The 59,108-nt window shown below is 48.0% G+C and overlaps 2 protein-coding genes across 2 annotated transcripts; one reads left to right on the forward strand and one right to left on the reverse strand.

Moving 5' to 3' along the window:
- The first annotated feature begins 1,876 nt into the window (after nucleotides 1-1,876).
- Nucleotides 1,877-31,462, forward strand: LOC132812799 (zinc finger protein 91-like). Its single transcript, XM_060823017.1, has 7 exons — nucleotides 1,877-2,018; nucleotides 2,578-3,131; nucleotides 6,147-6,152; nucleotides 19,544-20,317; nucleotides 25,044-25,190; nucleotides 25,676-25,790; nucleotides 29,844-31,462. The coding sequence occupies exons 1-7, from the start codon at nucleotides 1,877-1,879 to the stop codon at nucleotides 30,992-30,994; spliced, it is 2,889 nt and encodes a 962-aa protein (XP_060679000.1). The 3' UTR covers nucleotides 30,995-31,462.
- Nucleotides 31,463-52,392: 20,930 nt separating this feature from the next.
- LOC132812798 (zinc finger protein 345-like) lies at nucleotides 52,393-56,914 on the reverse strand. Its single transcript, XM_060823016.1, has 2 exons — nucleotides 56,819-56,914; nucleotides 52,393-54,418 (listed from the first exon to the last, which is right to left on the reverse strand). Exon 2 carries the CDS (start codon nucleotides 53,761-53,763, stop codon nucleotides 52,711-52,713), a length of 1,053 nt encoding a protein of 350 aa, XP_060678999.1. The 5' UTR covers nucleotides 53,764-54,418; nucleotides 56,819-56,914; the 3' UTR covers nucleotides 52,393-52,710.
- Between the last annotated feature and the right edge of the window lie 2,194 nt (nucleotides 56,915-59,108).

Consider the following 59,108-nt stretch of genomic DNA (forward strand, 5'->3'; position numbering starts at 1 on the left):
GGACCAACAATCTGGTCCCACCTGTCAGCACCTGGCCCACATCCCTCAAAATCCTTCCCATTCATATACCCATCCAGATGCCTTTTAAATATTGCAATTGTACTAACCTCCACCTCCGACAGCTCATTCCAAACATGTACCACTTCGGTGTGAAAAGGTTGCCCTTCAGATCTCTTCTGTATCTTTCCCCCCTCACCCTAAACCTATGCCCTCTAGTTCTGGACCCCACCCCCCAGGGAAAAGACCTTGGCTATTTATCGTATTCATGCCCTTCATGATTTTGTAAACCTCTAAGGTTACTCCTTAGTCTCCAACGCTCCAGGGAAAACAGCCCTAACCTCCCTGTAGATCAAATCCTCCAACCCTGGCAACATCCTTGTAAATCTTTCTGAACCCTTTCAAGTTTCACAACATCTTACTGATAGTAAGGAAACCAGAATTGCACACAATATTCCAAATGTGGCCTAACCAATGTCCTGTACAGCCACAACATAACTTCCCAAATCCTATACTCAGAGGATTGGGAAAGTTTTCAAAACCTACAAAAGACAACTGGGAAAGAATGGAGGACAAACCAAACCTTCGAGGGTCAGCTTGGAGGCATCAAGGTCTCAGGACAGGGGGTGTGGATGACCCCAGCTATGGGCCACATGCCAGCAAATGGGATTAGATTAATTTAGGATATCTGGTCAGTGCAGTTGTGTTGGACAGAAGGGTCTGTTTCTGTGCTGTGTATCTCTATGACTCTGGCGTTTGCAGAGTCAGGAGGTTCACTTTCTCTCTACTTTCAATGTTAATGCCTTGACGTCTCATTTTGCTCCCACCTTCCTCGGGACTTTAACCATTTTGTGTCTGGTCTTTCCTCAAGAAGCTGCGTGGCAGGTTCACCCTGAATTGACACTTTCTTTTTGCTTCCCAAAATCAGACCTGCTCACTCTCAGCAATATCCCAGTGTTGTGAAAGATATTAGCTTTCAGGCGGAGGTATCCAAAGTTCAGAGAGATGGCAGTCTTGATGTTTTTGCTTTTCTGTCCGATAAGATCCTGAATCAGCACCTTCAGGAGAATTAGTTCGAGCCGAGTGAGAACAGAGGGGGAGAGAGAGTGGGATGGTGCTTTCAATTTTGTGGAATAACAAAAGAAAAGAATATTCCACAGAAAATAGAATTGCTTGTTCTGAATTTCTACCCTGCACTAATGACCTTTGTAATCTCTTTTTACAGAGCATAGTAGCGCCTCGACATACGAACAAACCTGTTCATGTACAAATCGGTTTACGAACAGGATTGTACGTAAAATTTTGCTTCAACGTACGTACGAAATTCAAGGTACGAACACAAAAGCTCTCGGGCCCCACGTGATCTCATTCAGTTTGTCTTTGGTGCATGCACCGAGAACAGTCGTCCAACCATTCTTACGCCATCCAAACAATGGGAAAAGTTGATTCAGTTCGCGAACTTTTCGGATTAAGTTCATAAGTCGAGGCGCTACTGTATTTGAAAATCTGAAGGCGGAAGTTTCAACATCAACAGATGAAGGGCTTAAGCCCGAAACGTTGACTCTCCTGCTTCTCGGATGCAGCCTCACCTGCTGTGCTTTTCCAGTGCCGCACTTTTCGATACTGACTCTCCAGTGTCTGCAGTCCTCACTTTGATGTCAATGTCTGACAGTCACTCAATCCATCGGGACCGCAACGGTTTTCATCTATGATTCTGTGAGAAGGAGCAAAGCTTTTTGGGTCCTGTTTCAGTACATTTTCAGCATCAGTGGGACTGGATGAGAGACCCTACCATTGCAGTGCACTGAGTGTGGAGCCTTAAACAACTATACGGCCTGGAAAGAGGAATCACAGCAGGGAGTGGCTCCACACTTCGGCCATGGAGAAACCTGACAAATCCCACCTCTTGGAGAAACCATGGAAGTGTGGTGACTGCGGGAAAGGCTTCCGTTTCCCATCTTCCCTGGAGAATCATCGGCGTAGTCACACCGGGCAGAGGCCATTCACCTGCCCTGTCTGTAGTGAGGCCTTCAGACATTCCTCCACCCTGCTGACCCACCAGCGGATCCACACGGGGGAGAGGCCGTACAGCTGCCCTGAGTGCGGGAAGGCCTTTACCCAGGTCTCTGGACTGCTAAACCACCAGTGGGTCCACACGGGGGAGAGGCCCTTCAGCTGCCCCGAGTGCAGGAAGGACTTCAGCAATTCCTCCTCTCTGCTGAGGCACCAGCGGGTCCACACGGGGAGAGGCCCTTCAGCTGCCCCGAGTGCAGGAAAGCCTTCAGGGATTCCTCCTCTCTGCTGAGGCACCAGCGGGTCCACACTGGGGTGATGCCCTTCAGCTGCCCCAAGTGCAGGAAGGCCTTTATCCAGGTCTCTGGACTGCTAAACCACCAGTGTGTCCACACGGGGGAGAGACCTTTCAGCTGCCCCGAGTGCAGGAAGGCCTTCAGCAATTCCTCCTCTCTGCTGAGGCACCAGCGGATCCACACGGGGGAGAGGCCATTCAGCTGCCCCGAGTGCAGGAAGGCCTTCAGCAATTCCTCCGCCCTTCTGAGGCACCAGCGGGCCCACACTGAGGAGAGGCCCTTCAGCTGCCCCGAGTGCAGGAAGGCCTTCAGCAATTCCTCCCACCTGCTGAGGCACCAGCGTGTCCACACAGGGGAGAGGCCCTTCAACAATTCCTCCTCTCTGCTGAGGCACCAGCGGGTCCACACGGGGAGAGGCCCTTCAGCTGTCCCGAGTGCAAGAAGACTTTCAGCAATTCCTCCACCCTGCTGACTCACCGGCGGGTCCACACTGGGGAGAGGCCCTTCAGCTGTCCCGAGTGCGGGAAGGCCTTTACCCGCTCCTCCCACCTGCTGAGGCACCAGCAGGTCCACACAGGGGAGAGGCCCTTCAGCTGCCCCGAGTGCAGGAAGACTTTCAGCAATTCCTCCAACCTGAGGACTCACCGGCGGGTCCACACTGGGGAGAGGCCCTTCAGCTGTCCTGAATGTGGGAAGGCCTTCAGCAATTCCTCCGACAGGCTGGCCCACCAGCGGGTCCACACTGGCGAGAGGCCATTCCCCTGCCCCAAGTGTGGGAAGGCCTTCACCCGCTCCTCCAACCTCCGGAGGCACCAGCGAGTTCACGTACCATCGCAGGGGGATTGAAGGAGTGAAGGCTGAATGTCATTATTCACTGGACTATCAGCCCAGCTCCCGGGACTTCCGGGTTTGAATCCCGCTGCGGCAAATGGCACTATACAGGGTATGGGTTGAAATTGCTGAGTGAGACAATGCTTCCTCTGGGTTACGGCTGTACTAAGGATCCAATTAGAAAGGGACATCTCGGTGCTGACCAATAGTGAAGACAGTGAGGTTGGGTGGGCGTATAAGCGTGAGTGAATGTGCTTTATCTTGAGCTGTTTAAAAAGCAGCTACTTTTTCTCTGCCTTTTTGCTGAGGGGGATTTGAAGCTTTGACAAGGTTGGGTCACAATAAAGGTGAAGTGAACTTAACGCCGAGCTCAGACTCTCATTGAAGGCTTTGAGCTCCGAGAGGTTTTGGTTTTAAAGCTACTCATTTCTTTCAGCCTCCTGCACTAAGCTTCCCATGTCGCTTATCAGTTGGATCAGTGAATGAGCAGCCAGTATCGTTTGAAATGGTAAATGTTTCAGGAGTGCAGAGTGTGAGAATTGTATTCGAGAGGGTTCAGTAAAGATTTATCAGGATGTTGCCAAGACTGGAGGGTTTGAGTTAGGGGTGCCATCATTGAGATTGATAAAATCATGGGGAGTGGAGGTAAGGGCTCTTCCTTAGCGTAGGGGAGCTCAAGACTAGGGGGCATATTTCTTTAAAGTGAGAGGAGAGAGATTTAAAAGGAACCTGAGCGGCAACATTTTGACAGAAGGCAGCTTACACGTGAAATGAAGTTGGATGAGGATGTGGTAGATGCAGATGAAGTTACAAATTATAAATGACATTTGGATGAGTACATGAATAGAAAGGTTTAGAGGGACACGGGCCAAACGCAGACAAATGGGATCTTATTGAAGTGGCCTTATTAAAAGCAGTAGAATCCTGAAAGGGGCTTGACAGGATTGATGCAGATAAAATGCTCCTTTGTGGGGTGAGTCATAGAATGCCAACAATATGGAAGCAGGCCATTCAGCCCATCTATTCCATGCTAGCCCTCCGAAGATCATCTCACCCACATCCATCCCATGGCCCATCAACCCTAAATTGCACATCTAGGGTCACTATGGGTAATTTAGCACAGCCAATCCATCTGAACCTCTACACACTATTCTATAAATTAGCTTCTCAAAAATGTCATTTAAATGTAGAGTTTTTCTCTAAGCAAGATGTCAGTCTGACTCAACATTCGGGTGCAGACAGAATTCACACTTATTGTCAGAAAAGCTGTGCATTTGAATGACATTCTTGAGAAGGTAACAAAAAACAAGTTCTGGGATTAACATGCCAAAGAACAGAAACCCATTCTAAAGATGAAAGATTTAATCTAAAATTGTCTGATGTGTCACATTTCCATGACACTAGACTCCTTTTGATATAAATTGTGATCATGATCTCATTCTCCACAGCCACCTGATGAAGGAGCGGCGCTCCGAAAGCTAGTGCTTCCAAACAAACCTGTTGGATTACAGCCTGGTGTTGTGTGATTTTTAACTTTGTCCATGGGAAACACATGAGTTGTGGGACTGGTAACAGTTCTTATTTTGTGATCTATTCCAAGTGAAATTTCTACTCTGCGCAGGCACGGGTGAACAGTTTGTTTTTTGTGCTTTGCGCGAGATCGGGCTAGCAGCTTTTAAATCCTTATGTTAAGCAGTTGAAGTAAACTGTCGATCAGCAATTGTATTCCGAGAGTGGTACTTCCAGCTCTGGTAATCCTGTTGCATCAGAGAGAGGGAGAGGATGTCACATCTAAAGAGCAGACTGAAAAGTTATTTCGCTTGTTGAGTCAGTTCCTCACTCAGATGAGACGGGATACTGCTTTTAATGGATCATAATTAAATGCTACAATGGAACACCTTAACTTCGAGGTGGTTTGAAAGGGAAAATGGAACAGTAACTTTGAAAAGAGATATTGTTCCATTTCTAATCTTGGGTGACCCATGAGACATTTTTACTGAGAGCTCTATAATCATCTTCCTGCTGGATTTTTTTCAGGGCAAACAATTTCTGGTGAGAGAAATTCTGCATCCTGGGAAGGCGAGAAAATAAAAAAATCAGGCTGTTAAAAGCATTTTAACTGTGGGTCCATGAGCTCTCTTGGGAGCAGTGCATTTGCCAAAAACATTTCTGACTGAAAGTAGTTTCCCCACTGAACGTTAAACAGGCATTGAGAACGTTGCGCATTATAGTGTATTCCTGAGGACCGGAGGAGGATTGAACTTGCCAACGTGAACCACACTTTGCAGAGAGAGGAAATTTCTCCGGATGGAATAGGTTGATGGAAGTCAACAATTGTCAGATTATTTCATGAAAATAACAGCTGGTATAGGGAACACCTAGAAGAGGGGTGTCTGTAATGAGTACACAGAAACAAACTCTTCAGTCCAGGCCAGCCAGATATCCTAAATTAATCTAGTGACCCATTTGCCAGCATTTGGCCCATAACCCTCTGAATGCTTCCTATTCATGTCCCCATCCAGGTGTATGGTTTTTTTCGGAGAATACTTGGGTGAGAGCCAAGATATGCTATTCCTCAGCCTTTCCCCACTGAGCTTGACCTTTCCTTCATGATAACTGGAGCTGGAGAAGCCTGAGAGCTGGAGAAGCCTGAGAGCTGAAAAGGATTCCTGGGGAAAAAAAAACTTTACCTTTCAGTTTCTACAAGTCAATAATTTATAGAACCCCTGCAGTGTGGGAAGAGGCCTTTCGGACCAACCAGTCCACACCAACTCTCCGAAAAGCAACCCATTCAGACCCATTCCCCTATTACTCTACACTTACTCCTGAGTAATGCACCTAACCTACACATCCCCGATTACAATGGGGAATTCACCTAACCTGCACATCTTTGGATTGTGGGAGTAAAACCCACGGCCCTTGAGCCCAGCATTACAAATAAATGGAAAACGGCAGTGGCAAAAGAGAGTGCCGTACTCACAGAAGTGGGACAAAGGAGGGAAGTTGCAGTCCGGCGTGAAGGTGAATCTTCATTCAGAGGCAGAGAATCAGCAGCAGGTTCGGAAACTCATGGAGCACCTTCCGCATTCAGACAATATGGGGGGTTCTGATTGGCAGGAGGACCGGTCTTCTTGTGGTCCTATTGGTTCGTCAAAAGTAGGTCGCGCGCCTTTCGACGGAGAGCAAGAAGCATGCGCAGTGATTTGCTGACACCGGCAAATATGCGTTGTGCCTTACTGACACCAACGAGCATGCGCAGTATGCTCTGTGGAGATGCCGTTATTACTGACGTTTTTAAGCGTCCAAATGCAAATCGGGAAGAAAAAGGATAGAATCACATTTTTTCCTGTGGCTTAAGATTTTATTCCTTTTGCATTGTCTGGCTGTTCAACTTTTTAAATGCCTTTTCCCCAGGGTAGTGGGAGCGAGTCCAGAACTTGAGGGCATAGATTTAGGATGAGGGGGAAAATATTTATGAGGAAGCTAAGGGGCAACTCTTTCACACAGAGGGTGGTGTGTGTTTGGAATGAGCTGCCGGAGGAAGTGGTGGAGGCTGGTACAATTACAGCATTTAAAAGGCACCTGGATGGGCATATGAAAAGGAAGGGTTCAGAAGAACATGGGCCAAATGCTTACAAATAGGTCACTAGATTAAATTAGGATATCTAGTCAGCCTGGACTGAAAGTCCTTGTGTCCATGCTTTACAACTCTATTTCTACATAGTTGGAACCAATTTCACGAGACTAAGTATAGGCCATTCACCCCTTACAGCTTGTCCTGAGCTGTAGCCTAACTGCGCAGACTTCAATACAAGTTTCAGAAAGATTTCAGCAGCTTTTTTTAAAAAAAAGTATATGCTTTCAGACGTTTCTGAATATGGTTTAAAAAAATCACAACACCAGGTTATAGTCCATGGGGGAATGGATTTGGGCACGGTGGGTACCAGGACGAATGGACAGGAGGCGCTGTTGGTGGAGGTGGGAATGGACAGGGGGCACTGAGGGTGTTGGGGGAAATGGACAGGGGTGCTCTGGGTGGCAGGGGGAATGGATGGGGGACTTGTGGCTGGCGGGTTGAATGGACTTGGGGGGAAGCTGTGGATGATGGGGGAATGGACAGGGGGCGCTATGGGTTGAACAGTTGGTGCTGTGAATGGCAAGGGGGACTAGGCAGGGGCGTCGTGGGTGGCGGGGTGAATGGACAGGGGCACTGTGGGTGGCCGGTGTGGAATGGACAGGGAGCACTGTGGGTGGCTGGAGGAAATTGACAAGAGGCACTGTAGGTGGCAGGGGGAATGGATAGGGGATACTGTGACTGGTTGGAGGAATGGACAGGAGCTGATGTGGGTGATGGAGGAGACGGTCAAGGGGTGCTGTAGGTGGCAGGGGGAATGAACGGGGGTGCTGAGGCTGGTTGGAGGAATGGATAGGGGCTGACGTGGGTCATGGACGGGAATGGACAGGAGAAAAGAGAGAATGTTGGGGGGGGGAGAGAGAGAGAGAGAGAAAATGGACAGGGGACAGAGAAAGACTGGGGGAACTGGGACAGAATGTGAGAGGGGCTGGAGAGAGAGAGAAAATGGGGGGATAGCGTATTGTGGAGGAGTGAGAGAGAATGGGGTGGGGTCCAGTGTGTGAGCAGAGACCAAATGGGGGGGGGGCTGCAGAGTGTGGGGGGAGAGAGAGATAGAGAACATGTACGTGGGCAATCGGTGGGAAGAGAAAGGACAAGAAGCAGAAGATGGGGGGGTGGTGGAGGGAACAGAATGGGTGGGTGGGCAAAAGGTGGGGGTGAGAGAGAGAATGAATGGCGAGACGGTGGGATGATTGACTGGACAGGGTCAGAGGGTGGTGAGAGAGAGAATGGATATTCTAAATCCCCACAGTGCAACGAATTCCGAATTTCCACCGAAATCCCAGATGGACTCACTTAGTTGCTTGCTGTCTCCCAAATGAAATATTTCATTGTAATTTCTTCCGATCCCAGTAAGGGCAAAACATCTTTGAAAGCTGCTCTGAAGGTCTTGCCTTCACAACCACTCTTCTGCTTTCACCGAAGACAATTACAGTCAGACACAGAAACAGAAACAGAAACATGGCCCAACTCGTCCATGCAAACCAGATATCCGAAATCAATCTATTCCCATTTGGCAGCATTTGGCCCATTTCCCTCGAAACGCTGCCTCTCCATGTACCCATCCAGATGCTTGTTAAATATTGCAATGATTCCAGGCTCCACCACTTCCTCTGGCAGCTCGTTCCATACATGCAACACGCTCTATGTGAAATAGTAGCCCCTCAGGTCCTTTTTAAATCTTTGCCCCCTCAGCTCAAACCTCTGCCCTCTAGTTTTGGACTCCCCTATCCTAAGGAAAAGACCTTGGCCATTCACCCCTATCCATGCCCCTTATAAACTTATATAATGTTACCCCTCAGCCTCCGACATTACAGGGAAAACAGTCCCAGCCTATTCAGCCTCTCCCTCAAACCCTCCAACTCTGGCACCAGCCTTATAAACCTTTTCCAAACCCTTTCAAGTTTCAAAACATCCTTCCATAGGATGGAGACCAGAATTACACACCATATTCCAAAAGTGGCCCAACCAAGGTCCTGTGCAGCCGCAACATGGCCTCCCAACTCCTTCACTCAATGCTCTTACCAACAGAGGAAAGCATACCAAACATCATCTTCACTATCCTGTCTACCTGCGACTCCACTTTCAAGGAACTGTGACCCTGCATTCCAAGGTCGCTTTTTTCTGCAACACTCCCCTTAACTGTGTTAAGTCCTGCCTGCATTTCTTCACCAAAATGCAACACCTCCCATTTCTGCAAATTCAACTCTATCTGCCACTGCTTAGCCCCTCAGGCCATCTGATCAATTCTAATTTAGTGAACTCTCTTTCCTCTCTCATTCCCTGGAAACTGAATATCTCCATCCCTCACGCTCTCCCTCCATTTTCAATTTGCTGAAGCTAATCCTTGCTGCACCTCATCCTGAAGGGTCTGGCTTATGCTGATTAACAGGCCCACACTCAGGGGAGATCTAAACATACAGAATACTGAACAGCCTGGACAGAGTGGATGTTGGGTAGACGTTTCCATTGGTCGGAGAAACTAAGACCCGAGAGCACAGCTTTAGAGGAAAGGGATGACCTTTTAGAATAGAGATAAGGAGAAACCTCTTCAGCCAGAGAGTGGTGAATCTATGGAATTCATTGGCACAGAACATTGCGAAGGCCAGCTCACTGAGGATATTTAAGATAGTTAGGTTCTTGAGTATCAAGGGGATCAAGGGTTACAGGGAGAAAGCAGCAGAATGGGGCTCAGAAACTCATCAGCCACGATTGAATTGTATGAGCAGACCTGATGGGCTGAATAGCCTACTTTCTGCTCCTATGTCTTATGGTCTCTTGCTGTCCAGGACACAGTGAGAGAATTGGGAGCAGGAGTCAGCTATTTGGTCTTTTAAGCCTGCACCAGCATTAAACAGATCACAAATGGATATGGATCTCCCTACATCGAGCAGAGGCTGGGACTTTGTTCACTGGAGTACTGGACGTTAAAAGGTGACCTTAGAGAGGTTTAAAAGATCATGAGGGGTACAGGTGAGGTGAATGGCAGGTGTCATTTCAAGATTAGGGAGCAAATGTTTAAGGTGAGAGTAGAACAATTTTGAAGACCTGAGGAGCACCTTTTTATTTTAAAAAGAGAGTGGTTCGTGTGTGGAATGAAGTCGAGAGGAAGTGGTAGTAACGTTTAAAAGATGTTTGGATAAGTAGATGAATAGGAAAGGTTCAGAGGGACATGGGCCAACCACAGACAGGTGGGATGAGGTTAATTTGTGAATATAGTCAGCATGGATTAGTTGGACTGAAGGGTATGTTTCTACGCTGAATGACTGTCAATGTTCTGTACTGGTTTTAAAATTATTTTCTTGCCTTCCCACTAACCATCCACTTCTCTGTTGATCAAAACTCAGCCTTAAATATATTCAATGATCCCCGAACTGAAGAAAAATACCCCACTTCTGAACTCAATTCCTCTTGCTAATATACCACTTGCCTTGCTGATTGCTTGCTGCACCTGTCTGACAACTGGCAGTGACTGGTGTAGGAAGACACTGAGGCCTCTTTGGACATCCACACAGAGTCTTCGAGTCATAGACATGGACAGCATGGAAACAGACCCTTTGGACCAACCCGTCCATGCCAACGAGATATCCCAACCCAATCTAGTCCCACCTGCCAGCACCCGGCCCATATCCCTCCAAACTCTTCCTATTCATATACCCATCCAAATGCCTCTTAAATGTTGCAATTGTACCAGCCTCCACCACTTCCTCTGGCAGCTCATTCTATACATATACCACCCTCTGTGTGAAAAGGCTGCCCCTTAGGTCTCTTTTATATCTTTCCCCCCTCACCCTAAACCACATCATTCCAGATGAAGGACTTGTGCCCGATACGTCAACTTTCCTACTCCTTGGATGCTGCCTGACTTGCTGTGCTTTTCCAGCACTGCACGTTTTGACTCTGATCTCCAGCATTAGCAGTCCTCACTTTCTCCACTTCCCAATATATCACCATTTAAACAATACACTTCATTTCTGCTTTTTTTTTTCACAGCAAAGACTATAACTTCACACTGTGGTACTGCACTTGCCAGGTGTTTGAGGCACAGACCGGGACCAGCTTTTCCAGAGTCTGGTCTCTTTCTGGATTTACTCCCTTTCTTTTCAGTTGCTGCAAGTCAACAATTGGATCCCAGCAAGAAAATAAAAGAAATAGAAAAGGGAGTGAGAGAAGAGAGTGCTGATGGACAGAGGAAGGAAATTGCAGTCTTGGATGAATCTCAATCTTCATTCAAAGAGGGAGGAGCAGCAGCAGCTTCAGAAGCTCATGGGTCAAGATTGAAGTCATGCTGGAAAAGCACAGCTGGTCAGGCAGCATCCGAGGAGCAGGAAAATCGACGTCTCGGATTCAGACAATAGGGCTGCTCTGAATGGTAGGAGGACCAGACTCCCTCCGGTGTTCCAGTGCTCCTCATTGGTCTGGCCGCTAACACTATTCTTCCTATTACAGGGCGACCATAGCTATACTCAGTACTCCAAAACAAATGGCCTCACCAACATCCTGTACAACCTCAATGGAGAACAAAGAAAAGGCCCTACAGCCCTCCAAACCTGAGCTGATCCAAATCCTCTGTCTAAACCTATCGCCCAATTCCTGAATCTGTATCCCTCTGCTCTCCAACGACTCATGCATCTGTCCAGATGCACCTTAAATGAATCTACTGCCCCTGCCTCTACTACCTCTGCTGGCAATGCGTAACAGACACTTATCACCGTCTGAATAATGTACTTTCTGTGTGCATCTCCAACATGATGTCCCAACACCTGCCTTCATTGTTCACATGCTGAGTACAAGTGTGCTGAACACCTTCTTCACCCCTCTCTATCTACCAGTGATGTAACTTCCAAGAACAATGAACCTGAACACCTCCAGGTCTCTGTTCTACAACATGACCCAGGGCCCTACCATTACCTGTTCAAGTCTTGCCCTCTGTTTTAGTAAAATGCAACCCCTCACTTATAGCCATACCCCTCTCATACACACACGCTCTCTCTCAGACATACACATACACCACCCCCTCAACACACATACCCTCTCGCAGGTTCATTCTCCATCTCAATCTCACTTTATCAAGCAGGCACACATGCAAATACATGCAGTCTTATATACAAACTCTGACACACACTTCCCTGATGAAGGGCGTTTCCCCGAAACGTCAATTTTCCTGCTCCTTGGATGCTGCCTGACTTGCTGCAGCACCACACACTCAATCCTAAACCTATTACCCTCTAGTTCTGGACTGCCCCATTCAAAGGAAAATACCATGTCTATTTACCCTATCCATGCCCTTCATGATGATATAAAAGCATATAAGGTCACTCCTCAGACTCTGGCAAGCTACGGAAAAAAGTCCCAACCTGTCCTTATGTCTCTCCTCACCCGGGTAACCAAGACACATACCTGAGGTTGTAAAGTCTGCTCCCTCCCTGGATTCACTCCAGTTGCTACAAGTGAGCCTGCTCCATCATTCATTAAGATCATGGCTGATCGATCCATCGTCTCATCTCCTCCTCCCTGCACTGTCACAGGAACCCCTTAATTCCCCTACCAGGCCAAATCCCACCCAACTGTGTCTTGAATATACTTAATGAAGCTGCCTCTATTGCTTCCTTGGCCAGAGTATTCCATAGATTTTGATGAAGGGCTTTTGCCCGAAACATCAATCTTGCTGTGCTCTAGATGCTGCCTGACCTGCTGTGCTTTTCCAGCACCACTCTAATCTAGACTATTCCATAGACTCACGACCCTCTGGGAAAAGCAGTTCCTCATCTCTGTCTGAAAGCTACTCCCTCTAACCTGGAGGCCTAGTGTCACCCACCAGCAGAAATGACCGGACAGGGTAGGACTTCATCCCCACAGTGCAATGACATTGGGAAGATGTTTCCATCGGTAGGAGAGACTAGGACCAGAGGACACAGCGTTAAGAATAAAGTGAAAACCTTCAGGAACAGAGATAAGCGATGTCTCCTTTTCTGCTGACAGCGAGGAGCCTGGACAATGTATTGGTGACATGAGCAAGCAGGTGCACTGTTGTTCACACAGAGGAGCAGTCGCAATGTGCTCTGTGGCGATGCTGATGTTATTGACAGATTTTAAGTGTTCAAATGCCAAGAGGAGAAATAAAGGGTAGAGCCACAGTTTTTTTTCCCCCTCTGAGGCTCAACATTTTATAGCTGGCTGCTCAACTTTTTTTTAAAATGTCTTTTCCCCAGAGTAGGGGTGAGGTTCACAACTACAGGGCATAGGTTTAGGGTTAGAGCAGAAGGATATAAAAGGTACCACAGGGGCAACTTTTCCCTGCAGAGCGTGGTGCATGTATGAAATGAGCTGCGAGAGGAAGCAGTGGAGGCTGGTATAACTACAACATTTAAAAGGCATCTGGATAGGTATATGAATAGAAAGGGTTCAGAGGGATATGAGCCAAGTGCTGGAAATGGGTCTAGATTAATTTAGGATATCTGGTTGGCATGGACAGGTTGCACCAAATGAATGTGTTCCCATGCTGTACAACTGAGAGACTCTAAATAATACAAAGTATATATTTTCAAGTACCAAGCCATCTCCATGTTAACAAGGCTTAGTTCACCACATACTTTACTAACCATTCTCAACAGGTCCTGCCCCTTCAATGACTGAGGAACATTTACATGCTGGTGCATAGTATCCTTCACTAGTATTTACACACTACCCTCAGCAATTGCACAAGTAACAGCAAAGGGCAAACAGCACAAGGATTAAACACACAGTGAGGGGTAAACAGCACAAGGATTAAACACACAGTGAGGGGTAAACAGCACAAGGATTTAAAAACACAGTGAGGGGTAAACAGCACAAGGATTAAACACACAGTGAGGGGTAAACAGCACAAGCGCCAGTAAAAGCAGATGGAAAGTGAGTGTAAAATACCGGTGTCTGCCCCGGGCCGCACGGCGCCATTTTCCTAACGGCCGCCCTCCCGCCGCTTCCTCGCTCGAGCGACTTCTCCTCCCAACCGCCTTCGCCCCCGCGTGACGTCTGCACGGGGGGATGGGCGGGGCCGGGGGAGCCTCACCGTCACCAAGCAACAGCCACCTCGCGCTACAACTGCTCATTCACAAAAACAAACTCTCCTGTCTCGCTCTGCAGCTGCAGGGGGGGACACTGCCACGTTTCGAGGAGCCCTGTCTACATTGGGAAAGCTCACCGCTCCATTTAAACACATATTCCCACATCTAACGGAACGGCCTCATATCTAAAGGGGACAATCTGCATTTTAAAGGGACATGGACATTTTAACGGTATTTCTGCAAATAAAGAAATTTAAATGGACGAGATTACATTTCAAAGGGATGTGGGCACATTCAAAGGGATATCTTAATATGTAAGCTAACACAGTTATATCTAAATGAATCTACATTTCGAAGAGACGTTGCCCTGTTTATAAGTAGAGACAATAGGTATGAATACTGTCTGTGCCCCAATGTTCAGTCAGACTGACATTTTTCTCAGAAAAGCTCTGCACTTAAATTACATTCTTGAGAAGTTAATTTATAGATTCGGGTGTAGGTTAGGGAGAATTGGCCGTGCTAAGTTACCCATAGTGACCAGGGATGTACAGTTTAGGGTGGATTGGCCATGGGAAATACAGAGTAAGGGGTTGGGTATGGGTGGGATACTGTTCAGAGGGCCAGAGTGAAATAGATGGGCTGAATGGCCTGCTTCCACATTGTCGGAATTTGAGACCTTCCCCCACAAAGAGGCATTTTATCTGCATCTATCCTGTCAAACCCCTTTCAGAATTCTACTGGTTTCAATAGAGGCTGCTGCCGCTGGAATACAGAAAATGTCACCTTTATTTGTGGTTAGCACTGCTGCCTCACAGCGCCAGAGCCCCGGGTTCAATTCCTCTCCCACATCTGCGTGGGTGTCCTCCCACAGTCCAAAGACGTGCCAGTTCGGGTGAATTGGCCACGCTAAATTGCCCCGTAGTGTTGGGTGACGGGGAATGGGGCTGGCGGGTCGGTGTGGACTTTTTGGGCCGAAGGGCCTGTTTCCACACTGTAGGGAATCTGATCTAAAGTTCTGGAATTTATATATTGATGAACTAAAACCTGCAAACTATTTTAAAAGATGAAGGACTCAGCAGTGATCCAGGTTGCATGACGCTGTGATCTTTTGCTATTAATTCTGTGTCTTATGATTCTGCAGCACAGCTCCCCGCAGAAGGAGCAGCGCTTCAGAAGCTAGTGCTTCCAAAAGGGGTTTAGCGGGAGGGCGTTGCTCATGGGCGGGGCGTGTCTCGTGAAAGGAACGCACGCTAGTAGGCGGGGCGAGGCTCAAACCCTCCAGTCCTTACTACATCCTGTTAAATCTTTATTGAACCCTCTCTAATAGTATTCTTCCTAATACAGGGCCACCAGAACTGTACTCAGTACTCTGAAAGTGGCCTCACACCTCCACACTCACTTCCCTCCAAGGCCCCAAGGGATCCTTCCATATCCGCCACAAGTTCACCTGTACCTCCACACACATCATCTATTGCATCCGCTGCACCCGATGTGGCCTCCTCTATATTGGTGAGACAGGCCGCTTACTTGCGGAACGCTTCAGAGAACACCTCCGGGCCGCCCGAACCAACCAACCCAATCACCCCGTGGCTCAACACTTTAACTCCCCCTCCCACTCCACCGAGGACATGCAGGTCCTTGGACTCCTCCACCGGCAGAACACAACTACACGACGGCTGGAGGAGGAGCGCCTCATCTTCCGCCTGGGAACCCTCCAACCACAAGGTATGAATTCAGATTTCTCCAGTTTCCTCATTTCCCTCCCACCACCTTGTCTCAGTCGGTTCCCTCAACTCAGCACCGCCCTCCTAACCTGCAATCCTCTTCCTGACCTCTCCGCCCCCACCCCACTCCGGCCTATCACCCTCACCTTGACCTCCTTCCACCTATCCCACCTCCATCGCCCCTCCCCCTAGTCCCTCCTCCCTACCTTTTATCTTAGCCTGCTTGGCTCTCTCTCTCTTATTCCTGATGAAGGGCTTATGCTCGAAACGTCGAATTCTCTATTCATGAGATGCTGCCTGGCCTGCTGTGCTTTGACCAGCAACACATTTGCAGCTGTGATCTCCAGCATCTGCAGACCTCATTTTTTACTCACCAACATCCTGTACAACCTCAATATGATGTCACAACCCCTATACTCAATGGTATGAACAATGAAGGCAATGTTGCGAGATGCCTTCTTAACCACCCTGTCTACCAGTGATGCAACTTCCAAAGAACTATCTACTGAACCCACCCCCCAACCATGTCTGTCTGTTCTACAACACGACTCATGGCCCAACCATTATCTGTACAACCCCTTGCCTTTATTAAGCGTCTCTCACGCACACATACTCTATCTCTCAGACAGACAGACACACACCCCTCAACACTCTCTCACACTCGCAGCCTCACACTCTCACTTTCTCAAGCATGCACACACACACTTCTGCGCACTCTCACACCCAAACTCACATGCACACACACTCACTTTCTCATGCACACACACACACACCCCTCAACACACTCGCAGGCTCATACTCCATTCCACTCTCACTTTCCCAAGCATGCACACACACACTTCTGCGCACTCTCACACCCAAACTCACATGCACACACACACACACCCCTCAACACACTCTCACACTCGCAGGCTCATACTCCATTACACTCTCACTTTCCCAAGCATGCACACACACACTTCTGCGCACTCACACACAAACTCACATGCACACACACTCACTTTCTCATGCGCACACACACACACATACACACACACACACTACTCTTTGGGGTGAAATTGTATTGGCAGAATTATATTTGCAGATACATTTAATTTTGTTCAAAAAACACACAATCTGCAGGCAGTCAATGCATGGAATATTCTACAAATTCCGACTTTGGAAACAGAACCAGTCTGATTCAAGATTGGAATACTGACAGACTCAAATCTCACATCTTTAGTGCATTGTTTGAGCGGAGATATCTTTCTTTTAATAAAACCTTAAGTCATCTCAAGAACATTGTTACATATTAATGAACCAAAGCCCACACCCATTCTAAGAGATGAAGACTATCTAAGTTTGTTCAATATATTCTATCAGTTGCATGACACTGATCTTTTGATATAAGTTCTGTGTCTTATGATGCTGTTCCATGAGGCTTATGTGTTGATGAGGCAAGATGGCACAGATGAGGCAATAGAGAATTACAGATCACCGAGGAAGGATTTAAAGACAGTGTAGACTCGTTGGGCCGAGTGGCCTGCTCCTACTCTGTGGGGATTCTCTGAAGCGAATGGATATTAACAATCGGTGCAGGACAACGCAGGCGCAGTGCGTGCGCCCAGCTTGGCCACGCCCACCCGCTCCTTCCGTGACGTCACAACGCGGAAGTGACAATGAATGAACATCCCTCCGTCTGGGCAAATCCTGGGGCGGGAAAATCTGTTCACTTGTAGCAACGGGAGTGAATCCAGGGAGGGAGCAGACCCTGTCAACTCAGGTATGGGACATGATTCCCAGGTGAGGAGGACAGAGATTGGGAGGAGGAGATATCTTTTCTGTTTTCCTTTTCACAATGCACCCGATTTCCACAAGTAAATGCAACAGCACATGCAGCCTCAAGCCGGCTGTGCATCCTGTGTTCTCCCTCTGCCTTGGCTCCAGCACTTTTGGCTTCCTTTCCCTTCTCCACTTCCTCCCGGTGTTGATACCTCAATGTTTTCCCGGTTGTCTTTTGTGGGTTTTGAAAACTTTTCCAATCGTCTGAGTACAGGATTTGGGAGATTACGTTGTAGTTGTCCAGGACATTGATTAGGCCATATTTGGAATATTGTGTGCAGTACTGGTCTCTCTGCTGTAGGAACGATGTCATGGATGTTGTGAAACTTGAAAGGGTTCAGAAAAGATTGGCATGGATGTTGTCAGGCTTTGAGCTGATCAGGATGGGGCTGTTTTCCCTTGAGTACCAGAGGCTGAGGCGTGACCCTACAGATTTGTATAAAATCATGAGTGGCATGGATAGGAAAGGGTAAAAAATGAGGTCTGCAGATGCTGGAGATCACAGCTGAAAATGTGTTGCTGGTTAAAGCACAGCAGGTTAGGCAGCATCCAAGGAACAGGAAATTCGACGTTTCGGGCATAAGCCCTTCTTCATTCCTGATGAAGGGCTTATGCCCGAAACGTCGAATTTCCTGTTCCTTGGATGCTGCCTAACCTGCTGTGCTTTAACCAGCAACACATTTTCAGCTGGCATGGATAGGATAAATAGACAAGGCATTTCCCTGAAATGGGGGAGTCCAGAACTAGAGGGTAATAGGTTTAGGGTTGGGGGGGAATTTAAAAGGGCCCTTATATTCAGAGGGTGGTGTATGTAAGGATTGAGCTGCCAGAGGAAGTGGTGGAGGCTGGTACAATTACAGCATTTAAAAGGCATCTCACTGGGTATATGAATAGAAAGGGTTTAGAGGGATATGGGCCATGTGGTGTCAAATGGGACTAGATTGATTTAGGATATCTGATCGGCATGGATGAGTTGGACTGAAGGAACTATTTCTGTGCTATACATCTGGTAGACAATGGTCTTCAAAATTCTGTTCCCATTGGGCTCTCCCTTAGCTCTATTGCACATGATAGCCGACCCAATATATTCCCAGCTGCCAGCACCCGGCCCATATAGGGGCCAAGTGATGGCAAACGTGACTAGATTAATTTAGGATATCTGGTCAACTCGGACAGATTGAGCTAAAGGGTCTGTTTCTGTGCTGTGTGACTCTAATTGTCTTCAGTGAAAGCAGAAGTGTGGTTCTGAAGGCTGGACTTTCAGAGCATGTTTTGCCCTGACTGGAATGTGTTGCTGGAAAGCGCAGCAGGTCAGGCAGCATCCAAGGAGCAGGAGAATCGATGTTTCGGGTGTGAGCCCTGAAGAGCCCTGCAATCCTCACTTTCTCCTGACTGGGAAGCAGAAGAGTTTGACTGAAGTGTGTTAGAGCGGAGTGAGAACAGAGGGGAAGGGAGAGTGGGATGGTGCTTTCAATTTTGTGGGACAGCAAAAGAATATTCTGCAGAAAGTAGAATTGCTTGTTCTGAATTTCTACCCTGCACTGATAGTGATGACTTTCGTAATCTCTTTTTGCAGAGTATTTGAAAATGTGAAGACTGAAGCTTCAAAATCAACAGATGAAGGGCTTATGCCTGAAACATTGACTCTCCTGCTCCTCAGATGCTGCCTGACCTGCTGTGCTTTTCCAGCGCCACATTTTTTGACTGACTCTCCAGCGTCTGCAGTCCTCACTTTGCTGTCAATGTCTGACAGTCACGCAATCCATCGGGACCACAACAATTTTTGACTGTGATTTCTGTGAGAGGGATCAACGCTTTTTGGTTCCTGTTTGAAGACGTTTTCAGCATCAGTGGGACTGGACGAGAGACCCCACTGTTGGAGCGCACTGTGTGTGGAGCCTGAAACAGTTATACGGCCTGGGAAGGGGATTTCACAGCAGGGAGGGGCTCTACACGTGTTTGTGTGCAGCTGAAGCTGTGGCCATGGAGAAACCTGAGGAATCCCGCCCTATGGAGGATCCGTGGAAGTGTGGTGACTGTGGGAAAGGCTTCCGTGTCCTGTCTGCCCTGGAGAGTCATCGGCGCAGTCACACCGGGGAGAGGCCATTCCCCTGCACCGACTGTGGGAAGGCCTTCAGACATTCCTCCCACCTGCTGGCCCACCAGCGAAGCCACATGGAGGAAAGGCCCTTCAGCTGCCCTGAGTGTGGGAAGGCCTTCATATTTTTCTCTGCCCTGTTGGCCCATCGGCGGATCCACACAGGAGAGAGGCCGTTCAGCTGCCCTGAGTGTGGGAAGGCCGTAAGGTATTCCTCCACCCTGCGGACCCACCAGCGTTTCCACGCGGGGGAAAGGCCCTTCAGCTGCCCTGAGTGTGGGAAGGCCTTCAGCTATTCCTACAACCTGCAGATCCACCGGTGCGTCCACACAGGGGAGAGGCCCTTCAGCTGCCCCGAGTGCGGGAAGGCCTTTACCCATGTCTCCTCCCTGATAAGGCATGAGCGGGTCCACACGGGGGAGAGGCCCTTTACCTGCTCTCAGTGCGGGAAGGCCTTCAGCAGTTCCTCCTCCCTGCTGACCCACCAGCGTGTCCACACGGGGGAGAGACCGTACGCCTGCCCTCAGTGCGGGAAGGGCTTCACCTGCTCCTCCAACCTGCAGAGCCACCAGCGGATCCACACGGGGGAGAGGCCCTTCAGCTGCCCCGAGTGTGGGAAGGCCTTTCGTGATTCCTCCACCCTGCTGACCCACCAGCGGATCCACACCGGGGAGAGCCCTTCAGCTGCCCCGAATGCAGGAAGGGCTTCACCCGCTCCTCCCACCTGCAGAGCCACCAGCGAGTTCATGTGCCATCGCAGGGGGATTGAAGGAGTGACGGCCGAATCCCATTATCGACAGGGGAGGTGTGGTGTGTGCACTTTCACCTTGAGCTGTTCAAAAAGCAACTACTTTTTCTCTGCCTTTTTGCTGGGGGGATCTGAAGCTGGAACAAAGTTGGGTTGCAATAAAGGTTACCTGAACTTACCACCGGGCTCAGACTCTCATTGAAAGCTTTGAGCTCCAAGAGGTTTTTTGTTTTAAAGCTGCTCATTTCTTTCAGCCTCCTGTACTAAGTTTAGAACATAGAACAATCCAGCGCAGAACAGGCCCTTCGGCCCTCGATGTTGCGCCGACCTGTGAATTATTATCCCAAAATCATCCATGCACTTATCTAAGGATTGTTTAAATCTCCCTAATGTGGCTGAGTTGACTACCTTAGCAGGACTTGCCTCTAACATCTGTCTTAAAGCTATCAACCCTTAATTTGTAGTTATGCCCTCTCGTACAAGCTAACATCATCATCATAGGAAAAAGTCTTTCTCTCTACCCTATCTAATCCTCTGATCATCTTTTATGTCTCTATCAAATCCCCCCTTAGCCTTCCTCTTTCCAATGAGAACAGACCCAAGTCTCTCAGCCTTTCCTCATAAGACCCTCCCTCCAGACCAGGCAACAAACTGATAAATCTCCTCTGCTCCTTTTCCAATGTTTTCCACATACTTCCTGAAATAGGGGGACCAGAACTATACACAATATTCCAAGTGTGGCTGCACCACCGTTTTGTATAGTTGCAGCATGATATTGCAGTTCTGGAATTCAATCCTTCTATGAATGAAACTGATCACACCGTATGCCTTCTTAACAGCACTATCCACCTGGGTGGCAACTTTCAGGGATCTATGCACGTGGACTCCTAGATCACTGCCTTCCTGTTATTCTTCCCAAAGTGAATCACCTCACATTTAGCTGCAATGAACTCCATTTGCCACCTCTCAGCCCAATTGTGCAGTTTATCCAAGTCCCCCTGCAACCTGTAACATTCTTCCAAACTGTCCACTACTCCACCGACTTTAGTGTCATCTGCAAATTTACTAATCCATCCACCTATGCCTGCGTCTAAGCCATTTATAAAAATGACAAACCGCAGATCCTTGTGGCACACCACTAGTAACTGGATTCCAGGCTGAATATTTTCCATAAACCACCACTCGCTGCCTTCTTTCAGAAAGCCGGTTTCTAATACAAACTGCTAAATCACCCTCAATCCCATGCCTCTGCATTTTCTTCAACAGCCTGCCATGTGGAACCTTATCAAAGGCTTTACTGAGGTTCATGTACCACGTCAACTGCTCTACACTCATCTACATGCTTGGTCACCTTCTCAAAAAACTGAGGGGTTAGTGAGACATGACCTGCCCTTGATGAAACCATGTTGACTCTCTGAAATCAAATTGTTGCTTGCTAGATGATTATAAATCCTATCTTTAATATTCATTTCCAAAAGCTTTCCTACAATACAAGTAAGGCTCACTGGTCTATAATTACCTGGGTCATCTCTGCTGCCCTTCTTGAACAAGGGCACAACATTTGCAATCCTCCACTCTGGTACTAAACCCGTAGACAATGACAACTCAAATATCAAAGCCAAAGGCTCTGCTATCTCCTCCCTCGCTTCCCAGAGAATCCTCGGATAAATCCCATCCGGCCCAGGGCACTTGTCTACTTTCACTCTTCTAGAATTGATAACACCTGTGTGCAACTAACCTCGATCCTTTTGAGTCTAATATCTCGTACCTCATTCTTCTCCTCTACAATATTCTCCTTTTCCTGAGTGAAGACCGATGAGAGAGATTCATTAACACCTCTCCAATCTCCACAGGGCCCACACTCAACTTCCCACTTCTGTCTTTGATTGGCTCTCTTCCTACCCTAATCGTCCTTTTATTCATCAGATACCTACACAAAGCTTTAGGGTTCTCCTTTATTCTATGTGTTAAACACTGCTCATATCCTCTCTTTGCTCTTAACTCTCTCTTTAAATCCTTCCTAGCTGATCTGTAGCTCTCCATCGCCTCATCTGAACCATCTTGCTTCATCAACACATAAGCCTCCTCCTTCTTTGTAACAAGAGATGCAATTTCTGTTGTAAACTGTGGTTCCCTTACCTTATCACTTCCTCCGTGCCTGACTGGGACATATCTATCAAGGACACACAATATCTGTTCCTTAAACCAGCTCACATTTCAATTGTCCCCATCCCCTGCATTGTGCTACCCGATTCTATGCATCCTAAGTCTTGCCTAATTGTATTATAATTTCCCTTGCCCCATTGATAACTCTTGACCTGTGGCATGTTCCTATCCCTTTACATCGCTAAATGAAATCTAACTGAATTATGGTCACTCTCTCCAAAGTGCTCACCTACCACTAAATCAAACACCTGGCCTGGTTCATTACCAAGCACCAGATCCAGTGTGACCTCCCCTCTTGTCAGCCCTTCGACATACTGTGTCAGAAAATCCTCCTGCACACACTGGACAAAAACTGATCCATACGACGTACTAGAGTGACAGCATTTCCAGTCAATGTTGGGGAAGTTAAAGTCCCCCATAATGCCCACCCTGTTCCATTCACTCCTACCCAGAATAATTTTGCTAATCCTCTCTTCCACCTCCCTGGAACTCTGTGGAGGCCTATTTAAAAAAAAACTCCAAGCAGTGTGACCTCTCCTCTCCTGTTTCTAACCTCAGCACACATTACCTCAGTAGATGAGTCCTCGTCAAACGTTCTGTCAGCCACTGTTATACTATCCTTGACTAACAAGGCCACGCCACTCCCTCTTTTAACACCTTGCCTGTTCTTAATGAAAGATCAAAACCCTGGAACCTCCAACATCCATTCCTCACCCTGCTCTATCCATGTCTCTGAAATGGCCACAACATCCAAGTCCCAGGTACCTAGCCGTGCTGCAAGCTCACCTACCTTATTGCAGATACTCTGGCATTGAAGTAGACACAGTTCAAACCACTTCGCTGTCTGCCAGCACATTCCTGTGACCCTAAAATCCTGTCCCTGTCCTCCCTAGTCTCATCCTCCTGTGGACTGCAGCTACACCCCCGGTTTCCTTCCCCCTGCTGAGCTGGTTTAAGCTCACCCAAACAGCACCAGCAAATTTCCCACCCAGGATAAGAGAAAGTGGATAAAGGAACAAGCCGTAACAAACAAGGAACAAAGAATGCAGACAAGGACAGCAGGATGGCCAGATAAAAAAACAACCAACAAGTGAGGGAATCGGCTTATGATAGGATGGGAAAAGGGAGGTGTGATTCCGCAACTTGTAAACTGAATAAGAAAGCTAACATGCTGTGTTTGGTAAGCATTTCTGCTTGATTGCAGAAGCGTCCAGTACTTGCAAGGCTGTAATAAATTGTACTTGTTTCCAAGGCTTTGTCTCAGGCTGATTGATTTATGAGTGAGTTCAGTTTCTCACATTTCTACGTTTGTCATAGATACCGACATGGACCATGACTTGGGGCTGGAAACCCTCTCCCTTCAGGACCTCAAAGATACGATTCGAGACATCACGCACCCTGACATCTGGGAGGCAACACACCAACCGCGAGTCTTGTCCATTCCCAACAAACCTTCCATCTGACCCTCTAACTATCGAGTCCCCAATGACTAACACTCTCCTGCTTTCACTCCTTCCCTTCTGGTGCAACAGGGACAGGCTCTGTGCCAGAGACCTGGGCCCCAGTGCATACCCCTGGTAGGTCATTTTCCCGCCTCAACAGTACACACTGACTTGTACAGCAAGAAGGAAATAAAAATAAGTCAGCCCTACCCTCCCAGGAACCTCTGCTCTCTGACTTCAAATTTAAAACCTCAAATCAGTGACTCCCCGCTCCTGGGTTGCTGCTGCCGCTGAAAAACAGAAAATGTCACCTTTATTTGTGGTTAGCACTGCTGCCTCACAGCGCCAGAGCCCCGGGTTCAATTCCCCTCCCACATCTGGGCGGGTATCCTCCCACAGTCCAAGGACGTGCGGGTTCGGTGAATTGGCCACGCTAAATTGCGCCATAGTGTTAGGTGACAGGGAATGGGGCTGGGTGTTTTGCTCTTCGGCGGGTCGGTGTGGACTTGTTGGGCCGAAGGGCCTGTTTCCACACTGTAGGGAATCTGATCTAAAGTTCTGGAATTTATATATTGATGAACTGAAACCTGCAACCCATTCCAAAAGATGAAGGACTCAGCAGCGATCCAGGTTTGTTCCAAATATTGCGTCGGTTGCATGACGCTGTGATCTTTTGCTATTAATTCTGTGTCTTATGATCCTGCAGCACAGCTCCCCGCAGAAGGAGCAGCGCTGCAGAAGCTAGTGCTTCCAAATGCACCTGGGTGGGCGGGGTTTACCAGGAGGGGCGGGGTTTAGCGGGAGGGCGGGGCGTGTCTCGTGAAAGGATCGCGCGCTAGTAGGCGGGGCGAGGCTCAGCGGGCGATGCGGCGCGTTGAACCTGGAGCCGCGCGGCTTTGTGGGCGGCTGCTCGTGGGGAAGGGGGCGTGGTTTTGATTCGCGCGGGGACCAAGGGAAGGGGTGGGTTTTCGTGCGCGACGGGGAAAGAGGTGTGGTTCCAAGAGGCGGGGCTTTGTCTCGAAGGGGCTGGGTTTACGAGTTGTGTTCTGAAGGGGCGGGGTTTTACATGCTGCATCCGGAAAGGGCGGGGCTTACTGTCAGCGTTCGGAAGGGGCCGGGTTTACGAGCAGCGTTCGGAAGGGGCGGGTATTAGGAGATTTGTTCGGAAGGGGCGGGTATTACGAGCTTTGTTCGGAAGGGGCGGGGTTTACGTGCCTTGTTCGGAAGAGGCGGGGTTTACGTGATGCGTTCGGAAGGGGCGGGGTTTACGTGCTGCGTTCTGAGGGGGCGCCGAAGGGGGCAGGGCCGAGGCCGTCCCGAAGACGGAAGTGTGTCCGCGGCCTATTGCCTCCGCTGGAGTCTCGGCTGCAGCAAGTAAGGTAAAACTTTATCAGTATTTCCTTTTACAGAGTTTGTATTTAATAACCAGTAATGGCTACTCAATATCATCATAAAGTCCCAAAATGCCATTCATTTCAATCCATTGCAGATAAGCACTAAGAGTTAATTTTCTACGGGATTCAACAGCCTCAGCACTAAAATGGTCTCACAAGGGAACGGCTGTGAATGTTATCACTTGGTGTCCTGTTCACACAGATTCACCGATGCTGAGGCAAACCTTCTTAATTGCCTTACAGCATCCTGTTATCACTTGGTGAGCCCAGGTGTCCCTATCTTTAAGTTCTCTCCTCTTTCTCAGCCTTCCTGCCTGTTTATTTCCTAATGCAGTAAATGTATTCAATAATTCAGCATTACCTTTTAGTCTAAATGTTTAATGACAAGTTTTAAGGCTGTAGACTTTATCACCCAGATGCCCACACCCTCATTCCTCCCTTTGATTGCACCGCGATCACTGAAAGAGAAGGCTGGTCCAAACGAATGCCCTTCAAGGTCGTCCAGCCATCAACATCCTGCAGAGCGGCACCACCATCTTCGCGGCTCATCTGGTCATATTTATCATCGCCATCGACACATGTGGGTGAGCCATCGGATCACAAAAGATGCATCTTCTGGGGCAAATCTATATCACTAAGGGACCTCATAAGCCGAGCAATTAAATACCTAACAATACCAATACCGACAAACATAAATAGCTAAATTGATAAGCCAATTATACCATCAGCCGGACCTGCAGTTTCCCCAACTGGTCCCTTCAGTCATTCTGTCAAGGAATACCTGGATCTCTTCTTGTATCTTAGTAATATTGCCAGTGAGATGGGAATGTCCATAGTGCATTTATCTTGGACAGTGGTGCAGACCTCACCCTCCCGGATGAGTATATAGTCTAAGGCATACTGATTCTGCATAGAGTAAAGACACAGGTCTGATAATCCCAGTTTACTCTGTTCCAGAGCCTCTTTAGTCTTATTTCCTCGAATGGTCAGGTCACAAAAGAGGGAATTGCGTTTCTTTTGACTTGTCACCCCTGCCGATCCTTCCAACCTCAGGGTATTCTGGATTCCCCAGCCTATTGGGTGTCCTGTATTGTCACCCAGTCCATTGGGATCCTTCCAGTCGGAGTAAAGTTGGCTGAGACCGACCGCTGCATTCTCCTCAGATGGAGGTTCCATCGACTTGTCCACTGACCAGGACAAGGTACTGTTGTGGGAATAAGGTCTCCGATATTGATGTTATGAGGGACATCTTTGCCATCCATGACAAGGAAATTGGTAGCTTTACCTCAGCTGACGAAATAATAGTCCGATTTGGGGTAGATTAGGGAGAGTTTGTCAAAATAGGTTACTGAAATGTTACAGCAGGGGGTCTGGTCAGATATACAGGAGCAAAGGGTCGACGTTTTGCAAGAGGATTCGCTTGAGCGCTGTAAAAAATGGGCCAAGTGACTCGAGCACCCGCACTGTATAGGAGACAATGGTCCTCAGAATGCTGTTCCCATTGGGCTCTCCCTTAGCTCTATTGTACATGGTCTTGGTGACAATATCAGATTCTGAAAAGAGAAAAGGCCTATAAATGCACAAGGGAAGGGTTCCGTTCCAGGTCCATGTACCGCATAAGGCCTGCTGTACCCCAGCCAGTGTTACACCAGCTGGTTGTATACACAGACCGGAGCTATTGGAAAGTGATATTTCACTTCGCAGGGTCGGCAGCAGGAAGACTGACGAATAGTATGGAATCAGGGACTGGGGACTGGGCAAGTAAGTCATCTCCTGATAGAGAGGAGTAACATACTCCTGCCTCTGGGGTGAAGAGCGTTCTGTGGGCCTGTATAAATAAGTTGTTTGCGGATTGTGGAGTTTCCCCGATCAGGCTTCCCTTTTCTCGAGTCGGCCCGTCCTGCAAAATGGGATGGTGTTCCCAGGCATCCTTAAAATATTTACCATAATAACGGGGTTGATCATTTTTGTCCTCACTAGGCTTGCGTCTGCAGGTAAAATAAAAAAAAATGGTAACGACATGGTAACTCCCACTGATTTCTATTGTCCAGGTGGACCATCTGGTCTTTCTGATGTAAGAGTCCATTGCAATAATCAATCTTCATCACGTCCCACACGTCAAAGGCGTCTGGTCCGGTGCACTGGACGACATCTCCTCAGCATGGGTGGTGGATAATCTCTGATCATTCCTGGTCGCATCCATACTTAGTGGCTTTCCCCATCAGGGTGTTATACGTGATCAGAAAGGTGAGGAGATAGGCGATTCCCCCCATGTCCCTCCTCTTAGTTCAAGTATCTGTAATAAGATTAACATTAGAACAACAGCAAAATTCAAAAACCCAACTGGACAGGGTCCACTCCTTTTGTTGGGATTCCAGTGTTCTCTCCTCCTCTTCCCCACTTTTGATTGGTGCGGTCAATCAATTTACAATGGTGCAGTTGGACCCAAGCTGAGTGCCCAGCGACTTTGACCACCGTATGGGTGGGAAGTAAAACCTGGAAGGGTCCATCCCAACGAGGTTGGAGACCTTTGCCAGTCCAGGTCTTGACGAGCACCAACGAACCCGGCTCTACCCATGACGAGGCTGAAAGGGAGGGAACATCGCTGTAGGCCGCATGCACCTACGAGTGAAAGGCACGCATAACACTAGTTAGAGCAAGAACATAACCCACCATTTCTTCGGTCATGTGGTGGAAGGGGACTGAGAAGGGAGCCGAATCGTTCCAAGGGGTACGGAGAGGGAGACCAGAGAGATTCTCAGCTGAAGATAGTCGTATCTTGCCCACAGACATGGATCCCATCTGGAATGAGGCCACAGGGATTAGCATAACCAGGAGAGGCCAGACTCAGCCATTAATTTGGCAAGTTTAGTCTTGACTCTGGTTAAAACATTCACCAAGGCCGGCCGCCTGAGGATAATAAGCACCATGCAGTTGCCGACAAATACAAGGCTGGGAACAGAGTTCTCCGTTAATATTACCTACAAAGTGTGGTCCATTGTCCGAGCTAATGCACGCAGGTATACTGAAGGAATTATTTCCTTAAACAAAATCTTCACCACAGACTCAGCAGTAGTGTTAGGAAGAGGGGAGACTTCAATCCACTTAGAAAAGACATCAACAATAAGCAAAACATATTTATAGCAACTCAACTCATTTCTACAACTCAATGAAGTCCAGTTGAAGTGTCTCCAAGGGAGTTCTCGTAGAGATACTTGAACTAAGAGGTGGGGGATCACCTACCCACTGACCTGTATGATCACGTACAACATCCTGATCGGGAAAGCCACTGACTGAGTATCGATGCGATCTGGAACGATCTGAGATTATCCTGATGTCATCTGGCGCACCAGACCAGACACTTTCAACGTGGAGTCGCTTGAGCGATGGCGTGAGCTGCCAGAGGAAGTGGTGGGTGCTGGTACGATGATATGTCAAAAGGCTCTTGGACGGGCATCTGAATATGAAGGGTTCAGATGGGTCAGGGCCAAGTGATGGCAAATGCGACTGGAGTCATCGAGATGTACAGCACAGAAACAGACCCTTCGGTCCAACTTGTCCTTGCTGACAAGATAGCCAACCCAATTTAGTCCCAGCTGCCAGCACCTGGCCCATATAGGAGCAAGTGATAGCAAACGTGACTAGATTAATTTCGGATATCTGGGCAGGTTGGGCCAAAGGGTCTGTTTCCGTGCTGTGTGATTCTAATTGTCTTCAGTGAAAGCAGAAGTGTGGTTGTGAAGGCTGGACTTTCAGGGCATGTTTTGCCCTGACAGGGAGCAGAAGAGTTTGACTGAAGTGTGTTGGTGTTAATGCCTTGATGTCTCATTTTGCTCCCACCTTCCCGGGGTCGTTAACCATTTTGTGTCTGGTCCTTCCTCAAGAAGCTGCATTGCAGGTTCACCCTGAATTGGCACTTTGTTTTTGCTTCCCAAAATCAGACCTGCTCACTCTCAGCAGGATCCCAGTGTTGGGAAAGATATTAACTTTCAGGTGGAGGCATCCAAAATTCAGAGAGATGTCAGTCTTGACGTTTTTGCTTTTTCTGTCCCTGTAAGATCCTGAATCAGCACCTTCAGGGGAATTAGTTAGAGCGGAGTGAGAACAGAGGGGAAGGGAGAGTGGGATGGTGCTTTCAATTTTGTGGAACAACACAAGAATATTCCACAGAAAGTAGAGTTGCTTGTTCTGAATTTCTACCCTGCACTGATAGTGATGACTCTTGTAATCTCTTTTTGCAGAGTATTTGAAAATCTGAAGACTGAAGTTTCAAAATCAACAGATGAGGAGCTTATGCCCGAAACATTGACTCTCCTGCTCCTCGGATGCTGCCTGACCTGCTGTGTTTCCAGCGCCACATTTTTTGACTGACTCTCCAGCGTCTGCAGTCCTCACTTTGATGTCAATGTCTGACAGTCACTCAATCCATCAGGACCACAACAATTTTTGATTTTGATTTCTGTGAGAGGGATCAACGCTTTTTGGTTCCTGTTTGAGGACGTTTTCAACATCAGGTGGGACTGGACAAGAGACCCCACTATTGCAGCACACTGTGTGTGGAGCCTGAAACAGTTATACGGCCTGGGAAGGGGATTTCACGGCAGGGAGGAGTTCTACACGTGTTTGTGAGCAGCTGAAGCTGTGGCCATGGAGAAACCCGAGGAATCCCGCCCCATGGAGAAACCGTGGAAGTGTGGTGACTGTGGGAAAGGCTTCCGCGTCCCGTCTGCCCTGGAGACTCATCGGCGCAGTCACACCGGGGAGAGGCCATTCCCCTGTACCGACCGCGGGAAGGCCTTCAGACATTCCTCCCACCTGCTGGCCCACCAGCGGGGCCACACGGGGGAGAGGCCCTTCAGCTGCCCAGAGTGTGGGAAGGCCTTCAGCACTTCCTCCACCCTGCTGAGCCACCAGCATGTCCACACGGGAGAGAGGCCGTTCAGCTGCCCTGAGTGTGGGAAGGCCTTCAGGTATTCCTCCACCTTGCGGACCCACCGGCGTTTCTATGCGGGGGAAAGGCCCTTCAGCTGCCCTGAGTGTGGGAAGGCCTTCAGGTATTCCTCCATCTTGCGGACCCACCGGCGTTTCCACACGGGGGAGAGGCCCTTCAGCTGCCGCGAGTGTGGGAAGGCCTTTACCCGCGTCTCTGCCTTGCGGAGCCACCGGCGTGTCCACACCGGGGAGAGGTCCTTTAGCTGCCCCGAATGCAGGAAGGCCTTTACCGACATCTCCTCCCTGTTGAAGCATCAGTGGATCCACACGGGGGAGATGCCCTTTACCTGCTCTCAGTGCGGGAAGGCCTTCAGCACATCCTCCCACCTGCTGACCCACCTGCATGTCCACACCGGGGAGAGACAGCACACCTGCCCTCACTGCGGGAAGGGCTTCAGGTATTCCTCCGGCCTGCTGACCCACCAGCGGGTCCACACAAGGGAGAGACCGTACACCTGCTCTCAGTGTGGGAAGGGCTTCACCTACTCCTCCCACCTGCGGAGACACCAGCGGATCCACACGGGGGAAAAGCCCATCAGCTGCCCAGAGTGCGGGAAGGCCTTGACCGACATCTCCTCCCTGATGAAGCATCTGCGGATCCACACCGGGGAGAGACCGTACACCTGCCCTCAGTGTGGGAAGGGCTTCAGTACATCTTCCTCCCTGCTGAGGCACCAGCGGATCCACACCGGGGAGAGGCCGTACACCTGCCCTCACTGCGGGAAGGGCTTCACCTGCTCCTCCAACCTGCGGAGACACCAGCGAGTTCACTTGCCATCGCAGGGGGATTGAAGGAGTGACGGCCGAGTCCCATTATCGACTGGACTATCCACCCGGTTCCGGGGACTCCCGGGTTCGAATCCCGCCACGACAGATGGCAGAATTGGTATTCAGTCAGAAATGTGGAGTTCGGAATCTAACGATGAGACCGTTTCAGGGAGGGGGTGGTGTGGGGGAGAAAGCCCCCATCTGATTCCCTCTCTCCCTTGTTGTTAGGGGAGGGAACCCCCATTGTGGGAAAGGATTCACTCAGTCGTTCCAGCTGCATCCTTTACCCGGTCTGGCCTACACGTGACTCCAGACCCACAGCAGTCTGGTTGACTCTACACTGCTCCCCCCCCCCGCACTGGCAAAGGAGCGGGGAGAAACTTACTTGGAGACAGGATATGGGTTGAAATTGCTGAGTGAGGCAATACTTCCTCCGGGTTACGGCTGTACCAAGGATCCAGTTACAAAGGGACAACTTGGTGCTGGCCAATAGTAAAGACAGTGAGGGGGGTGGGGATGGGGCCAGGGGAGGTGTGATGTGTGCACTTTCACCTTGAACTGTTCAAAAAGCAACTACTTTTTCTCTGCCTTTTTGCTGGGGGGATCTGAAGCTGTAACAAAGTTGGGTTGCAATAAAGGTTACCTGAACTTACCACCGGGCTCAGACTCTCATTGAAAGCTTTGAGCTCCAAGAGGTTTTGTTTTAAAGCTGCTCATTTCTTTCAGCCCCCTGCACTAAGTTTAGAACATAGAACAATCCAGCGCAGAACAGGCCCTTCGGCCCTCGATGTTGTGCTGACCTATGAACTATTCTCAGCTCGTCCCCCTACACTATCCCAAAATCATCCATGCGCTTATCTAAGGATTGTTTAAATCTCCCTAATGTGGCTGAGTTGACTACCTTAGCAGGTAGGGCATTCCACGCCCTTACCACTCTCCGTGTAAAGACCTTGCCTCTGACATCTGTCTTAAAGCTATCACTCCTCAATTTGTAGTTATGCCCTCTCTTGAATAAGGGCACAACATTTGCAATCCTCCACTCCTCAGGTACTAAACCCGTAGACAATGACGACTCAAATATCAAAGCCAAAGGCCCTGCTATCTCCTCCCTAGCTTCCCAGAGAATCCTCGGATAAATCCCATCCAGCCCAGGGGACTTGTCTCCTTTCACTCCTTCTCGAATTGATAACACCTGTAACTAACCTCGATACTTTTGAGTCTAATATCTCGTACCTCATTCTTTTCCTGAGTGAACACCGATGAGAAATGTTCATTTAGCACCTCTCCGATCTCTACAGTGTCCACACTCCACTTCCTGCTTCTGTCTTTGACTGGCCCTATTCCTACCCTAATCAACCTTTTATTCCTCACATGCCTATGGGAAGCTTTAGGGTTCTCCTTTATTCTATTTGCCTAAGACTGTTCGTGTCCTCTCTTTGCTCTTCTTAACTCTCTCTTTAAATCCTTCCTCGGTGATCTGTAATTCTCTATCGCCTCATCTGTACCATCTTGCCTCATGGAACAGCATCATAAGACACAGAACTTATATCAAAAGATCAGTGTCCTGCAACTGATAGAATATATTGAACAAACTTAGATAGTCTTCATCTCTTAGAATGGGTGCGGGCTTTGGTTCATTAATATGTAACAATGTTCTTGAGATGACATAAGGTTTTATTAAAAAAAAATATCTCCGCTCAGACAATGCATTAAAGGTGTGAGATTTGAGTCTGTCAATATTCCAATCTTGAATCAGACCGGTTCTGTTTCCAAAGTCGGAATTTGTAAAATATTACATGGATTGACTGCCTGCAGATTGTGTGCTTTTTGAACAAAATTGAATGTATCTGCAAATATAATTCTGCCAATACAATTTCAACCCATAGAGTAGTGTGTGTGTGTGCATGAGAGAGTGAGAGTGTGTGCATGTGAGTTTGTCTGTGAGTGTGCACAGAAGTGTGTTGTGCATGCTTGGGAAAGTGAGAGTGTGATGGAGTAGGAGGCTGTGTTTGTGAGAGAGTGTTGAGGGCTGTGTGTGTGTGTGTCTGGAGGGGAAGGAATGTGGGGCCTGTCCTGTCATAGTGACATTTTACACTCACTTTCCATCTGCTTTTACTGGCGCTTGTGCTGTTTACCCCCTCACTGTGTTTTTAATCCTTGTGCTGTTTACCCCTCACTGTTTTGATTAATCCTTGTGCTGTTTACCCCTCACTGTTTTTATTAAACCTTGTGCTGTTCCTTGTGACAGTGCAGGAAGGAGAAGATGAGACGATGGATAGATCAGCCATGATCTTAATGAATGACGGAGCAGGCTCACTTGTAGCAACTGGAGTGAATCCAGAGAGGGAGCAGACTTTGCGACCTCAGGTATGTGTCTTGGTTACCCGGGTGAGGAGAGACAGAAGTTCAGGTTGGGACTGTTTTCTGCAGCTTGCCAGAGTCTGAGGACCTTGTACACTTTTATATCATCATGAGGGGCATGGATAGGTAAATAGACGTGGTATTTTCCTTTGGATGGGGCAGTCCAGAACTAGAGAGTAATAAGTTTAGGATCGAGAGTGTGGTGCTGCAGCAAGTCAGGCAGCATCCAAGGAGCAGGAAAACTGACGTTTCGGGGAAACGCCCTTCATCAGGCAAGTGTGTGTGTGTGAGTTTGTGTTTAAGACTGTGCGCTGTGAGTGTGTATTTACATGTGTGCCTGCTTGATAAAGTGTGATTGTGATGGAGGATGAACCTGCGAGAGGGTGTGTGTGTTGAGGGGGTGGTGTATGTGTATGTCTGAGAGAGAGCGTGTGTGTATGAGAGAGGTATGGATATAAGTGAGGGGTTGCATTTTGCTAAAACAAAGGAGGGCAAGACTTGAACAGGTAATGGTAGGGCCCTGGGTCATGTTGTAGAACAGAGACCTGGAGGTGTTCAGGTTCATTGTTCTTGCAAGTTACATCACTGGTAGACGGGGGGGGGGTGAAGAAGGTGTTCAGCACACTTGCCTTCATTGTTCACATGCTGAGTACAGGAGTTGGGACATCATGTTGGAGATGCACACAGAAAGTACATTACTCAGAGGGTGATATGTGCCTGGAACGCATTGCCAGCAGAGGTAGGGACGGTAGATTCATTCAAGGTGTATCCGAGCAGTAGGACAGTCAAAGTTTCGGGCACAAGCCCTTCATCAGGAATGATGCGTGGATGTTCCGAGGGGCATCAGCGTCCTTCTGTGCCAGTTGTCAGACAGGAGCAGCAGGCAATGAGCAAGGCAAGTGGTGTGTTCGCAAGAGGAATGAAGTTCAGAAATGGGAATGTCATCCTGCAGTTAGGGGGTCATTTGAATAAATACAAGGCTGAGTTCATCTGATTTTTGAACAAGAAAGAAGTGGATGTTTATGGAGGAAGCAAGAAAATGGTTTTAAGCCCAGTTTAGAACAGTTCCAGAGTCAGACAACACAGAAACAGACCCTTCAGTCCAACTAAACCGTGCTGACTGTGTTCACAAACTAAACTAGTCCCACCTGTGTGTATTTGGCCCATATCTCTCTGAACCTTTCCTATTCATGTCCTTATCCAAATGTCTTTTAAACCTTGTTACTGTACCTACATCCACCACCGTGTCTGGACATTGATTCCACACACAAACTACTCTCAAAAAAAAAAAGGCGCTACTCCAGTCTTTTGAAAATCTTTCTCCACTCCCCTTCCTCATTTGCTCCCTAATCTTGAAACCCCCATCCTAGGGAAAGGACACCTGCGGTTCACCTCATCTACCCTCCTCAGGATTTTATGAACCTCTTTTAAGGTCACCTCTCAACCTCAAGTGTTCCAGTGAAAAAAGTCCCAGCCCTATCCACCTAGCTGTAGGTATATTCATATCCAGTTATGAATTGTTCAATGCTGGTGCAGACTCAAAAGACCGAATGGTCTAGTCTTGCTCCCAACTCTCTCGCTCTGTGTCCAGGACAGCAAGAGACCCTCAGTCAGAGGAGCAGAAATTCGGCCATTCAGTCCATCAGGTCTAATCACCCCATTCAATCGTGGCTGCTAGGTTTCTCAACCCCATTCTCCCCGTGACCCTCGATCCCCTTGATACTCAAGAACCGATCTGTCTCAGTTTTAAATATCCCCAGTGACCTGGCCTCCACAGCCTTCTATGGAAATAGATTCCACAGATTCACCGCTCTCTGGCTGAAGAAGTTTCTCCTTTCTAAAAGGACTTCCCTTTACTCTAAAGCTGTGCCTCTGGTCTGAGTCTGTCCTACCAATGGAAACATCTTCGCAATGCCCACTCTGTCTGGGCTGTTCAGGATTATGTAGGTTTCATTTAGACCTCCCCCCACCCCCGACACCCACCACCCCTCCCGAGTGTGGGCCTATGAATCAGCATGAACCAGACCCTTCAGGATGAGGTACAGCAGGGATTAGGGTCAGTAAACTGAGAATGGAGGGAGACTGTGTGGGATGGAGATTTTCAGCTTCTAGAGAATGAGAGAGAAAAGTGAGATCGCTATAAATTAGAATTGATTGGATGGGCCAAAGTGTGGTAGATGGAATTAAATGGTGAGAAATGTGAGTTGTTGCATTTGGGTCAAGCAATCCAGGCAGGAGTGACACAGTTAAGGGGAGTGTTGCAGAACAAAGAGACCTTGGAGGGCAGGGTCCATAGTTCCTTGAAAGTGGAGTCTCAGGTAGACAGGATAGTGAATGAGGCATTTGGTAGGATGGCCTTTATTGGTCAGAGAATTGAGTAGATGAGTTGGGAGGTCATGTTGTGGCTGTCCAGGATGTTGGTTTAAGCCAATTTTGGAATACTGCATTCAGTTCTGGTCTCCCTGCTGTAGGAAAGATGTTATGAAACTTTGAAAGGGGTCAGAAAAGATTTGAGCTATAGGGAGAGGCTGAATAGGCCAGGGACATTTTCCATGGAGCATCAGAGGCTGAGGGGTAAACTTATAGACCTTTGTAATGGGCATGGATAGTGGGAGGAAACCTAAGGTCTTTTCCCCAGGGTAGGGGAGTCCAAGAAAACTAGAAGGCATATGTTTGAGGAGAGAGCAGAATGATTTAACTGGGGTCTGAGGGGCAACCTTTTCACACTGAGGGTGGTGCATGTATGGCATGAACTGCCAGAGGAAGTGGTGGAGACTGGCACAATTACAACATTTAAAAGGCATGTGGATGTCAGTCTGTTCTCAGCTCTGCTGGATTTCTGTTCTGGCTTTGACACCCCCCGCCACCTCCCTTTCCACCTTCTGGGACAATAAAACATTCAGTCAATCAAGTCCCAACCCACAATCTCCCAGCCTGTGAACCATCCAGGCACAGGCACAGTGTAGTCACAGCAGGGAATCAAACAAGAAAAATGAAACAACATTAGAAATAAATAGGTGCTCACGTTTAATGTTTATTCATTAGGAAGTAAACCAGAAATAGGGCTCTATTTGTATTTGCAGAATGATATTTGCAAATACATTGTATTTTGCTCAAAAAATACACAACCTGTAAGCAGTCAGTCCATGTAATATTTTGTAAATTCCACTTTGGAAATAGAACCAGTCTGACTCAAGACTGGGACACACAGACAGACTCTGACCTCACACCTTTAATGCATTGTGTGAACTGAAATGTCACATTTTGCGATAAAACCTCGAGTTATCCTGATAAGGTGCCGTGCAGGAAGGTCTGGGATTTACATGTGAGTGATAGCTGCAACCCAGTCTAAAAGATGAAAGACTTGACAATCCAGGTTTGTTCAATATATTATTTCGGTGGCAGGACACTACAATGTTTTTCTATAAGTTGTGTCTTATGATCTTATTCTCCACAACCACCTGAAGGATCAGCGCTCTGAAAGCGAGTGCTTCCAAATAAACCTGTTGAACACTCACCTGGTGGTGTGATGTTTTAACTTTGTCCAGGTTAGGATGGATTGACTATGCCCAGAGATGTGCAGGTTAGGTGCATTAATCAGGGGGTAAACGTAGAGCAGTAGGGGTAGGGGAATAGGTGTGGGTCTGTTACCCTTCAGAGGGTCGGTATGGATTTGTGGGGCTGAGTGGCCTGCTTTTACACTCTGGGGATTCTCTGAAGGGAAGGGATTGGCACAAACTCTTTTTTTTGGCTTCCCAAAATCAGACTTCCTCACCTCTCAGCAGTATCCCAGTGTTGTGAAAGATATTAACTTTCAGGTGGAGTTATCCAAAATTCAGAGAGATGTCAGTCTTGCCGTTTTTGCTTTTCTGCCCCTGGAAGATCCTGAATCAGCACCTTCAGGGGAATGAGTTAGATCAGAGTGAGAACAGAGGGGGAGAGAGAGTGGGATGGTGCTTTCAATTTTGTGGAATGACAAAAGAAAATATTCCGCAGAAAGGACAATTCCTACCCTGCACTGACAGTGATGACTTTTATAATCTCTTTTTACATTTCAGGATCTGAAGATGGAAGTTTCAAAATCAACAGATTATGAAACTTATGCCCAAAACGTCGACTCTCCTGCTCCTCGGATGCTGCCTGACCTGCTGTGCTTTTCTAGCACCGCACTTACTGACTCTGACTCTCCAGCGTCTGCAGTCCTTACTTTGACGTCCATGTCTGACAGTCATTCAATCCATCGGGACCGCAACAGTTTTCAACTATGATTCTGTGAGAAGGAGCAAAGCTTTTTGGTTCCTGTTTGGGTACGTTTTCAGCATCAGTGGGACTGGATGAGAGACCCTACCGTTGCAGTGCACTGAGTGAGGAGCGTGTAACAGCTATACGGTTTGGAAAGAGGAATTCACGGTGGAGAGAAGCCCCACATGCGTTTGTGTGGCGCTGAAGCTTCGGCCATGGAGAAACCCGAGGAATCCCGCCCCGTGGAGAAACCATGGAAGTGTGGCGACTGTGGGAAAGGCTTGTTTCCCGTCTGCTCTGGAGACTCATTGGCGCAGTCACATTGGAGAGAGGCCGTTCCCCTACCCTGACTGTGGGAAGGACTTCAGCGATTCCTCCAACCTCCAGACCCACCAGTGGATCTACATGGGGAAGACGCCCTTAAGCTGCCCCGAGTGCAGGAAGGCCTTTACCCAGGCCACCTCCTTGCTGACCTCCCAGTGGGATCACGTGGCATTGCAGGGGAATTGAAAGAAAGACGGCCGAGTGCCTTTACCAACTGGACTATCAACCCAGTTCCAGTGGCTCCTGAGTTCGATTCCCACCGCGACAGATGGTGGAATTGGAATTTGGTCAGAAATCTGGAGTTCAGAATCTAACGGTGAAACCATTGTCGGTGGGGTGGGGGTGGAAGAAACCCCCATCTGATTCACTCAGTTCTTTTTTAGGGAAGACTTGAGCAGTTATTAGAGCAGTCGTCCCAGCTGCATTCTTTACCCGGTCTGGCCTACACGTGACTCCAGACCCACAGTAGTCTGGTTGACTCTACGCTGCTCATCCAACTTACTTGGATACAGGTTGAAATTGCTGAGTGAGGCAATACATCCTCCAGGTTAAGGCTATATCAAGGATCCAATTACAAAGGGACAACTCAGTGGTGACCAATAATGGAGAAAGTGAGGGGTTGCACTTTGACCTTGAGCTGTTTTTAAAACATTGCTACTTTTTCTACACCTTTCTGCTGGGAGATTCTGAAGCTGTAACAAAGTTGGGTCACAATAAAGATTACCTGAACTTCACACTGAGCTCAGACTCTCAATGACAGCTTTAAACTGCAACAGGTTTTTGGTTTAAAACTGCTGATTTCTTACAGGAGAAAGTGAGAACTGCAGATGCTGGAGATCAGGATCAAGATTAGAGTGGTGCTGGCAAAGCACTGCAGGTCAGGCAGCGTCCGAGGAGCAGGAAAATCGACATTTCGGGTTTGCTCCAGACTGCAACCTCCTTACTCTGTCAACCATCTGTGAGTAGGGTACTCTCTTCACAACTCCTTTTCCATTTTTTTCATTCTGGGCTTCAATTTATGACTTGCAGCAACTGAAAGGAAAGAGAATGATTCCATGGAATGGACAGATCGGGAAAAGTTTGTTTATAAACAGTGTTTCATGTATTGAGTGAATATAAAGAGGAAGTGGTGGATGCACGTTCAGATGCAACGTTTAAAAGACATGTGAATAAATACATGAATAGGGAAGGTGTGGAGGTATATGGGCCAAACACTGGCAAGTGGCACTAGTTTAGTTTGAGAACATAGTCAGCATGGAATAGTTGGACTGAAGGGTCCGTTTCTGTGCTGTCTGACCGTAACCCTTCGATTGGGACAACATCTGTCATGGTCTTAAAACCATTTTCTTGCCTTGCACTTTAAATGTGGTTCCTGTACCTGCATCCAACACATAAACCACAAAAAAACCCCTCATGCACACAACATAAAAATCCACACTTTATTGTTCAAAAATCAGATGAACTCAGCCTTGAATAAATTCAATGACCCCCTAACTGCAGGAAGACATCCCCAGTTCTAATCTCAGTTCAGCCTGCTAATATACCACTTGCCTTGCTGCACCTGTCTGACAACTGGCATTGACTGATGTAGAAGGATGCTGCTAATCAAAGCACTGATCACAGGCTGGTCTGGTTTCAGGACCTGATTTCTCTATCCTCTGTTGATCTCCCTGTTCCCACAGACTAAGATGTCGGTCTGTTCTCAGCTCTGCTGGATTTCTACTGAAGCTTTGACCCCGCCTTTTATAACTTCTGGAACGATAAAATATTCAATCAAGACCCAAGCCACAATCTCCCAGCCTGTCAACTATCCTAATACAAGGTGTAGTCATAGCAGGGAATCAAACAAGAAAAATGAAACAAAATCATAAATAAATAGGTGCACGTGCTTAAGTTTTGCTCATGAGGAAGTAAACCAGAAATAGGGGACTCCCAGGAATCTTAGTGAAGGTTTACAGGTTTGTGAAGGTTTGTAGCTCAGGTTGAGGTTTAGGGTGTAGGTTTGCTCGCTGAGCTGTAGGTTTGATATCCAGTCGTTTCATTACCTGGCTAGGTAACATCATCAGTGGTGACCTCCAAATGAAGCGAAGCTGTTGTCTCCTGCTTTCTATTTATATGTTTGTCCTGGATGGGGTTCCTGGGGTTTGTGGTGATGTCATTTCCTGTTCATTTTCTGAGGGGTTGATAGATGGTATCGAGATCTGTGTGTGTGTTTATGGCGTTGTGGTTGGAGTGCCAGGCCTCTCGGAATTCTTTGGCATGTCTTTGCTTAGTCTGTCCCAGGATAGATGTTGTCCCAATCGAAGTGGTGGTTTTTTTTCATCCACATGAAGGGTTACGAGGCATAGAGGGTCATGTCTTTTTGTGGCTAGCTGGTGTTCGTGTATCCTGGTGACTAACTTTCTTCCTGTTTGTCCTACGTAGTGTTTGTGGCAGTCCTTGCAAACCCCCGGAGTATGGGTCTGGGTGGTATACGCTTCGATGGGTCGGTGTGAACATGTTGGGCCGAAGGGCCTGTTTCCACACTGCAAGTAATCTAATCTAATCTAAAAAGATTTACAAGGATGTTGCCAAGACTGGAGGATTTAAGCTATAGGGAGAGACAGAACAGGCTGGGGCTGTTTTCCCTGGAGCGTTTTCCCTGGCTGAGGGGTGACCTTAGAGGTTTATAAAATCATGAGGGGCATGGATAGGATAGATAGACAAAGTCTTTTCCATGGGATGGGAGAGTCCAGAACTAGAGGTCATAGGTTTAGGGTGAGAGGGGAAAGATATGAAAGAGACCTAAGGGGAAACCTTTTCATTTAGAGGGTGGTACGTGTATGGAATGAGCTGCCAGAAGAAGTGGTGAAGGCTGGTACAATTGCAACATTTAAAAGGCAACTGGGGGGATATGGGCCCCGTGCTGGCAGGTGGACTAGATTGGGTTGGGATATCTGGTCGGCATATACGAGTTGTCCAGGTTCAGGTGGATTGACAGTACTAAAATACCCATAGTGCCCAGGGATGTGCAGGTTAGGTGCATTAGTCAGGGGTAAATGTTGAGCAATAGGGGTAAGGGGAATTGCGCGGTGGGTTACCCTTTGGAGGATCGGTGTGTAGTCTTTGGGTCGAGTGGCCTGCTTCCACACTGTGGGGAGTCTCTGAAGGGGAAGGGATTTTTGTAAACTGTGCAAGGCAATGCAGGCGTAGTGCGGGGGCCTGCTGTTGGCCTTGCCCTGCCCCTTGCTCCTCCCCGTGTTGTTGAGCTGTCTAAAAAACAGCTACTCTTTCTCTGCCCTTTTGCTGGGGGCATCTGAAGCTGTAACAATGTTGGGCCACAATAAAGGTAACCAGAACGTACTGCTGGGCTCAGGCTCTCATTGAAAGCTCCAAGCGGTTTTTGTTTTAAAGCTGCTCATTTCTTGCAGCCTCCTGCACTAAGTTTCCAATGTCGTGTATCAGATGGAACAGTGAATGAGTAGCTGGTTTCATGAGAAATTATAAACTTTTCAGGAGTGCAGGCACTGCATCGTTTCATTGGCAGTTTACTGGCAGCATCGGGAGGTATGGGCTGTGTTCATTAGAAAGGAGGTGGAGGTGCTGCTGTTGGACTAGGTGGGACAAGGTTTAAAAATCACAACACCGGGTTATAGTCCAACACTTTTATTTGGAAGCACTAGCTTTCGGAGTGCTGCTCCTTCATCGGGTAGATGTGGAGCAGGATCATAAGACACAGAGTTCAGAGCAAAAGGTCACAGTGTCATGCAACTGATATGATATATTGACAAATGTAGATTGATGTTAAGCATTCAGCACACTTACCTTAATTGTTCACACCATTGAATAAAGGAGTTGGGACATCATGTTGAAGTTGTACAGGATGTTGGAGAAGTCACTTGTAGAGTACTGAGAAGGCTTCTGGTGGCCCTGTAATAGGAAGAATACTATTACAGAGGGTTCAGTAAAGATTTACCAGGATGTTGCCAGGACTGGAGGGTTTGAGTTGTAAGGAGAAGCCGAGACTGTCTTCACTGGAGCACAGGAGGTTGAGGGGTGACCTCATTAAGATTGATATAATCATGAGGGCTCTATGTAACATGAACATCAAATAGCGAGGAGTCTGCACGGTTATGTCAAGTGAGTGGGGGGGAAGTTGTGGCATTTGGACACTTCACATCCATCAGAAACAGCATCTCCATACAGCATACTGTGCATGTCAGGTGGGGTGCCAGAAGACTGGAGGTTGGCTAACTTGGTGCCACTGTTTAAGAAGGGTGGTAAGGACAAGCCAGGGAACAATAGACCAGTGTGCCTGACATCAGTGGTGGGCACATTCCTGGAGGGAATCCTGAGGGACAGGACTCTACCTTCATCTAGGTGGATGGGCTGGGACTTTTTCACTGGAGCATTGGAAGTGGAGATGTGACCTCATCAACGTTTATAAAATCATGAGGGGAGAGATGAGGTGAACGAAGGGTGTCCTTCCCCTAGGGTTGGGGTTTCAAGATTAGGGAGCAAATTTTGACGGTGACAGGAGAAAGAGATTTTAAAAGAAGGGCACAATTTTTTTTACACAGAGTGGAACCACGTGAGGACTAAATGTCTAGAGGAAGTGGTGGATGCAGGTACAGTAACGTCATGAGTAGGAAAGGTTTGGAGGGATATGGGCCGAAACATTGGCAGGTGGGACTGGGTTAGTTTGAGAACATAGTCAGCATTAACTAGTTGGACTGAAGGGTGTGTTTCTCTGCTGTCTGACTCTGGAACTGTCTTAAAACTGGATACTGGTATTAAAACCATTTTCTTGCCTTCCCCCACAAGCATCCACATCAAAATCATGTGAACTCAGCCTTGAATATATTCAATGACCCCCTAACTGCTGGAAGACATTCCCACTTCTGAACTCAATTCCTCTTGCTAATACACCACTTGCCTTGCTCATTGCCTGCTGCTCCTGTCTGACAACTGGCACAGAAGGACACTGATGCCCCTCTGAACATCCACGCATCATTCCTGATGAACAGCTTGTGCCCAAAACTTCGACTGACCTACTGCTCGGATGCACTTGAATGAATCTACTGTCCCTTCCTCTGCTGGCAATGTGTTCCATGCCCCTTCCCACGCCCCTTCTGACAAATTGGAGGAACAAAACCTCATCTTGTCTGAACAGTCCACAGCCCGGAGGACTCGACACTGAGTTCTCCAATTTCAAATAATCTCCCATGCCATCCCCCAACTCACTTCCCAGCCCCTTCCACTCTTCCCTGCCAACTAGATTCCTTCCTCCCATTCAACAACCAGGTTATGGGGGTAAGGCAGGAACAGGATACTGATTGAGGATGATCAGCTATGATCATAATGAGTGGTGGTGCTGGCTCGAAGGGCAGAAGAGCTGACTCCTGCATCTATTGTCTATTGTACCCTCCACTTGGCTTCACCTATCGTCACTTCATCACCCTGCCCCCAGCACACCCTTGTTCCACAGCTCTCCCTATACCCACCCCCAATCCTGAACAAGGGTTACACCAGATACCTCAACTTCTCCATCTCCTGATACTGCCTGGCTTGCTGCGTTCTTCCAGTCTCCTGCCTGTCTATTTTGCCAATTGAGACAAAGGCTTGGACTAACTTTTCCAGAGTCTGTCCCCTCGCTGGATTCACTCCCATTCCTTTCAGTACCTCCAAGTCAACAATTGAACCCCAGAATGAAACTTAAATGGAAAAGGTGGTGAGAAAACAGAATGCTGTACTCACAGATGTTGGACAGAGGAAGGAAGCTGCAGTCTGAGTGAAGCTCAACCGTCATTGAGAGAGAGGAGGGGCAGGAACTTCAGACCTCATGACTAATAGGGGAGCTCCGAATGGCAGGAGGACAAGTCTCCTTCCGGTCCTCCAGTGATCCTTATTTGTCCATCATAAGTCGGTTTTGCCCCTTTTCAGCCGACAATGTGGAACACGCCCAATGTTCTGGTGACATTGGCAAACAGGTGCCCTGCTTGTTGACACCGAGGAGTGTACACAGTATGCTCTGCAGCAATGCTGGTGTTATTGACAGATTTGAAGTTTCTAAATGTCTATCGGAGATCCAAAAGGGCAGAGCGATATTTTTTTTCCCCCATGTGGCTCGATATTTGATTGCTTTTCCACTTGTCTGGCTGCTCAATGTTTTTAAGTCTTTTCCTCCGTGTTGGGGTGACCTTCACAACTAGAGGACATAGGTTTAGGGTGAGGCCACAAAGATATAAAAGGTACCTGAAGGGCAATGTTTCCATGAAGAAGGGTGGTGCAGATATGGAATGAGCTGCCAGAGGAAGTGGTGGAGGCCGGTATAATTACAGCCTTTAAAAGGTATCTGGATGGGTATATGAATAGGAATGGTTTAGAGGGATATAGTGCTGGCAAAGGGGACTAGATTAATGTAGGATATCTGATTGGCGTGGTCAGATTGGACTGAAGGGGTATGTTTCCGTGCTGTACATCTCTATGACTAAATAATAAAGTCACCTTTTCCAATGAACAAACTATCTCCATGTTAACAAGGCTTAGTGCACAACCTGCTTTACTAACCATTCTCAACAGGTCCTGCCCCTTCAATGACTGAGGAACATGTACATGCTGGTGCATAGTATCCTTCACTAGTATTTACACACTACCCTCAGCAATTGTTCAAGTAACAGCAAAGAGTAAACAGCACAAGGATTAAACACACAGTGAGGGGTAAACAGCACAAGGATTAAACACACAGTGAGGGGTAAACAGCACAAGGATTAAACACACAGTGAGGGGTAAACAGCACAAGCGCCAGTAAAAGCAGATGGAAAGTGAGTGTAAAATGTGACTATGACAGGACAGGCCCCACATTCCTTCCCCTCCGTCCCCCCCACAACCTGCCTCACCTTTCACCTCCCGGGCCCAGTACCTTCCAGGTGGCCCCATAGTTGACACAGGGGCCGCCCCACGACCAGTAGAACTCCACCACCCAGGCGCCCGACCAGTTCCCAAGCAGGTCCTTAACCCCATCCGCCTCCAGAATGTTCACCGGCTCCTGGCTGCTGTACAGCCGGCCGGTGTGGCCGTGACACAGCAGCTGCGCCAGGAAGGCGGCGGCGGCGGCCAGTGCCGGGTGTCTGCCCCGGGCCGCACGGCGCCATTTTCCTAACGGCCGCCCTCCCGCCGCTTCCTCGCTCGAGCGACTTCTCCTCCCAACCGCCTTCGCCCCCGCGTGACGTCTGCACGGGGGGATGGGCGGGGCCGGGGGAGCCTCACCGTCACCAAGCAACAGGCACCTCGCGCTACAACTGCTCATTCACAAAAACAAACTCTCCTGTCTCGCTCTGCAGCTGCAGGGGGGGACACTGCCACGTTTCGAGGAGCCCTGTCTACATTGGGAAAGCTCACCGCTCCATTTAAACACATATTCCCACATCTAACGGAACGGCCTCATATCTAAAGGGGGAAATCTGCATTTTAAAGGGACATGGACATTTTAACGGGTCTTTCTGCAAATACTGAGATGTAAATGTACGAGATTATATTTCAAAGGGATGTGGGCACATTCAAAGGGATAGCTTAATATGTAAAGTGACGCAGTTATATCTAAATGAATCTACATTTCGAAGAGACGTTGCCCTGTTTATAAGTAGAGACAATAGGTGTGAATTCTGTCTGTGTCCCAATGTTGAGTCAGACTGACATTTTTCTTAGAAAAGCTCTGCACTTAAATTACATTCTTGTGAAGGTAATTTATAGATTAGAGTGTAGGTTAGGGAGAATTGGCCGTGCTAAGTTACCCATAGTGACCAGGGATGTACAGGTTAGGGTGGATTGGCCATGGGAAATACAGAGTAGGGGTTGGGTATGGGATCCTGTTCAGAGGGCCAGAGTGAGATAGATGGGCTGAATGGCCTGCTTCCACATTGTCGGAATTCGAGACCCTCCCCACAAAGAGGCATTTATCTGCATCTATCCTGTCAAGCCCCTTTCAGAATTCTACTGCTTTCAAAAGAGGTACACAGCACAGAAACAGACATGATGTCCCAACCCCGAGACTCAGTGGTGTGAACAATGAAGGCGAGGTTGCGAGATGCCCCCTTAACCACACACAGAATTCACACCTATTGTCTCTACTAATAAACAGGGCAACGTCTCTTCGAAATGCAGATTCATTTAGATACAACTGCGTCACTTTACATATTAAGATATCCCTTTGAATGTGCCACATCCCTTTGAAATGTAATCTCGTCCATTTACATCTCTGTATTTACGGAAATACCCGTTAAAATGTCCATGTCCCTTTAAAATGCAGATTTCCCCCTTTAGATATGAGGCCGTTCCGTTAGATGTGGGAATATCTGTTTAAATGGAGCGGTGAGCTTTCCCAATGTAGACAGGGCTCCTCGAAACGTGGCAGTGTCCCCCCCCCCCCTGCAGCTGCAGAGCGAGACAGGAGAGTTTGTTTTTGTGAATGAGCAGTTGTAGCGCGAGGTGGCTGTTGCTTGGTGACTGTGAGGCTCCCCCGGCCCCGCCCATCCCCCCGTGCAGACGTCACGCGGGGGCGAAGGCGGTTGGGAGGAGAAGTCGCTCGAGCGAGGAAGCGGCGGGAGGGCGGCCGTTAGGAAAATGGCGCCGTGCGGCCCGGGGCAGACACCGGTATTTTACACTCACTTTCCATCTGCTTTTACTGGCGCTTGTGCTGTTTACCCCTCACTGTGTTTTTAATCCTTGTGCTGTTTACCCCTCACTGTGTGTTTAATCCTTGTGCTGTTTACCCCTCACTGTGTGTTTAATCCTTGTGCTGTTTACCCCTCACTGTGTGTTAATCCTTGTGCTGTTTACCCCTCACTGTGGTTTTTAATCCTTGTGCTGTTTACCCCTTTGCTGTTACTTGTGCAATTGCTGAGGGTAGTGTGTAAATACTAGTGAAGGATACTATGCACCAACATGTATATGTTCCTCAGTCATTGAAGGGGCAGGACCTGTTGAGAATGGTTTGTGAAGCAGGTTGTGCACTAAGCCTTGTTAACATGGAGATGGTTTGGTACTTGAAAATATATACTTTTTATTATTTAGAGTCTCACAGTTGTACAGCATGGGAACACATTCACTTGGTGCAACCTGTCCATGCCAACCAGATATCCTAAATTCATGTAGTCCCATTTGCCAGCACTTGGCTCATATCCCTCCAAACCCTTTATATTCATATATCTATCCAGATGCCTTTTAAATGCTGTAATTATACCAACCTCCACTACTTCCTCTCGCAGCTCATTTCATACATGCACCACCCTCTGCATGGAAAAGTTGCCCCTGCGGTACCTTTTATATCCTTCTGCTCTCACCCTAAACCTATGCCCTCTAGTTGTGAACCTCACCCCTACTCTGGGGAAAAGACATTTTAAAAAAAGTTGAGCAGCCAGCTATAAAATGTTGAGCCTCATAGGGGAAAAAAAAACTGTGGCTCTACCCTTTATTTCTCCTCTTGGCATTTGAACACTTAACATCTGTCAAGAACACCACCATCGCCACAAGAGCACATTGCGACTGCTCCTCGGTGTGAACAACAGTGCACCTGCTCGCTCATGTCGCCAATACATTGTCCATGCTCCTCGCTGTCAGCTTATCTCTGTTCCTGAAGGTTTTCACTTTATTCTTAAAGCTGTGTCCTCTGGTTCTCGTCTCTCCGACCAATGGAAACATCTTCCCAATGTCATTGCACTGTGGGGATGAAGTCCTACCTTGTCCTGTCATTTCTGCTGGTGGGTGACACGAGGCCTCCAGGTTAGAGGGAGTAGCTTTCAGACAGAGATGAGGAACTGCTTTTCCCAGAGGGTCGTGAATCTATGGAATAGTCTAGATTAGAGTGGTGCTGGAAAAGCACAGCAGGTCAGGCAGCATCCAGAGCACAGGAAGATCGATGTTTCGGGCAAAAGCCCTTCATCAAAATCTATGGAATACTCTGGCCAAGGAAGCAATAGAGGCAGCTTCATTAAGTATATTCAAGACACAGTTGGGTGGGATTTGGCCTGGTAGGGGAATTAAGGGGTTCCTTGTGGCAGTGCAGGGAGAAGGAGATGAGATGATGGATAGATCAGCCATGATCTTAATGAATGCTGGAGCAGGCTCACTTGCATCAACTGGAATGAATCCAGAGAGGGAGCAGACTTTACCACCTCAGGTATGTGTCTTGGTGACCCGGGTGAGGAGAGACAGAAGTTCAGGTTGGGACTGTTTTCCGCAGCTTGCCAGAGTCTGAGGAGTGACCTTATATGCTTTTATATCATCATGAAGGGCATGGATAGGGTAAATAGACGTGATATTTTCCTTTGGATGGGGCAGTCCAGAACTAGAGGGTAATAGGTTTAGGATTGAGTGTGTGGTACTGCAGCAAATCAGGCAGCATCCAAGGAGCAGGAAGATTGACGTTCCGGGGAAATGCCCTTCATCAGGGAAGTGTGTGTGAGAGCATGTGTGCCTGCTTGATAAAGTGAGATTGTGATGGAGTATGAACCTGCGAGAGGGTGTGTGTGTTGAGAGGTTGGTGTATGTGTATGTCTGAGAGAGCGCGTGTGTGCATGAGAGGGGTACGGATATCAGTGAGGGGTTGCATTTTGCTAAAATAAAGGAGGGCAAGACTTGAACAGGTAATGGTAGGGCCCTGAGTCGTGTTGTGGAACAAAGACCTGGAGGTGTTGAGGTTCATTGTTCGTGGCAGTTACATCACTGGTAGATAGAGGGGAGGTGAAGAAGGTGTTCGGCACACTTGCCTTCATTGTTCACATGCTGAGTACAGGTGTTGGGACATCATGTTGGAGATGCACACAGAAAGTACATTATTCAGACGGTGATAAGTGTCTGGAACGCATTGCCATCAGAGGTAGTAGAGGCAGGGATGGTAGATTCATTTAAGGTGCATCTGGGCAGATGCATGAGTCATTGGAGAGCAGATGGATACAGATTAAGGAATTGTGCGATAGGTTTAGACAGGGGATTTGGATCAGCTCAGGTTTGGAGGGCTGTAGGGCCTATTGCTGGGTTGTAAATTTTCTTTGTTCTATGTTGAGGTTGTACAGGATGTTGGTGAGGCCATTTTTCTGGAGTACTGAGTACACCTGTGGTCGCCCTGTAATAGGAAGAATAGTATTAGCGGCCGGACCAATGAGGAGCACTGGAACACCGGAGAATGTCTGGTCCTCCTACCATTCAGAGCAGCCCTATTGTCTGAATCCGAGACGTCGATTTTCCTGCTCTTCGGATGCTGCCTGACCAGCTGTGCTTTTCCAGCACGACTTCAATCTTGACCCATGAGCTTCTGAAGCTGCTGCTGCTCCTCCCTCTTTGAATGAAGATTGAGATTCATCCAAGACTGTAATTTCCTTCGTCTGTCCAACAGCACACACTTCTCTCACTCCCTTTTCTATTTCTTTTATTTTCTTGCTGGGATCCAATTGTTGACTTGCAGCAACTGAAAAGAAAGGGAGTGAATCCAGAAAGAGGCCAGACTCTGGAAAAGCTGGTCCAGGTCTGTGCCTCAAACATGTGGCAAGTGCAGTACCACAGTGTGAAGTTATAGTCTTTGCTGTGGAAAAAAAAAGCAGAAATGAGGTGTATTGTTTAAATGGTGATATATTGGGAAGTGGAGAAAGTGAGGACTGCTCATGCTGGAGATCAGAGTCAAAAAGTGCAGTGCTGGAAAAGCACAGCAGGTCAGGCAGCATCCAAGGAGTAGGAAAGTTGACCTATCGGCACAAGCCCTTCATCTGGAATGATGTGGTTTAGGGTGAGAGGGGAAAGATATAAAAGAGACCTAAGGGGCAGTCTTTTCACACACAGGGTGGTACATGTATGGAACAGCCAGACAGAATGCAAAAGGAATAAAATCTTAAGCCACAGGAAAAAATATGATTCTATCCTTTTTTTCCGATTTGCATTTGGATGCTTAAAAACGTCAGTAATAACGGCATCTCCGCAGAGCATACTGCGCATGCTCCTCGGTGTCAGTAAGGCATAACGCATATTTGCCGGTGTCAGCAAATCACTGCGCATGCTTCTTGCTGTCCGTCGAAAAGGCGCGCGAACTACTTTTGACGAACCAATAGAATGCCAAGGAGGACCAGAAGAAGACCGGTCCTCCTGCCAATCAGAACCCCCCCATGGTGTTTGAATGCGGAAGGTGCACCATGAGTTTCTGAACCTGCTGCTGATTCTCTGCCTCTGAATGAAGATTCACCTTCACGCCGGGCTGCAACTTCCCTCCTTTGTCCCACTTCTGTGAGTACGGCGCTCTCTTTTGCCACTGCCATTTTCCATTTATTTTTAATGCTGGGCTCAAGGGCCGTGGGTTTTACTCCCACAATCCAAAGATGTGGGCGGCACGGTGGCACAGTGGTTAGCACTGCTGCCTCACAGCGCCTGAGACCCGGGTTCAATTCCCGACTCAGGCGACTGACTGTGTGGAGTTTGCACGTTCTCCCCGTGTCAGCGTGGGTTTCCTCCGGGTGCTCCGGTTTCCTCCCACAGTCCAAAGATGTGCGGGTCAGGTGAATTGGCCATGCTAAATTGCCCATAGTGTTAGGTAAGGGGTAAATGTAGAGGTATGGGTGGGTTTCGCTTCGGCGGGTCGGTGTGGACTTGTTGGGCCGAAGGGCCTGTTTCCACACTGTAAATCTAATCTAATCTAATCAATGTGCAGGTTAGGTGAATTCCCCATTGTAATCAGGGATGTGTAGGTTAGGTGCATTACTCAGAAGTAAGTGTAGAGTCATAGGGGAATGGGTCTGAATGGGTTGCTCTTCGGAGAGTTGGTTGGACTGGTTGGTCTGAAAGGCCTCTTCCCACACTGCAGGGATTCTATAAATTATTGACTTGTAGCGACTGAAAGGAAAAGTTTTTTTTTTCCCCAGGAAATCCATTGTAGCATTTAATTATGATCCATTAAAAGCAATATCCAGTCTCATCTGAGGGAGGAACTGACTCAACAAGCGAAATAACTTTTCAGTCTGCTCTTTAGATGTGACATCCTCTCCCTCTCTCTGACGCAACAGGATTACCAGAGCTGGAAGTACCACTCTCGGAATACAGTTGCTGATCGACAGTTTACTTCGACTGCTTAACATAAGGATTTAAAAGCTGCTAGCCCGATCTCGCGCAAAGCACAAAAAACAAACTGTTCACCCGTGCCTGCACAGAGGAGAAATTTCACTTGGAATAGATCACAAAATAAGAACTGTTACCAGTCCCACAACTCATGTGTTTCCCATGGACAAAGTTAAAAATCGCACAACACCAGGCTATAATCCAACAGGTTTGTTTGGAAGCACTAGCTTTCGGAGCGCCGCTCCTTCATCAGGTGGCTGTGGAGAATGAGATCATGATCACAATTTATATCGAAAGGAGTCTAGTGTCATGGAAATGTGACACATCAAACAATTTTAGATTAAATCTTTCACCTTTAGAATGGGTTTCTGTTCTTTGGAATGTTAATCCCAGAACTTGTTTTTTGTTACCTACTCAAGAATGTCATTCAAATGCAGAGCTTTTCTGACAATAAGTGTGAATTCTGACTGCACCCGAATGTTGAGTCAGATTGACGTTTTGCTTAGAGAAAAACTCTACATTTAAATGTCATTTTTGAGAAGGTAATTTATAGATTAGGGTGTAGAGGTTCGGGTGGATTGGCTGTGGTAAATTACCCATAGTGACCCTAGATGTGCAATTTAGGGTTGATGGGCCATGGGATGGATGTGGGCGAGATGCTCTTCGAGGGGCTAGCATGGAATAAATGGGCTGAATGGCCTGCTCCCACATTGTTGGCATTCTATGACTCACCCCACAAAGGAGCATTTTATCTGCATCAATCCTGTCAAGCCCCTTTCAGAATTCTACTGGTTTCAATAAGGCCACTTCAATAAGATCCCATTTGTCTGCGTTTGGCCCATGTCCCTCTAAACCTTCCTATTCATGTACTCATCCAAATGTCATTTAAAATTTGTAACTTCATCTGCATCTACCACATCCTCATCCAACTTCATTCCACGTGTAAACTGCCTTCTGTCAAAACATTGCCGCTCAGGTTCCTTTTAAATCTCTCTCCTCTCACTTTAAAGAAATGTGCCCCCTAGTCTTGACCTCCCCTACGCTAAGGAAGAGCCCTTACCTCCACTCCCCATGATTTTATCAATCTCAATGATGGCACCCCTCAATTTCCTGTGCTCCAGTGAATAAAGTCCCAGCTTCTCCTGATAACTCAAACCCTCCCTCAAGTCTTGGCAACATCCTGGTAAATCTTTACTCAACCCTCTCGAATAGAATTCTCACACTCTGCACTCCTGAAACATTTACAATTTCTAACGATATTGGCTGCTCATTCACTGATCCAACTGATAAGCGACATGGGAAGCTTAGTGCAGGAGGCTGAAAGAAATGAGTAGCTTTAAAAGCAAAACCTCTTGGAGCTCAAAGCCTTCAATGAGAGTCTGAGCTCGGCGTTAAGTTCACTTCACCTTTATTGTGACCCAACTTTGTTAAAGCTTCAAATCCCCCTCAGCAAAAAGGTAGAGAAAAAGTAGCTGCTTTTTAAACAGCTCAAGATCAAAGCACACTCACTCACGCTTATACGCCCACCCAACCTCACTGTCTTCACTATTGGTCAGCATCGAGATGTCCCTTTCTAATTGGATCCTTGGTACAGCCGGAACCCGGAGGAAGCATTGCCTCACTCAGCAATTTCAACCCATACCCTGTATAGCGCCATCTGCTGCAGCGGGATTCAAACCCGGGAGTCCCGGGAGCTGGGCTGATTGTCATTATTCACTGGACTTTCAGCCTTCACTCCTTCAATCCCCCTGCGATGGTATGTGAACTCGCTGGTGCCTCCGGAGGTGGGAGGAGCTGATGAAGGCCTTCCCACACTTGGGGCAGGGGAATGGCCTCTCACCAGTGTGGACCCGCTGGTGGGTCAGCCTGTCGGAGGAATTGCTGAAGGCCTTCCCGCACTCGGGACAGCTGAAGGGCCTCTCCCCCGTGTGGACCCTCCAGTGAGTCAGCAGGGCGGAGGAATTGCTGAAGGCCTTCCTGCACTCGGGGCAGCTGAAGGGCCTCTCTCCTGTGTGGACCCGCTGGTGGTTCAGCAAGGCGGAGGAATTGCTGAAGGCCTTCCTGCACTCGGGGCAGCTGAAGGGCCTCTCCCCTGTGTGGACCCGCTGGTGCCTCAGCAGGTTGGGGGAATTGCTGAAGGCCTTCCCGCACTCGAGGCAGCTGAAGGGCCTCTCCCCCGTGTGGACCCGCTGGTGGCTCAGCAGGGAAGAGGAATTGCTGAAGGCCTTCCTGCACTCGGGGCAGCTGAATGGCCTCTCCCCCGTGTGGATCCGCTGGTGCCTCAGCAGAGCGGAGGAATTGCTGAAGGCCTTCCTGCACTCTGGGCACCTGAACGGCCTCTCCCCCGTGTGGACACACTGGTGGTTTAGCAGTCCAGAGACCTGGATAAAGGCCTTCCTGCACTCGGGGCAGCTGAAGGGCCTCTCCCCAGTGTGGGCCCGCTGGTGCCTCAGCAGAGAGGAGGAATTGCTGAAGCCCTTCCTGCACTCGGGACAGCTGAAGGACCTCTCCCCTGTGTGGACCCACTGGTGGTTTTGCAGTCCAGAGACCTGGGTAAAGGCCTTCCCGCACTCGGGGCAGCTGTAGGGCGTCTCCCGCGTGTGGATCCGCTGGTGGGTCAGCAGGGTGGAGGAATATCTGAAGGCCTCCCCACAGACTGGGCAGGTGAATAGCCTCTGCCCGGTGTGACTACGCCGATGAATCTCCAGGGAAGATGGGAAACGGAAGCCTTTCCCGCAGTCACCACACTTCCATGGTTTCTCCAAGAGGTGGGATTCCTCGCGTTTCTCCATGGCCGAAGTGTGGAGCCACTCCCTGCTGTGAATTCCTCTTTCCAGGCCGTATAGTTATTTTAGGCTCCACACTCAGTGCACTGCAATGGTAGGCTCTCTCATCCAGTCCCGCTGATGCTGAAAACGTACTTAGACAGGAACCAAAAAGCTTTGCTCCTTCTCACAGAATCATAGATGAAAACCGTTGCGGTCCCAATGGATTGAGTGACTGTCAGACATTGACGTCAAAGTGAGGACTGCAGACACTGGAGAGTCAGTATTGAAAAGTGTGGCGCTGGAAAAGCACAGCAGGTGAGGCTGCATCCGAGAAGTAGGAGAGTCAACGTTTCGGGCTTAAGCCCTTCATCTGTTGATGTTGAAACTTCCGCCTTCAGATTTTCAAATACAGTAGCGCCTCGACTTATGAACTTAATCCGAAAAGTTCGCGAACTGAATCAACTTTTCCCATTGTTCGGATAGCGTAAGAATGGTTGGACGGCTGTTCACAGCGCACACGCCAAAGACGAACTGAATGAGATCACGCGGGGCCCGAGAGCTTTTGTGTTCGTACCTTGAATTTCGTACGTACGTTCAAGCAAGATTTTACGTACGCTCCTGTTCGTAAACCGATTTGTACATGAACGGGTTTGTTCGTGTGTCGAGGCGCTACTGTGCTCTGTAAAAAGAGATTACAAAGGTCATTAGTGCAGGGTAGAAATTCAGAACAAGCAATTCTACTTTCTGTGGAATATTCTTTTCTTTTGTTATTCCACAAAATTGAAAGCACCATCCCACTCTCTCTTCCCCTCTGTTCTCACTCGGCTCGAACTAATTCTCCTGAAGGTGCTGATTCAGGATCTTACGGGACAGAAAAGCAAAAACATCAAGACTGCCGTCTCTCTGAACTTTGGATACCTCCGCCTGAAAGCTAATATCTTTCACAACACTGGGATACTGCTGAGAGTAAGTAGGTCTGATTTTGGGAAGCAAAAAGAAAGTGTCAATTCAGGGTGAACCTGCCACGCAGCTTCTTGAGGAAGGACCAGACGCAAAATGGTTAACGACCCCAGGAAGGTGGGAGCAAAATGAGACGTCAAGGCATTAACATTGAAAGTAGAGAGAAAGTGAACCTCCTGACTCTGGCAAACGCCAGAGTCATAGAGATACATAGCACAGAAACAGACCCTTCTGTCCAACACAATTGTACTGACCAGATATCCCAAATTAATCTAGTCCCATTTGCTGGCATGTGGCCCATAGCTGGGATCATCCCCACCCCCTGTCCTGAGACCTTGATGCCTCCAAGCTGACCCTCAAAGGTTTTGTTTGTCCTCCATTCTTTCCCAGTTGTCTTTTGTAGGTTTTGAAAACTTTCCCAATCCTCTGAGTATAGGATTTGGGAAGTTATGTTGTGGCTGTACAGGACATTGGTTAGGCCACATTTGGAATATTGTGTGCAATTCTGGTTTCCTTACTATCAGTAAGATGTTGTGAAACTTGAAAGGGTTCAGAAAAATTTACAAGGATGTTGCCAGGGTTGGAGGATTTGTTCTATTTGGAGGCTAGGGCTGTTTTCCCTGGAGCGTTGGAGACTAAGGAGTAACCTTATAGAGGTTTACAAAATTATGAAGGGCATGAATAGGATAAATAGCCAAGGTCTTTTCCCAGGAGGGGTGGGTCCAGAACTAGAGGGCATAGGTTTAGGGTGAGTGGGGAAAGATACAGAAGAGATCTGAGGAGCAACCTTTTCACACTGAGGGTGGTACATGTTTGGAATGAGTTGTCGGAGGTGGAGGTGAGTACAATTGCAATATTTAAAAGGCATCTGGATGGGTATATGAATGGGAAGGATTTTGAGGGATGTGGGCCAGGTGCTGACAGGTGGGACCAGATTGTTGGTCCCACCATGGATGAGTTGGACCAAAGGGTCTGTTTCCATGTTGTATATCTCTATGACAGGTTGGACTAAAGGGTCTGTTTCTGTGCTGTATGACTCTGGAACCATTCTATACTGGTCTTAAACCATGTTCTCGCCTTCCCCCACAAACATCCACTTCTTTGTTCAAAAAATCACATGAACTCAGCCTTGAATATACTCAATGACACCCTAACTGCAGGAAGACATCCCACTTGTGAACTCAATTCCTCTTGCTAATATAACGCTTGCCTTGCCGATTGCTTCCTACATCTGTCTGACAACTGGCAGTGACTGGAGTAGGAGGACACTGAGGCCTCTTTGCCCATCCACACATCAGTCTAGATGAAGGGCTCGTGCCCAAAACGTCAACACTCCTGCTCCTAAGATGCTGCCTAACCTACCGTGCTCTTCCAGTACCACAATGTTTGAGCCTGATCTCCAGCATCTGCAGTTCTCACTTTCTCCACATTCAAATACATCTCCATTTAAACAATGCACCTCCTTTCTGTTTTTCTTTGCCACAGCCAAAGCTGTAATTTCATATCGTGGTCCTGTGTTTGCCAATTGTGGTCCTCTCTATATCGGGGAGAGCGAGCGCAAACTTGGGGAACGGTTCACTGAGCATCACAGCTGGGTCCACAGAGCCGACCAGACCTCCCAGTCACCACCCATTACAATTCCCTTTTCTGACACGACCATCTTTGGCCTCCTCCATTGCCACAACGAACCTAACTGCAAATTGAAGGGACCACACCTCATCTTCCAGGCAGCCTACAGCCTGAAGGACTCAACGTTGAGTTTTCCAACTTCAAAAAAACCTCCCTCCTTGTTCTTTGCCAGCAACCACATGCATTCCTCCCATTGACCAACCAGGTCGTAGCCTCTACCTGTCTTGACCTATCTCCACTTCACTCCCACCCCCTTTATCTGCAGCTTCTCCAGCCAGCCCCAGCCCCAGCCCCGAGGAAGGGTTACACCTGAAACGTCGACTTCTCCACCTCCTGTCTATTTTGCAAATTGTGACACAGACCTGGACCAGCGTTTCCAGAGTCTGTCCCCTTCCGGATTCACTCTCTTTTCTTTCAGATGCTGCAAGTCAACAATTGAACCCCAGAATGAAAAAGACATGGAATGGGAGCAAAATAGTGCCGTACTCACAGATCTGGGACAGAGGAAGGAATGTGCAGTCTGGGTAAAGCTCTATCTTTATTCAGAGAGGATCAGGAGCTGCAGCTTGAGAAGCTCATGGTCCGACTTCCGCATTCAGACAATGGGCTGACTCTGATTGACAGGAGGACCAGGCTCCTTCCGGTCCTCCAAGGTTGCCTATTGGTCCATCAAAAGAATGTTTCGCGCCTTTTTTGCATACAGCGAATGAGCATGCTCAGTGTTTTGCTGACACTGGTAAGCATGCGCACTGCGTTGCTGACACTGGCAAACATGCGCAGTATGCTCTATGGGGATGTTGGTGTTCCTGACAGATTTTAAGTGTCCAAATGCCAACAGGGGAAAAAAGATAGAGCCACAATTTTTTTTCCCTGCGGCTCGATATTTTATTCCTTTTGCATTTTGTCTGGCTGCTCAACTTTTGTATGTCGTTTCCCCTTGTTGTGGGGGCAAGGCACCGAGACCAGAACTGGAGGGCATAGAGAGGGGAAAGATTTCTGAGGGTCCTAAGGGGCAATCCTTTTGCACAGAGGGGGTATGTGTATGGAATGAGCTGTCAGATGACGTGGTGGGGGCTGGTACAATTACATCATCTGGATGGGGATATGAATAGGAAAGATTCAGAGGGATAAGAGGCGACATGCTGGCATCTGGTCGGCATAGACTGAAGGGTTTGTTTCTGTGCTCTACAGCTCTGTGACTATTTTTAGATAGTATGGAAAATAAAGAGCATGAAAGCATGGGAAGTGTTAGAGCATGGAGACCATTTCCAGTTCATAGAGTCATAGAGAGATGTACAGCATAGAAACACACCCTCCGGTCCAACCCGTCCATGCCAACCAGATATCCCCATCCAATCTAGTCTCACTTGCCAGCACCCGGCCCATATCCCTCCAAACCCTTCGTATTCATATACCCATCCAAATGCCACTTAAATGTTGCAATTGTACCAGCCTCCACCACTTCCTCTGGCAGCTCATTCCATACATGTACCACTCTCTGCATGAAAATGTTGCCCCTGAGGTCTCTTTAATATTTTTCCCCTCTCATCCTAAACCTAGTTCTGGACTCCCCAGGGAAAAGACATTGCCTATTTATCCTATCCATGCCCCTCATAATTTTGTAAACCTCTATAAGGTCACCCTCCCCCCCCAAGTCTCTGACGCACCAGGGAATCAGCCCCAGCCTGTCCCTATAGCTCAAATCCTCCAACACTGGCAACATCCTTGTAAATCTTTTCCGAACCCTTTCACGTTTCACAACATCTTTCCGATAGGAAGGAGACCAGAATTGCATGCAATATTCCAACAGTGGCCTAACCAATGTCCTGTACAACCGCAACATGACTTCCCAACTACTGTACTCAATACTCTGACCAAAAAAGGAAAGCATACCAAACGTCTTCTTCACTATCTTATCTACCTGTGACTCCACTTTCAAGGAGCTATGAACCTGCACTCCAAGGTCTCTTTGTTCAGCTACACTCCCTAGGACCTCACCATCAAGTGTATAAGTCCTGCTAAGATTTGCTTTCCCAAAATGCAGCACCTCGCATTTATCTGAATTAAACTCCATCTTCCACTTCTCAGCCCATTGGCCCATCTGGTCCAGATCCTGTTGTAATCTGAGGTAACCCCCTTCGCTGTCCACTACAATTGCAAAGGATAGTGGAACACTCTTACACCAATTAGCAGAGTAAGGTTGAGGCTGAAAGGTCACTATGACAAGATGAGAAAACACCGTTAGTAAAGTTAGCCTCATCTGCTAACTATCATTATTGGGACAATAAATATTTGGGACATGACATTAAATATCTAATTGTTAGTAGAGTCAGCCTGCTTGAAACTGCTGACAATAAATATCTAATCATGACATTAGGAAAATATTAAGTAGGGTCTAGAATGAAAGACCGTTGTTGGAAAAGCTGACATTAAATCTCTAACCGAGACATTGGAATAACATGAAGTAGAACGTACAACTAAAGAGATAATGGGAACTAACATCACTGGCTTATTGTGTAGCTAGACTGAGGTACGTTGATAAATATAGTTGGACATGCTGATAAGCTAACACAAACATGATAAAAAAAAAGATATTTTAAAATCACAGACCCTGAGGTTTGTGGGCATTCGAGAATCTGCTTTTCGAGTGTCACGGTCTTTTTGTTTGCAAATAAACGACCTACTTCTGAAGAACTCTCTGCGTCTCCTGGTCGTTCTCTACATTTTATCCACGACAACAGTCAGAACCAATTTCATGGTACGAGGAGAGAAAGACTCGG

This window comes from Hemiscyllium ocellatum, unplaced genomic scaffold (genome assembly GCF_020745735.1).
Source record: "Hemiscyllium ocellatum isolate sHemOce1 unplaced genomic scaffold, sHemOce1.pat.X.cur. scaffold_3034_pat_ctg1, whole genome shotgun sequence".
Classification (NCBI taxonomy): domain Eukaryota; kingdom Metazoa; phylum Chordata; class Chondrichthyes; order Orectolobiformes; family Hemiscylliidae; genus Hemiscyllium; species Hemiscyllium ocellatum.

What these genes read in the sequence shown, in the direction of transcription:
- LOC132812798 (XM_060823016.1), bottom strand. Translation starts at nt 53,763, where the DNA reads ATGGAGAAACGCGAGGAATCCCACCTCTTGGAGAAACCATGGAAGTGT.
- LOC132812799 (XM_060823017.1), top strand. Translation starts at nt 1,877, where the DNA reads ATGGAGAAACCTGACAAATCCCACCTCTTGGAGAAACCATGGAAGTGT. An exon ending in TGGAGTCTCGGCTGCAGCAA is followed by an intron (nt 25,191 to 25,675) that starts GTAAGGTAAAAC and finishes GATCACTGAAAG; the next exon opens with AGAAGGCTGGTCCAAACGAA. An exon ending in TATCATCGCCATCGACACAT is followed by an intron (nt 25,791 to 29,843) that starts GTGGGTGAGCCA and finishes GTTTGTGAGCAG; the next exon opens with CTGAAGCTGTGGCCATGGAG.